The sequence below is a fragment of the Notechis scutatus genome, chromosome 3 (assembly GCF_049901735.1).
Source record: "Notechis scutatus isolate UNSWTSFEM ecotype Mainland chromosome 3, rNotScu1.2, whole genome shotgun sequence".
Classification (NCBI taxonomy): Eukaryota; Metazoa; Chordata; class Lepidosauria; order Squamata; family Elapidae; genus Notechis; species Notechis scutatus.
In genome coordinates, this window is record NC_142011.1 from 50,266,869 (window position 1) to 50,337,775 (window position 70,907).

General features: G+C 38.1%; 1 protein-coding gene and 1 long non-coding RNA gene across 2 annotated transcripts; both read left to right on the top strand.

Annotated features, from left to right (window-relative positions):
• The first annotated feature begins 15,282 nt into the window (after positions 1–15,282).
• On the top strand, positions 15,283–45,710 carry ILRUN (inflammation and lipid regulator with UBA-like and NBR1-like domains). The gene is made up of 6 exons (XM_087959055.1): positions 15,283–15,288; positions 17,134–17,279; positions 19,429–19,583; positions 25,908–26,105; positions 28,832–29,160; positions 41,808–45,710. The coding sequence occupies exons 1-6, from the start codon at positions 15,283–15,285 to the stop codon at positions 41,841–41,843; spliced, it is 870 nt and encodes a 289-aa protein (XP_087815181.1). The 3' UTR covers positions 41,844–45,710.
• A 19,283-nt stretch (positions 45,711–64,993) lies between these two features.
• LOC148131177 (uncharacterized) lies at positions 64,994–68,154 on the top strand. The gene is made up of 2 exons (XR_015748535.1): positions 64,994–65,071; positions 67,714–68,154. It is a non-coding gene; the product is annotated as an uncharacterized LOC148131177 (long non-coding RNA).
• Positions 68,155–70,907: the final 2,753 nt, after the last annotated feature.

Genomic DNA, 70,907 nt, shown 5'->3' on the forward strand with positions numbered 1-70,907 from the left:
TATATATATACTTAATACATATACAAAGGAATAAATTAAAAAAAAAAAATAATTTTAATAATAATAATTTTGTCTTGTACAATAATATTTTTTTAGTACATATATAAATATATACGGATAACCTGTATATACATTTGGTACAAAAGCATAATAAGATAAAAATCAATCAAAGGATAAGGAAGAATTATAATTAGAGTATCTATTTTTCTGTACATACTATATTTCTTAGATACCTTACTGTTATCTCTGTACACAACAAATTCCAAAAAGGGGAGGGCCAGCTTCACCTTCACCCGGCCTCATCCAGGCCTGATCTGGGCGAAACCAACCGCCTTTGCTAGTAATTGTATCTAACATGGCAGGCGACAATCCCTCTAAAGCGTCCTTCTTTGAAGGCTAAGGCAAAGTCCCACTACTTGCGCAGGCAGGACAAGGAACCTAAGGGCTCTAGACAGGACAAGGAACCTTCCAAGGCATGGCGTGACGCCTTAAAGGCGCCAAAGCGTTGGAAAAAGAGTTTGACCGGCGTTCAAGGGAGTCCAGCTCTCGGAGCCGTCAATACCTCCTCCTCCAAACCCTTCTACCTCTGCTCAATCTCTCCCCTCAGACCCCTCTTCCCTACCAAGGCGCGAGTTCGCTTCAGGGTCTTCCGACCCCCGGACCTCCGACCAGACGGACCCCGAAGCCACCTTTACACCCACAGCCGCTGGTCTGCGCCCACGATGAACCCTCTACCTCCGGGTTCCACCTCACATCAGGGCTTGGATGGAATCAGCCATCCGCCAGGGCATAGCAGAGGACTACAACACATGACAAGATCAGGCTTCTCTCCATGAGCCTCCGAGCACATTCGATATCTATCAGATCCCTTCCACAACCGGTCCCCCAGTTGATCAGGTACTCTCAGAGGGACAGTCCTCCTCCGATTGGGGCCCAGGTGGAGGAGGAAGGGGACTTTGGGGATTTCAGGGAAGAGGAAGAGGATTCCCGGATGGGATCCTCCCGCTACAGTGAACCCCTCTTAGAGGCTGACATCATGGAGGGGAGATGTCGGAGGACGAGGACCTTCTCCCACGACCAACCCTCCTTTGGGGGCTGTTTAAACCGCATATGTTCCAAGTCCCTCCTCCTTAAGGCCAAGAATGTCTCTGGCCTTCTTTCCCAGTCCAGCTGCAGAAACCCCCTGTCCCAGAGGGCCGGAGAGACTCCATTTCACCCAACCAGTGGTGGAAGCTGAGGTCATCCCATCCCCTCCCCATCTTCGTAGAGATCTGGTAGCGAAGCAACTTACCTCCTCAGGGACCCCTCCCACTCCTCTAGCCAAGACAAGAGATTCTTTAATCTCGATTGGCTCTGTCTAACCTCCTGAATATCCCGGAGGTCGATGACCCCCGTGTGGGTCTAGCCTCCTCCTCTACCCCTAGTGAGGCCCTAGAGGCCTTGAAACCTGAGGACAGGCGGGCGGAGCAGGCGCTGCGCCAGGGCTCACCTATCTCGACGCCTGGGCCATTAAGTCAGCTACGGCCGCCTCATTTTCACGAGGTCCTCTATCCACGCTGGCTACGTCAGCTCAAGGACCACATCCTGCTTCCAATCTCAGAGCTCACCAGGATATATAGCGAAGTTAGTGGCTGCAGCCGAGTTCTCGGGGACGCCACTACCAATCGATGTAAAATTTTCTTCCAGGGCCATCACGCACGTCGCATGTCACGGCTAGGCGCATGCTATGGCTCAAACACTGGCAGGCGGACGTAAAGAATAAGGTCAAGCTGGCCACTGCCCCATTCGGGAGATAAACTGTTTGGCCCAGCTTTGGAACCACTGCTGGTCGAGCCGCAGTAAGAGAAAGTATTTGCCCTCCTTTTCGAAGATCGGGAGGCCAGGGGGCTCTCAGCCCTTTCGGAGGAGCTTTCCACGCCCCTTCTACCAACCCCCTTCCCGCCCAGATACCCTAGACCCCTTCCTTCCGATCCCAGGACCGCACGGACCGGGCGACCAGATCAGACGCGGTGGCGGCTACAAAGAGACCCTTTGGGGATCGGGAGGAAGGCCCTACCGCAGAAGGTGAGCCTCTTCCTCCCCCCGTTGGCGGCCGCCTCAGCCACTTCGCCGCCCAATGGGACATATCCACTTCCGATGCATGGGTTAGGGACACAATCAGGTTTGGCCTCGCCCTGGAGTTCAGGTCCGCTCCCCCTGATTGTTTCTTCCCTCCCCTCCTCAAGGGATCCCTCCAAGCGTGCACTAATGGATGCAGCCATCCATCATCTTCTTGACATCCAGGCCATTCAACCTGTCCCTCCGGATCAGAGAGGAAAGGGGTTTACTCCCATCTCTTTGTGGTGCCCAAACACTCTGGGGTTGGAGAGCCATCCTGGACTTGAAAGCGGCTCAACCGTCACCTTATCCAGCGTAGATTCAAAATGCACACTTTGCAATCAATTCTTTTAGGCACCAGGCGGGAGACTGGTTATCTTCCATAGATCTTTCGGAGGCATTCCTCCATATTCCAATCAGGCCTTCCCATTTCAAATTCCTCAGGTTCTGTCACAATAGCCTTCATTATCAATACGTGGCCCTTCCTTTGGACTGGCCTCGGCCCCCGGACCTTCACCAAGGTCCTGGCGGCTCTGGCGGCTCATCTCAGGAGCGTTCCTGTCCGCCTCCACTGCTACTTGGGCGATATCCTTATTCTATCCCGTCCAAATCCCAGGCAGTCAGGGATACCAGGGTCACTCTCTCCACCTTACAGGCACACGGGTTCCTAGTCAATTGGCAAAGAGCCAACTTACCCCTTCCACCCGAATCAACCACTTGGGCGCCATAATTGATTCGGTTTCTCAAAGAGATTTTCCTCTCCCAGGAGAGGTTCCTTAGCATTCAGGCCTGGTCAAACAGATCAGGCGTTCAAGGAGGGTGGCCTTACTGGACCTCTCTAAATTGTTGGGCAAAATGGTGTCATGCATCTCTATTATTCCCTGGGCCCGTCTACACAGCAGATCCCTCCAGTGGTTCCTGCTCCCATTCCAACGATCCGGAAGAAGCAACTCGAGAAGGCCAGAGTCAGGGTCCCTCCAAGGGTCCTCACGTCTCTTCTATGGTGGACCAATCCCGCCATCAACAGAGGCCACCTCTTGGCGGAACCTCAACGACTCACCACCGTCACTAGGACGCTAAACCTGTCCGGTTGGGGCGCTCATCTCGACTTCGCTCTCGGCTCAGGGCAGATGGTCGCCGTCCGAGCAAAGGTGCAGTATCAATTGTGGCAAGCTTCACGCTGTCCATCTGGCCCTGCGCAGTTTTCCTCAGATCCGCCAAACATCACGTCCTCGTTCTCACGGACAGCGTCACGGCCAAGGCCCATATCAACAAGCAAGGCGGCACCCAGTCCATCCAGCTAATGAGGAAGCGGGCGCCTTTGCCGCTGGGCAGAATCCAACCTCCTATCACTAAAAGCCGAACACATCTCGGAGTAGACAATACTCAGGCGGACTGGCTGAGCAGGGCCACGGTGGACCAGGCAGAATGGCGTCTCCATCCATCCCTGTTCGAGAAGCGTCCAGAATATTCGGCCTTCCGGTGGTGGATCTCTTCGCCTCCCGTCCAACACTCAGCTTCCACGGTTCTTCTCCCGGTATCCATCTCACCGGTGGGAGAATCACAATGCTCTGCGCTGCCCATGGCCCCCAGGGCTCCTATATGCCTTCCCTCCGCTCCCGTTAGTTCCCAGAGTAATACAGAAACTTCTTCAGGAGAGGGCAGACCTTCTCCTGGTGGCTCCCTATTGGCCCAGGCGACCGTGGTTTGCGGATCTCCGCAATTTATCAGTGGCGCCCCCATGGAGGATCCCCGGACAGGGTCTCCCTCTCTCAGGGGCCCCTTCTGCATCCGGAGCCTCAATGGCTCCAGTTAGCCGTCTGGAGGTTGGCGGATCCGTCTGACTAGTGAGAATCTCTCGAGTCAAGTCATCGACACTATTTTGGCGCTAGGCGACCTTCCACTACACTGCTAATTTACGATGCCACTTGGAAGGGGTTCTGCAAGTGGTGTAGTGGGTCTCAGATTGATCCCCTCTCTCCCTCAGTGGCTCAGATCCTAGATTTTCTTCAGGAAGGCCTCCGTAAAGGGCTTCGCACCTAACACCCTGAGGCGACAAGTTTCTGCCCTCTCAACCGTGGTCTCCTGTGATAACTACGGTTCCCTTTCTCATCACCCCGAATTAGATCTTTCCTTGGGCGCCACCAACCTGTGCCCTCCCACTGTTCACAGGTTCCCACATGGGACCTCAACAAGGTCCTCGTTCTCTCACACGTTCCCGTTCGAACCCTTGAGAGATTCATCCCTTCAGTTTCTCACCTTTAAGGTAGTTTTTCTAGTAGCTATTACTTCTGCTCGTCGGAGTTTCGGAAATAGCAGCTTTGTCAGTTAGGAGCGATCTATGTGTATTCCACGCTGATCGGGTGGTCCTTACGTCCTGACCCCACATTCCTACCCAAAGTTAACTCTCCCTTCCATAGGTCACAGGAACTGGTTCTGCAAATTTTTGCCCTAGGCCCTCCAGGGGCAGGAGGTCCTCTGGCACACCCTGGATGTTAGAAGGGCCTTGCGTATATATATTAGCGCACTCAACCCATGCGAAGGTGGAATCCCTCTTCCTATCCTTTCAACCCAGGTCACTGGGGCTTAAGGTTTCTCCTTCCACCATCAGTCGCTGGATCAGGGCTACTATTGCGAGGTGCTACCTTTCCCATTCTCTGCCCGCTCCGGGTGGAATAACCGCCCATTCCACCAGAAGTGCAGCCACCTCGGCGGCCTGGGCCACGCAAGCCCCCATCGCTGACATTTGTCGGGCAGCCACCTGGACCTCTCCGTCCCCGTTTATCAGACATTATAAAATAGATACGTCACGCCTCAGCGGAGGCCTCTTTTGGCCGACGGGTCTTACAGAGGGTCATCAGTGATCCGGAGGGGCCTTCGGGCCAGACGGAGTCCCACCGTAGGACAGCCCAGCTTTGGTATGTCCCAGTCTCTGGATGCTCCAGCGGCTCGAGGGAGAATGGGCGTTGGTTCTTACCTGACAATCGCCCCTTCTCGGCGAGCCGCGAGGAGCATCCAGCCCCACCCTAATTTCTCCGTCTGGTGGGGAATCTTGCTTCAGCCAAGGAGCCAATAGTTGATTAGATAGAATTAATAACCTCTCTTCTCGTTATCGCAAAAAACTGGGGAGGCAGCTGCGCGATACCACGTGAGGGGCAGAGCGTTTCCTCATCTAAAGCTCAGCCTGCAAGAAGAGGACTCAGAAGCACATCCCAGTCTCTGGATGCTCCTCGCGGCTCGCCGAGAAGGGGCGTATCAGGTAAGAACCAACGCCCATTTTGCCCATGTGGGATAGAATCTTTCTCCCAAGCAGCCTTGCCATTCTCAAAGGTGCTGGTTGGAAAAAGCCTTTCTACCCTTCAGAAGAATAGCATTTACTAATTTTCTAGCCAGAAAGCTAGTGAATACAGTATTTCTAAAGGCTAGAAAGGCCAACACAGAGTGTAAAGGGGAAACGGCATGCTGGGACAGGGAAAGGAGGCTCAAGTGCTTGGGATCAGAGCTTCCTTTCTCTGGCCCAGCAATAAACAATTTGGTTTCAGAAAAAAACTATCCTGTACTCTGCAACTCTTACACTGCAAAAACATATGGACGACACAACTCGACCAGGGCAAAGCAATAGACGCAATCTACATAGACTTCTGTAAAGCCTTTGATTCAGTGGTACACGACAAACTACTCCTAAAAATAAAATCCTATGGTATCTCTGGACAACTGAATAACTGGATAGAAGCATTCCTGGCAAACAGACAACAAATGGTCAAAATTGGGAGCGTCCTATCAAATTTGGTACCTGTCAACAGTGGTATCCCCCAAGGCAGTGTTCTAGGACCAACTCTCTTCATACTCTACATAAATGACCTCTGTGATCATATTAAGAGCAATTGCGTTCTTTTCGCTGATGATGTAAAGCTGTTCAATACCACAGACAATACTGCTACCCTACAAAAAGATCTTGACTATGTATCAGAATGGTCAAACAAATGGCAACTTCAAATCTCAACAAATAAATGCTCTGTCTTACATATTGGCAAAAAAATCACAAAATAAAATACAAGCTGAATAGTCAAGATCTTGTTGATGACCCAAGCTCTGTAAAGGACCTTGGAATACTCACCTCTAATGATCTAAGTGCTAGAGCCCACTGCAACTACATAGCCAAAAAGGCATTAAGAGTTGTTAACCTAATCCTACGTAGCTTTTTCTCTGGTAATATAACACTACTAACCAGAGCATACAAAACATTCGCTAGACCAATACTCGAATACAGTTCATCAGTCTGGAACCCACATTACATATCTGATATTAGCACAATTGAGAAAGTCCAGAAATATTTCACAAGAAGAGTTCTCCACTCCTCTACTCGTTGTAGAATACCTTATGCCACCAGACTTGAAATTCTAGAACTAGAAAACCTTGAATTACGCCGTCTTCGGTCTGATTTAAGCATGGTATATAAAATCATACATTGCAATGTCCTACCTGTCAATGAATACTTCAGCTTCAACCATAACAACACAAGAGCACACAATAGATACAAACTCAAAGTTAACCGCACCAAACTTGATTGCAGGAAATACGACTTCAGCAATAGAGTGGTCAATGTCTGGAATACTCTACCCGACTCTGTAGTTTCTTCCCCAAACCCCAAAAACTTTAACCTTAGACTGTCTACTATTGACCTCACCCCTTTCCTAAGAGGTCTGTAGGGGGCGTGCATAAGCGCACCAACGTGCCTACCGTCCCTGTCCTATTGTTTCTCTTATTCTTCTTTTATTTTTCTTATATGTACCCATTTCATGTATTCACAACTATGTATACACTTATACTTATTATCTTGTAAACAATTGGCAAATCAAATAAATAAATAAATAAATGTGGATTCCTTCTACACACAGAGAGCCGAGGATGACCTGCAATTGCCTGGAAAAAGGACTCCTTGAGTTCCAAAGCTTTGTTTCTCATGACCCTTTGTGTGCATGAATGGGAGTTGAGTGCCCTCTTTTGTCAGGTAGCTCTTCTGTGTTATCAACATAGTGACCCTTGAAGTTGGTTAGAAACTGCATCTGGGAGGGCTGGGATTGTGGTCATTGAGCAAGATGGTCATGTAGGTGCTTCACTTAATGACTGCAATGAATTAGCACCAAAATTTTAAGTCCAGTTGTGATTATAAGTCATGGAATACCTCTGTGTATAAGGCCCCTTGAAACAGAAGGAAAAAATCTGTTTCCTTTCACGGGAGTACATTAATTAGATAAACCTCATTTCATAATTATAAGCTGCTTCACAATTGTAAGTTGTGAAAATGTCTTACAAACAAACAAACTTCTTTGCATGTATTTATGAGATTATAAATATGTTCATAAAGACATACCATCTTAAGCATACTTCAATAAATCTTTTTCCAGGTAGAGACTTTTTTAAAGCAACATTTGCCATTTACATTTGATGGTAAGAGTAATGCAGAGAGGTGAAGCATTTCTTCTTAGGCTATTATTTCCCAGAGTTCAGCATGCTATGATTTAAATATATACCTGGAAGACTTGATGAAATAGACTGAAATTTCAATGTCTGATTTGTTACTGGTTCTGTAATCATCTCATAACTTTAAACATCTGTGTTTTGCTGCAGCATAATTACACTGTACACTCTGGTTGGTTTTTTGTTCAGCTTTGTGGCAAAGAGCACTTGTTCAGTTGAACTTCAGTTAAATATTTGCTTTGTCATCATGACTCTGCTCATGTTTTTTTCATCCTCCTTGTTGTAATCTGTTATCTCTTCAGGTTGACATCAACTTTTTACTGAACCAATTGTATAATTTTTTTAAAAATGTTTTCACTGCAATTTGGTTTAGGAAAAATGCTTAGTTGAAAAGATAGTTTGCTTTTCAATTTGTTTTAGCCTCAGTTACATATTAGCTGGAACAGATACTGAAACCATTCCAAGTAGCAATGCTGGGTGATGAAATATGACACATGGAAGGGAAGAGAATTGGCAATCAGCCTTGATGCATAAATAGCCCTTTCCCCTTTGAAGTATGTTTACAAGATTGAAAATAATAACATTGGAAGGTGTTTTTTTTTCTTTAATTTGAAGAAGCAATTAAAAATGCTTTTCTAATGTATATTGTAAGCTGTGATTCTCTGTAAATATGCAGTTTTTCTTAGTATTCATTTACTTTTTATGCATTTTGTAATATTTCTGGATTTTGAAGCAAGATGTCATGGCAATTATTGGAGAAATATTCCAAATGTAATCCTGTGGCCTTCATTGTTTTTACTAATCAATTTTGTCTTTTATCACAATTGAAGTAATGTGTTTAAATGAAGCAAATTAACTGACTGATTTTAACAGGTGTTGCTTCATTCATCTGATTGTAAGTTAGCATAAATCTTACTTGATATATTGATTTATCTATTATCCTCTTAAACCATGCAATAAAGAGAAGCAGCAAGCAACTAGTAAAGTATTTATCCTCACTTAGTAATTGTCAACTTGGATCTATCCCATAGCATTTGACTGAGCCAGCTGTTTAGAATATAATCGTCTCTTTCTCGAAAAAATCTTGATAGTTTATTTAATGCAGTTGACTACCTAGATGATTGACTGCTATGGCATCTAATTGTATCATTTTGCAATCTAAAAATAATATTTTTCACATCATGTTTTAAAAGAGATTAATGACAAGTATAAGTCTTGATGGTCTGGTTATATTTATTCACTGTTTTATTCAGTACAGGGTTTGCTTATAAATATGTAAAAAACAGAATAAAAGCAGAACTAGCCAGTCATCACTTTTAAGAGCTGCAGAAAGAACCTTCCCCTTAACAACTCAAGGTGAAGATTATATGCCTTAGTGAGAAGCAGGGATGTGGAAGCAACCATTACAATATAATGGAGGGGGGATGGGAGATAATCTCCAGAATTTTGTGGTAAGAGTTGAAATAGAACTACAGGTAGACTTCACTTACTGACTGCCTTGTTCAGTGATGGCTCAAACTTACTATGGTGCTGACTTTAACAACCAAGGCTCACATTTGTTTCACCATGTCCCTCTGTCATGTGATTGCCACTCGTATATATTGTCTTGTGATTGACCTACTGTTTTTCCTTTTCCCCCCTTTGCAGAGTGGAGAGATTGGTGGCGAAGAGATGTACAAGAGAGTACGCAGGTGCACAATGGGGAATACTTCAGACTATTTGGGTAGTACGCTTGCAACTCCCACCATGGTCAGGGGTGACAATACTATCACCTTCCTTTCAATGTGTATTCCCCATTGTGTGCCTGCTTATTTTTCTGTAAGTGGGTGGTGGTGGTGATGGTGTTCAAGCCCAGGACACTGCTTGGATTTTTCTCTTTTTTCTCTCTCCCATCCTCCCTTGCAGAACAACAAGATAGCTTAAGCAAAGGGTGAGGGGGGGGAAACATACCTATATTTGGTTGAGAACAAAGTCCCTAAAATGGAAGAGAGGCATTAAATGAATGTTCTCTGCTAGGTAATAATCCATTGACTATTAGCTTTATCCATAGAGGTTGTTTAAATTATTCTTTGATTGCTATTCAAAGTTTTATAACGTGAGAGATAAATTGCCAGTGTAGTCTGATTATATTCTACACCATAAAAGAAAGTCCCTGAGTTGAGGTCTATCACCTGATGACTTTATGGACATGTCCATGCAAGTTCTTGGGCAACAGTACTGAGGAAGATAGCTGTTGCCTTCTTGCAAGGTGTTTGTTCAATTTCTTACAGTGTTCCCTGAAAATCTTCCATTTAAGTGCTTTCGATTCTTTTGTTCCTCAAAATATGTTTCTGTGTGTATTCTTTTATTCTTTTATTACATTTATAGTTTAACTTTTGTAATGACCTCAAGACAACATATATAGTACCAGGTATTTTTCTTCATACCACCATAGTGTGATAGGTTGGGGTGACAGAAAATGACTGACCCAATGTTATCTAGCAAGCTTCTGTGGCTGGTATAGGCTTCCGTGGGGTGTGTGGTGGGGAGAGAAGCAGGAGTGAGCTACAGCAACCTTGTGGTGGGCTGTAAGGGCGAATGACCATGGGGCTGCTGCAGTCGTCATAATTTTTAAATGGGGACATAAGTAGCTTTTGGTGAGTTGGTCATAATTTAAAACGTTTGTTAAATGGCCTGTCGTACCTCAAGAATTAGCTGTATTTTTTTCCTGGGTAGCATAGATCTTTGATTCCTGCTAAATGGGAATTGGAGAAGTTGTTGCCAAAACAGAATGTTAATGACATTGTGCAAGCATTGATATTGGGTAGGGGAGCAAAGTGTACAATTTGTTTTTAAAGAGTGCAGTATTGAATCTTTAATTTGTGACAGACCTGGGAAAAGATCAAATCGGTATACTGAATCTTACTTTGACTGGTGTCATTCCAGTCTCCAGTCTATTTATATTAAAAAAATATAAGAAAGAAAATAAAAATGAATATAAAGTAAGAAGGAAAGAAATCAAAGATCTAAAAGTGCAAAAGCAATGGAAAAAGCAGATACATAGCTTCCAGTCTTCTTTACAGAAGTTATAAGTGCAGTTATAAATTTAATCCTAGCTCTATGGTTACAACATACATTGCTCAAAAAAATAAAGGGAACACTTAAATAACACAATGTAACTCCAAGTCAATCACACTTCTGTGAAATCAAACTGTCCACTTAGGTAGCAACATTGATTGACAATCAATTTCACATGCTGTTGTGCAAATGGAATAGACAACAGGTGGAAAGCATAGGCAGTTAGCAAGACATCCCCAGTAAAGGAGTGGTTCTGCAGGTGGTGACCACAAACCACTTCTCAGTTCTTATGCTTTCTGGCTGATGGTTTGGTCACTTTTGAATGCTGGTGGTGCTTTCACTCTAGTGGTAGCATGAGACGGAGTCTACAACCCACACAAGTGGCTCAGGTAGTGCAGCTCATCCAGGATGGCACATCAATGCGAGCTGTGGCAAGAAGGTTTGCTATGTCTGTCAGCATAGTGTCCAGAGCATGGAGGTGCTACCAGGAGACAGGCCAGTACATCAGGAGATGCGGAGAAGGCCGTAGGAGGGCAACAACCCAGCATCAGGACTGCTACCTCCGCCTTTGTGCAAAGAGGGACGGGAGGAGCACTGCCAGAGCCCTGCAAAATGACCTCCAGTGGGCCACAAATGTGCATGTGGCTGCTCGGTCAGAAACAGACTCCATGAGGGTGGTATGAGGGCCCGACGTCCACAGGTGGGGGTTGTGCTTACAGCCCAACACTGCAGGACGTTTGGCATTTGCCAGAGAACACCAAGATTGGCAAATTCGCCACTGGCGCCCTGTGCTCTTCACAGATGAAAGCAGGTTCACACTGAGCACATGTGACAGACATGACAGAGTCTAGAGATGCCGTGGAGAATGTTCTGCTGCCTGCAACATCCTCCAGCATGACTGGTTGGCAGTGGGTCAGTAATGGTGTGGGGTGGCATTTCTTTAGGAGGCCGCACAGCCCTCCATGTGCTCGCCAGAGGTAGCCTGACTGCCATTAGGTACCGAGATGAGATCCTCAGACCCCTTGTGAGAACATATGCTGGTGTGGTTGCCCTGGGTTCCTCCTAATGCACGACAATGCTAGACCTCATGTGGCTGGAGTGTGTCAACAGTTCCTGCAAGATGAAGGCATTGATGCTATGGACTGGTCCGCCCCTTCCACAGACCTGAATCCAATTGAGCACATCTGGGACATCATCCACCAATGCCACATTGCATCACAGACTGTCCAGGAGTTGAGGGATACTTTAGTCCAGGTGTGGGAGGAGATCCCTCAGGAGACCACCACCTCATCAGGAGCATGCCCAAGCGTTGTAGGGAGGTCATACAGGCACGTGGAGGCCACACACCAGTGAGCCTCATTTTGACTTGTTTTAAGGACATTACATCAAAGTTGGATCAGCCTGTAGTGTTTTTTTCCACTTTAATTTTGAGTGTAACTCCAAATCCAGACCTCAATGGGTTGCTAAATTTGATTTCCATTGATAATTTTTGTGTGATTTTGTTGTCAGCACATTCAACTATGTAATGAACAAAGTATTTAATAAGAATATTTCATTCATTCAGATCTAGGATATCTTATTTTTGTGTTCCCTTTATTTTTTTGAGCAGTGTACATCTTTTTTCCTATAATCAATTGTTTCTAATCATTAAAACCATAAATCATATGTTCCATTTTTTTCTGTCTCACACAAGTCTAAAGAGGTTTCCAGTCAGCAATAAAGGCAGATATTTTCTCTGATCAAAGGAATCCATTTGGCCATCTCAACAAGTTGCATATTTTTCACTAACTATTCTTCCATTGTGAGTAGTACCAAATCTCTCCATCTTTTTCTTTTTTGTTGTCTTCCTATACCTTTCATGCTTTAGTTTCTAATGGTACTCTGAAGTTATAGTCAGCATCACAATTCACATCTCCATAGTTACGGTCAACATCACGGTCTGGCTCACAGTATGTATAACATTTGTTTTGTAAAATCTACCAATTACCTGTACTCTTTGATAATAAACAAAAAAAATTCCCATGAATGTCTGAAATATTTGGTTCATTTGTCTAATTTATTTCCAATTTATTCAAAAAATAACTGTCCCGGAATCCATTTTAAACTTTCCTACATTAACTCCTTGTTTAGCTTTTTGCTAGAAATTGTTAAGTTTTTAAATTTAAAATATTTTATCTTTTTTTTTTTTAACAAATTTTATTAATTTTTAAAGACATACAAAACATAAATACACAAACACACAAAACATAAAAGCATAAAAAATCTCTTTTCTGAAAGTTGCTTAGTCCCGGGTTAAAACTCTTGGTACAGACACAAATTCAAATTCATATTCATTTTACATACCATTCCATATCTTATTAGCATTTTCAATTTTCTATATAACTTCTCCTCTCTTTTAAATTTTCTCAATTTTATTTTATTTATCTCCTCTCAATTCGAATCATAATATTTATTATTCTTTGTCTGTTCTATTTCCAGCTATCCATTTATCTTTCTTCTTTAAAAAAAAAAAAAACTTCTCCTGTACACTAAATGGAGTAAATCTCTTTCCCCTATATTTATAATACTTAATATAGAACACATAACTTACATTGGGATTCTGTCTGGTACATTCTAAAATTATACAGTATTATCAAAACCAATACAAATCTATTCATTGATATTGATATTCATATCTTAAATATTTAGCACATTACTTTTCAGTTAAATCACATACTTTTATGGGAGCACCTATTTTCCATAGTTATTCCCCCCACATCACATATTATAGATCATTATTTCATTACGATGTTCCCCCTTCTTCTACTTCAAATCTCTCATTTCTCAAAAAGTTTCACTAGGATAACATAGTCTAATCATTAATATTAACAATCATTTATATCTTAAACATTTTACCCATTTCAATTAAATATCATGCCTTTGTGGGAACACTTATGCTTTCCAAAATTGTTCCCCCACATCACATATCTTAAATCATTGTTTCATTACAGTACTCCCCTTTTCTTAACAAAAATTTCACTAGATTATACTAATTATTTTATCACATTTTAAATTACATATTATTTCCAATTTTCTATAATCATTTCTAAATACAAATATAGAAATGCAATCTTATGTACCTTTCTAGAATCCTTTTTCAATAAAAATTTATCCATTATCTCTAAAAACTTTTGCTTCTTTACATCTTGCTCCCCACCATTAAGGCTTCTCATCCCTTCCTTTCTCCTTGCTTCTTCTTCTCCTTGTCCTCTTTACCCCCTTGTCTCTCCATCTCCCTTTTATTCTGCTTTCCCCTTTCTGTTGTTTCCCAACATAATATCCCCTTTTCACCTTATTCTTCTCTTTTTGGGTTGTTTTTCCAGGTCTTAAAGTCTTCTTTTCCTTTTTCTCTTTCTTTTTTCCTTCTCCAAAGTTATTTGTTCATCAAAGATGGCTTCTTTTTTGTCCCCATCATCCTGTTGCTCATTCAGCTTTACATAAGTACAAACCGCCATTTCTAAAAATTGAAAAAGAGTGCCAAGGACATCTTTCCCTTCTTGCTTTTCTTTTTCATATTTTTGATATACAAGTTTCAATCCATCCACAAGTGATGCCATTATGTAGAGAAAAAGTTTTTCCAAACAACCACCCAAGTGCTTTTAGTCAGAAATAATTCTCAGAAGTTCCAAAATCACCACACAATCCAAACAAGCTGTTCCTTTTAAATACTTTCTCCTTCTTCACTTTCTCTTTCTGGGGTTAAAGTTTAGTCACAAAGTTCCCTTTAAAATATATCTTTTAGAAGTCTTATTGATGTTTAGTAACTCTCTAGAATTCTAGGCAATCTTCTCCTTATTTTCAAATTTTGCTCCAATTTTTTTTTCCTCTCCCTTCCCACTCACAGCCAAAAAGATTTTTTCCATCCGCTGTCACGTTAGGAAGGAGAGTGAAATGAAAAAAAACAACAACTTTCCCTTTAAGAATATTCGCAGCTTGTAACTCTCACTGGAAACAATGTATCCTTAGCAGCCTTCAAGCCTCCAGGGCACTTTCTCTTGCCTTGTCCCGGTTGAAAGCAACTTTCGTAATTCTTCCAACTTTCTCCCTCCTGCTCCTGCTTGTCCGGCTGCAGATTTCTTCATGGCGGCCATTGCTGATCGCCGCTCCTCCGCCTTGGGAAAAGGGGGTTCTGCCGGCTGGGGAGGGGTTCTGCAACACCCCCAAGCCCCTGTCCGGATCCCCCCTGTCTTCAGCTGCCTCTACGGGGCAGCTATATCCCCCAGATCCAAACGGATCGGGGGAACCTTGGCGGCGAACGCAGCAGGGATCGCGCAGTATCGCGAATCCCTGCCGCTGCCGAAATCTTGCAAACCGGAAGTCCAAAAATATTTTATCTTTATTGGTTAGTAATCCAGAAAAAATGATAAATCACCTAGACCCATGATAATGAACTTATGGCACGAGTGCCAAAGATGGCATGCAGAGCCATTTGTGCAGGCACATAAGTCCCAGCCAAACTTACATGCACTATGCATACGCGCACCTCCCAGCTGATTTTCAGCTCGTTTTTCAGCCTCCAAAGGCTGCAAAGGCTTCCCTCGAGTCCCCAGGTAGACGAAAACGGCCTCAAATGAGCTGAAAATCAGCTTGGAGGTGCGCACATGCTCAATGCCGGTAATGGGGCAGCAGGGTGGTTGTTGCATGCGCAGGGGAGCAGGCGCATTGCATTGTGGGTGCCGGCACATGCGCGCTATCGGACGCATGCGCTTTCGGCACACCACAACAAAAAGGTTCACCGTCACTGACCTAGACTCCTATCCTCTTACTCTGAATATCTCTTTCTCTTTATTTATTAGATTTTTATCCTGCCTTTATTATTTTGAAAATAATTCAAGGCAGTGAACATACATAATGCTTCTTCCTCCTCCTCTTTTCCCTACAATAGCAATCTTTGAGGTGTATTGGACTGAGAGACAGTGACTAGCCCAGAGTTACCTTGCCAACTTTTCTTTAGTTGTAAATTAGTTATATCCAAAAGTGATTATGAAATAAGATATGACTGAACTTTTTGTTCATATAATCTACATTATATTCTGTGCAAAATACTGTGTAGGTTATATATTTTGTGTCAAAATATTGTAGTACGTATTGATATAAGTTTTATTTAATCCCATAAAGCATATGATACTATCTTATATTTTTTGCCTCGGTGTATGTAAATGGTGCTGTCTTTCTCCTTTACTTTCTAATCTGCCTTTTGAACTTTTTGCTTGTGTCATGAGAAATTTTGAAAACATTAAAGAGATTAAAGAAGGAAAAGTTCAATATAACCTTCTGCTCTATGCACATAATATATTTTATTTTCTCTATGAGGCAAATTCATTAATTATCTAATTTCACAAATATGTTAAATTTGATATCTTGCTTGGTTACTTCATTATTTTTTCTTCCATTCAATCATGTTCAATTGTGGAGGCTACCTGAGCAAATTCCTGCAGTTTTCTTGGCAAGGCTTTTCAGAAATTGCTTGCCATTGCCTTTTTTCTAGACTGAAAGAAAGTGACTGGTCCAAGGCCACCCAGCTGGTTTTGTGCCTAAGGCAGGACTAAAACTCAGTTTCCTATTTTTTAGTTTAATTGCTACATCAAACTGTTTCTGGTTACTTCATAACTTGGAGCAAATCGGAGTTGATCGTGGCTTAGTAAACAATAAGCTGACCAAATTTATAGGTAGTACTAAACTATGTGGGTAGTAAAATTAGATGAAACATAATGCAAACAACAAATGTGGTACAGATTAAGTAGGTGTGAAGTGAGCAACACTGGAACATAGACACTTCATATCTGCAGTGATGGATTCTGAGTTGTGTATAAGTATACAAGAAATGAATTTTGTGTTCACAGTGAAAACTCAGCAAGGATGTCAACTCAGTGTGTGACAGCTATGAAAAAGAACAATTTTTGTGTTAGGATAATTAAGAAAAGGTTTGAAAAAAAATCTGCCAGCATTGCAATACCTTTATGCATATTAATTATTTATCCACCTTTGGAATGCTTTCTTTATTACTAATTAGATTTATAGGGCTGCCCATCTAAAAAAATGCAACTCTGGGCAGCATACAACAAAATAAAACAAACAATACAAAATAAACAATAACCCCTCCCAAAACCCAGCAACCACATAACATTAAAACATATTTAATCTACAATCTATAATACAAAGTATAAAAATGGCAACCAAGCATCATGATAAAACAATAAAAAGGGGACCCCACCCAACTGGCCACTAATATATGGGGAAATAGTTAAGTCTTAACAGCTTTTCTAAAGGGATTAGAGTTGAGGCCTGGCGTAGGAGAAGAATAGTTCCAGAGAATAGGGCAACCACAGAAAAAGCATGCTTGTTAGGTTCTATAAAATGACAAGCTTTAAATGAAGGAATCTGGAGTATATCCTCATGGTGGGAATGTGTGGGGAGGGAGAATGCAGTCCCTCAAGTAACCCAATCCTTTGCTTGTAGAGCTATAAAAGTGATAACCAGTACTTTAATCACACCCAGAAGCCTATTGGGAGCCAGTGCAGCTCGTGGACTAGTGGCATCATCACTCATAACTACCTGTATTACTACATTATTGATCAACTGGAGCTTCCAAATGGTGTTCAAGGGTAATCCTATCAAGATTACATTGCAGTGGTTCAATTGGTAGGTGTTTAAGGTATGATGACCATGAGCAGGCCTCTAGTCCAGGAACAGACATGTCAGGTGCCAAGAATCTAGTTATGCAAAGGCCTCCCTGGCCTCAATAGCTACTCATTCTTTAAGCAGGAGCTACAAGTCAAGAGAACCCCCAGGTTTCACACCAAGTCAGAACAGGGTAGTGCCATCCAATTCAGTACCAAAAATGGAAATGCTCCAGCTTCTTGATCTAGTGCACATAAAACCAATAACCCCTCAGTCTTGGTGAGGTTGAGTTGCATCCTATTCTTTCCCATCAAGACCCCAAAAGGAATATAACAAATCTGGAAAAAGTGCAGAAGACTGCAGTTATAAAGAAAAAGGTAGAATATTTAGTATTCTACTTTGGAAAAAGGCAAAGGAATAGATACATAAATATATAAAATTGTGTATGGCATGGAGAAAGTGAATAGAGAGACAATTTTCCCTTGGAAAACATTATAGGCTAAGGGAGTATAAATGGAATTTGATTGGAAGGAGACTTTTAACAAAAAGAAAGCATTTCTTCATACAGCATGTAATAAATTCGTAGAATTCATTACTATAAAACATGGTGATTACTACAGTTTGATGGCTTTAAAAGATGATTGGATAAATTCACGGTGGACAGGTCTGCTAATAACTGTGACATTGACATTTATGTGAATTTTGGAATAACCAGCTTGATTATTATGTTGTCAGCCATATAAGGTCCTGTTAAAGAATATTAAATTTATTCCCTTGATCTCAAATGAACTTAATAAATATACAGTGCATAATGCACATTAGGAATTTTATCCCTGGGAAAGAATGTTCTAAAGAATATTAAGTTACCGTAATTCTTCCAGACTGTCATTCCATATCACTAGGATTTCAGCCATTTTATACTCTGGAATTTGTTATTCCTGATATTAATATTATCAATATTTCTATTGCACAACATTTAAAACATTTAGTAAGTATTCAATTGCCTTATTGTTAAAGTAGTAGTTTAAAAGATTAGTCTTTGTGATATTAAAAATAATATGGCTACATATATAGATGGCATAACAGAAAAAATAAAGGATATTTCTGAAATTTATTTATTTATGAAAATCTTTTTGAGGTCTATATATTAATAATAATGTTATTCCTATTTGACTACCAGACCCTTTGGTTCTAGTGATTTCAGTTGCAAAGAATCAGCAAGAACAATTTGTTTTATGTTGGAACTTATGCTTCAAATTCCTAAATATGCAGAAATATAATTTAATAATATATTTTAATAAAGCATTACAATTGTAAATAGTATTCAGCATGATGTATATAATAACCATTATTAATAATAAAGCATGCTGAGGCATCATATTAGTAAATTCCACATGGATTTGAAGAGTAGTGCTAAATATGGCATTTTACCTGCTTTTACCTCAAAATTGATTTTTTACGAAATACAAGCTGTATGTAGAAGAAGCCTTGCAAAATTATTCAGAATTCCAGATTGCCACTCTATTCAGCCTATACCTTAATCAAGAGCACAGACTCTCATTGAATGTTCCTTGATTGGTGGCAAGTATAGGAACTGAGAGACAACCCAAGATATGTTTTCTTCAAACATTCAAAGCAAGTCTTTATCTAGAATGATTTGTTTTCAGTGTTTTTCTGAATGATTCGTAGTTAACTCACCACAATTGCCTTTGTATATTTTGCCATCTATAATTTGTTTTATAATAATGTTGAATCTGAACAAAAGTCACAACTACCCCCTGTTAACTTTGATTTAAAATCTAGATTTAATTTATAAAAAGCCTTATCAATCAATTTTGCATCCAGGCACAATTCTATTATGCTCTAGGAGAATAACAGACTTTTTTCATAGATTTCTATTTATGTGTACATATGTAAAGAGTAGGACAGCATGATGCTAGTTAGCCTGCATTTGACATTCATGCTATTTAAGCTCGGTATCTGCAAAATTGTAGATATGTTTATATTGCAGATAGAGAAGAGCACAAAAAATCAGGTGCATATCTAGCTATATAAAATAACTTGCAAATAGGTAGCAATTCTATTTACCCAATTTACCATTCTGTGGTTGAAAATCTTCTTTTGTTTTTATAGGAATCTACAGGCAGCCATTGGAGCATATTATGATTTTGAAAGTCCAAACATCAATGTGCCCTCCATGTCCTTTGTAGAAGATGTGACTATAGGAGAAGGAGAATCCATCCCTCCAGATACCCAGTTTACAAAAACGTGGAGAATACAAAACACAGGTGATTTCTGAAGGTCTCTTCTCTATGTTTGTGTTGATCTAGCTTTCTTATATTTTTTTCGAGAAATATAATGTTTAACTAATCAATACTTCTGGACACTTGTACCTGTGCCTAAGATCTTTTCTCAAAAGAAAGGATGAAAGGAAGGGGTTGGCTAAATAATTCCTGTTTAAGTTAGAGGAAGGTTTCGTCTTATACTTGCAGATTTATTTATGTTGTTATATTGTGTTGTCCTCTTCTCTGCTTTGATCTGTACACAGCAAAATACTGTGGACATAATATATTTAGATTTCAGCAAGGCATTCGACAAAGTAGACCACAACCTACTTCTTAGTAAGCTAGAAAAAAGTGGAATAGATAGCACCACCACTAGATGGACTCGCAACTGGCTGGCAAACCGTACTCAACGAGTAGTCCTTAATGGGTCTAAGTCTACATGGAGGGAAGTAAGCAGTGGGGTGCCACAAGGTTCTGTCTTAGGCCCAGTACTCTTCAATATCTTCATTAACTACTTAGATGAGGGAATAGAAGGGGAACTTACCAAATTTGCAGATGATACTAAGCTGGCAGGAATAGCTAACACCCAAGAAGATAGGCTCAAGATCCAGATGGATATTGACAGACTAGAACACTGGGCCATATCTAAGAAAATGAAATTCAATGTAGAGAAAAGTAAAGTCCTACACTTAGGCAAGAAAAACCAAAAGTACACATATAGACTGGGTGAAACCAGGCGCAATAGCAGTAACTGTGAGAGGGATCTTGGAGTCTTAGTGGACAACCAGCTAAATATGAGCCAGCAGTGTGCAGCAGCAGCCAAAAAAGCTAATGCAACCCTAAGTTGTATTAACAGAGGGATACAGTCAAGATCAAGGGAAGTACTAATACCACTCTATAAAGCCTTAGTAAGACCACACCTAGAGTACTGCATCCAATTTCATTCACCACATTATAAAAAAGACGTTGAGACTCTAGAAAAAGTACAGAGAAGAGCAACCAGGATGATTAGGGAATTGGAGGCTAAAACATACAACGAACAGTTGCAGGAACTGGGCTTGGCTAGTCTAGTAAAGAGAAGGACCAGGGGAGACATGATAGCAGTCTTCCAATATTTGAGGGACTGCCACATGGAGGAAGGGGTCAAGCTATTTTCTAAAGCTCCTGTAGGCCAGATAAGATGTATGGAAACTGAACAAGGAGAGATTTAACCTGGAAATAAGGAGAAACTTTCTGACAGTGAGAACAATCAACCAATGGAACAGCTTGCCCTCGGAAGTTGTGGGAGCACCATCACTTGAGACCTTCAAGAAGAGATTGGACTACCATTTGTCAGAAATGGTGTAGGGTCTCCCATTTGGGCGGGGGGTTGGACTAGATGACCTACAAGGTCCCTTCCAACTCTGATTATCTGTTATCTGTTAACTATGTTATGTTCCTGTGGTTTTCTTGGGAAGTATTGGAAAAGGTTTGCCATTGCTTCCTTTCTAGGGCTGAAAGAGAAGCTGGCCCAAGATTAATTAGATGGTTTTCTGCCTAAGGTATTACTAGAACTCACATTCTCCCAGTTTTTAGCTTCAGGTCTTAGGACTACACTAAATTGGCTCTCAATATTTGCAGATAGATAGATATAAATAGACCTCATATTGTTGAAATAACAAGCTTTGATTTATTGGGCTCTCTTTATCTTGGCTGGGAAGTTTGATGCAGCACAGATCACATTTTTAGTCATGTTTCTGCAGAAATATTAATTCAAATAGCACACAAACTTCAAACTGCACACTTAAATGTATACATAAATTTAACATTCACCATATTTACATAGGAAAGGGATAAATTCTTGTGGAATAAGTGACATCACATGATTATATAAGTTACATCATTGGTATAGTGATGTCATGGTTTCGAATAATGCCTATGTTGAAGATCTTTAGGATTTCTTTCATTCTTGAGTTTGTATGTGTAGAAGATGGATGTAGAAGATTATCTGTTTTTTCTTATCATTATTCTAATAGTCTTAAATGTATAATGATCTTCCATTAGGGTAATTATGATATTGAATGGAGAATTCATTTTATTCTCCTCAGATAGCTTAGACCAGGGGCATCAAACTCGGGGTGTCAAATCCAGCACGTGGAGTGCTTAGATCTGGCCTGTGGGGCCGCCCTGGAAACAGTGAAAGACCGGCCTGCAGTGCCTCTGCCAGCGAAAATTCAGCTCGGGAGTACCATGCGTGGCCCTCCTGGGCTCCGTTTTTGGCTGTGATGGCCTCCTGCAGCCCTCTGCCAGCGAAAACTGAGCTCGGGGATCTCCGTTTTCGCTGGCGGAGGGCGGCAGGAGGCTGTTGCAGCTGAAAACGTAGCCTTGACAAATGACGTTGAGCTGTCAACGGCCCCCAGTCCCCTGAGGTCAAACACAACCCTGATGCGGCCCTCAGTGACATCGAGTTTGACACCCCTGGCTTAGGCTGACTACTTCCAATCTGAGGAACCCTTTCAAAATGGTAAATGTTGCTCCCTCACTGTTACTTTGACTTCCTGACACTTAGTTTCTCTTTGTAGTCATGATTTCGTAATGCAGTAGGAAACTATTGTTGTTAGTCGGGAAGTTGTGTCCAACCCATCGCGATCCCATGGACAACATTCCTCCTGTCCTCTACCACCTCGCAGAATCCATTTAAGCTCATGCCAACTGCTTCAGTGACTCCATCCAGCCACCTCATTCTCTGTCGTCCCCTTCTTCTTTTGCCCTCAATCATTCCTAACATTAGGCTCTTCTCCAGTGAGTTCTTTCTTCTCATTAGGTGGCCAAAGTATTTAGTTTCATCTTCAGGATCTGGCCTTCTAAAGAGCAGTCAGGGTTGATCTCCTCTAGAACTGACCGATTTGATTGCCCGATAGAGAATTTCAAACATATGCCATTATGTTGCTACCTGTGTTTTGAATATTGACACATTCTAATGTTAATGTCTACTTTGGGCCTTTCATTCCCTTGATATTTGTATTTTTTTCAATTACAAAAATATTTGGTTCAGAATTCTTTTCCCTTCTTAAATTAAGTACGGTACAGTTAATACTTTTGGATTGTATTTTCCCGCTTTTTTTTTTTACTTTATAATGGAGAAAACTCTGAAAAAAGTCACAAATATTAAGCTGGAATAGCATACACAACATATAAAAAAATCCCCGGAGTTAATAGTATGATGAAACTTCAGAAGAGGTTAAATGAGATGAGATGTACTAGCCTTTAGGGATATGATTATCTCAGAAAAATTAGATCTGATGCAAGAGAAATAACTGTGCTGACAAATATTGCAGTGACGGGATATACTTGAACTGCTGAATCTATGTATCTATGAGCTTATTATATACATGAATGTAGAAGACAATTGTATTACAAAACATATCCAACTTTAAATAAAGTATGTTGTTATCCTTAAATAATATACAATATTAACTTTATAGTAGCTGTTCTAAAGTGACAGTCATAAGTTGAGGCACCCTCATGACTAGACCTGATTTTATAACTATTTTAATCATGATTGTTAAATGAATCACATAATCACAAATGCGAACACTTCTCCCAGATAGGTGGTTTTGCTGGAAACAAGCAAAACCTGCTAGAAATTAGCAAAAAAAATATTGCAGATTGGGATCATGTGACGCTGCAACCAGTTGTAAATGTGACCAGTTGCCAAGTGTCCAAAATGCAGTCATGTGATGGGGGAGGGGAGAGAAAGTGCGACATTTTGCAACAACTAGAAGTGCTTAACTATCTGAGGCCATCAAAACTCCAAACTATTGTTAAATGACTGGTCTATGGTAAAGGACTATGTGTTTCTCCAAACTATGTAAGTTTTGTTCCTTTGATATTTAATAAATAAAAATGGCTTATAGGAAAGCAGACTCTGGAAAACCTAGGGAGGTAGTGGGTTTCTCTTCATTAAATATGTTCAAGAGAAAGTTGGACTGCCATCTGATAGATGGATTCTTTAAACTGAATTCCTGCACTGAGCAAGAGATGGGTTGAATGGGCCAAACAAACCCTTCTATAACTATTGAAGATGTGCAAATTATTCAGGCAGTATTGAATGCTTCATGCACAGATCGAAGCACATATACTTCATGATAGTAATAGATGGATAACTTATTTTGCAGGATTTTACTTAATATACATATTAAGTAAAAAACATCACATTGTTTTCCTTACCAGAAATTTCTATAACTCAGAATAAGCCCTTATTTTTGTGTCTAAATTATATCACCAAAAATAAGTTACTTTGTAGACTTCAGTTCAGCATTCAATACCATTCATTCCAGACACTCTTCTAAGTAAATTAAACCAACTAGCGGTACCTGAACACACTTGTAAGTAGATCATAAGCTTCCTAACAGACAGGAAGCAGCAGGTAAAGCTAGGCAGAATCACATCTGATACCTGTACAATCAGCACAGGGCCCCCCCAAGGCTGTGTGCTTTCTCCACTTCTCCCTATATATCAATGACTGCATCTCAAATGATCCATCTGTTAAAATACTGAAGTTTGCTGATGACACAACAGTGATTGGTCTCATTCGAGACAACGACGAATCCGCATACAGACAGGAGGTTATACAACCTGCCTCGTGGTGTAACCGGAACAATCTAGAACTGAACACACTCAAAACTGTAGAAATGGTGGTAGACTTTAGAAGAAACCCTCCCATACTACCACCTCTTACAATACTAGACAACACCGTAAAGACAGTAACAGCAGAGACCTTCAAATTTCTAGGTTCTACTATATCACATGACCTAAAATGGACACCTAACATCAAAAACTTCATCAAAAAGCACAACAAAGAATGGTCTTTCTGCACCAACTCAGGAAGCTCAAACTGCCCAAGGAGCTGCTGATCCACTTCTGCAGAGGAATGATTGAGTCTGTCATCTGCACCTCTATAATTGTCTGGTTTGGTTCTGCAACCCAACAGGACAGACACAGACTTCAGAGAGTAATTAGGACTGCAGAAAAAACAATTACTACCCACCTGCCTTCAATTGAGGACCTATATACTGCACAAGTCAAAAAGAGGGCTGTGAAAATATTTACAGACCCCTCACACCCCGGACATAAACTGTTTCAACTCCTTCTCTCAAAACGACGTTATAGAGCATTGCACACCAGAACAACTAGGCACAAGAACAGTTTTTCCCCGAAAGCCATCACTCTGCTAAACAAATAATTCCCTCAACCCTGTTCAACTATTACAAAGTCTGCACTACTATTACTGTTAAATCTTCTCATCACTCCTTATCACCCATCCCCTCCCACTTGTGACTGTATGACTGTAACTTTGCCACTTGTATACTTACGATTTATATTGATTGTTTCCTAGTATGATTGATTGCTTATTGTACCCTATGACTATCATAGTCGTACCTTATGATTCTCGACTCCTGACGAATGTATCTTTTCTTTTATGTATACTGAGAATATTTACACCAAGACAAATTCCTTGACTTGGCCGATAAAGTTATTCTATTCTATTCTATTCTATTCTATTCTATTCTATTCTATTCTATTCTATTCTATTCTATTCTATTCTATTCTAATATATATTTTCCACTAACCGAAGCAAGTTAATATCTTGATTATCGAGGATTCCTGTATGGTATCTGTCTTTTTTGTATTTTTAAATCTACCCCATTTGTTTTGTATTATCAATAAGTTGAAGACCATTGGTATTGCATATGTTATTGAAATACATGTATTAAGGATATTTTTACAACTTTATCAAACTATTCTTAATTTTAGTTTAAGTATTTATTTTTAAGGTGATGAGGTCAGATGGATATCATTGCAAGTTCAGTGGATGCTACTGCTGTATTCTTTATTTGTGAACTTGATAAATGATATTGAATAACCAGAATATTGACCCTAAGGTTTTGCAAAGCTTTTAGTTTATATATAATAAAAGTTAATACTTTTAGTTAACTGATTAAACATAATTAATTTTAGTTATACACTTTTCATGTCAAAGAAGTCTTGTGTCTTGTATCAGCAGGATTCTTTCCTTTTCAATATATTGGTATGTTTTTATTCAGTTTATAAGAATGGGGTTTATAAGAATAAGTCTTGTGTCAGACAGAGGTGGAATTTCCATCCTGAACAATGGAACTTTGCAAAATGATCTGTCTTTTATCTGGCAGTTATTAATCTTTCCTTGATTATATAATGAAATGATGTACATGTAATGGGAAAAGTATAATCAGATGCTTATGCTTGTATTTTTTTCATGATTGTAATGAATGACAAATGGTTTAATGCTACATTTGCTAAACATAGGGACAGAAGCATGGCCACCAGGAGTTTGTCTCAAATATGTTGGGGGAGATCAGTTTGGCCATGTGAACATGGTAATGGTCCAATCGTTGGAACCCCAGGAGATTACAGATGTCAGCGTTCAGATGTGCAGTCCCAGTACTGCAGGAATGTATCAAGGACAGTGGCGGATGTGCACTGCTACAGGACTTTATTATGGAGGTAAGTACTACTTTCTCATTTATCATTTTTATTAGCAGAGTTTGAAGAAGTATTAGTGCTGCTAAGACTTCTGGTTCATGTCGAACTAATATTTTCTATTAGCTACAGTCATACTTAGTAAGAGATTGACACGTCAGAGTTAACATCCTTTTTTAAACATATTGTATCCTACTAAAATGGTCTACTTTTACTGTGAAAATACAGGTAGACCTACAACCACAATTGGGATGGTGAGTGAAGCAATCATTAAGCAAAACACCCACATACTGACTTCTCAACAACTGCAACCCCATCATTCCCAGTGTGGTCATTAAGTAACTGCATGAGATATTAAGTGAATGGCGCAAAAGAACTGCCTCCTGAAGGAGGGCAGGCAACTCTCCTTCACATGCAGAAGGTACAGGAACAGCTCAGATGGTTTTATAATACGTTTTAATTGTATATTGTACATGGCCCAGTGTCACCCTGCATAAGATGGGTGGCCATATACATTTGATAAATAGAACCTATTAAAATGAATGAAGAAAGCAGACTGAAGGGAGCAACAATTTAAGTGGAATTGTTTACAGAATTACATTCTACACTGTTTTGTTGCAAAAGCGAAATTACTCTGCTTATAATGCTGTTTTGCCATAGCCACTTCAAAGATAATCCACTGATTCTTTTTCGGCAATTGCTTTTCCAAGAACAGGAAAAGTATATGATTTTTACAATAAAAATGATTTTTCCTCGATAGAAATGCTGTTGTTTTGGAGAAAACTTTATTAAGTCATTGTTTCCTTTAAAAAAAATCTATTGAACAATTATTTGATGTAACCCCTAAAATTAACATATTTCAACACCCGGTCTTCCTTATTTGATTTATATCCTGCCCATTGTACATACCCTTGTCTTCCTATTTTTTGCCATTATTTTATACCAGTCTGTGAGATAGGATGGCTTGAAAGTGCTTGCTTGACCCAAACCTACCACTTCCTTTGTTAAAAATGGACTAGAGCTTTCCTTAGTTGCAGTACATCTTAACCATTACAATATATTAGCTCCCTTTATGTACATATAAATTTGCAGAACAATCATTTTAGTATTTGTTGAGTCCTAGATAACTTTGTAATAATCACTCATCCTGTGCTAATATGAATACGCCTAATAGAGTTTCTGAAAATTGTAAGGAAAGAAATAAAAAAAGGATGTTTAGTTTTTTGACTATATTCAGATCTGCTTTGGAGTCTTAATTAACTTTTTGTGGATGTTGAAGGGCTCAGTAAGAGTGATTTGATCCATATGGCATCTCTCTTAATATTTCATCATCTTTTAGACCAAAAGGTGCTTTTTCAAGAGGCAACTGGACTTTCTGGTATTTCTTTGAAGAAAGCAACCCATTTTGCTTCTCATCTAAGAAGCTTCTTCAGCTCTGACTGGATGGTGGGGAATGGAAGGATTTATACTCCTTGCAGATAGCTGGTCATTTGCATTCTTTTAGCAAGTAATTATGGTCATCTGGAGGTTTATCTGTGTGGTGCAAATGGGTGTGCAGCCTTCTTGGAGCTCTTGAAAGGACTATGTTGAAGACTGGAGATAGATGATGCCATATCCCTCCCCTTCTGTTGAAAGAGGGCTGTTCTATTTTGACATAGCTGGCCTCTTTGATTGACCCTTCTTTCAAACCAGCAGTCCTCTCTGTCCAAAATGTGAACTTTGCTTAAATGCAGATGGGTTTGTTTTCCTATGTTCTCCTAACATCTTCAAAGAAAAACCAGAAAGTCCAGTTGGTTCTTGAAAAAGCACCTTTGGGATAACCATGGCATGGATGACTGAGAATCTCCATAGACATCATTTTTTAGAGTATTTTTTTTTCTGTTCATTTGTTTCTTGGAGACTATCTAGACATGTCTGCAATTTTTGACAAGGTTTTTGGAAACTTTGGTAAGGTTTTTGGAAACTCTTTCCTAAGGCTGAGAGAAAATGACTAGTCCAAGATCACACAACTGGTTTTATGTCTAAAATGGGACTAGAACTCATAATCTCCCTCTTTTTAGCCTGATGCCTTAACCAGTTCATCAAACTGGCTGTCAGAGTAATAAAGAGTATTTTTCCCCTGCAAAAATATATTCAGATTAATAATATGACAACGTTCAATTTTTGTTTACTGTTATTAACAATTAACATTTTACTAAATTGACTTTTCTTTGGAAAATTATTAATGTACATAGTGCTGGCTGACCTTTGGAGGAAAAATATGGAAAACTCAGGTAGAAGGAAATGAATATATTTTGAAAACTATTGAGTAAAAGCACTTTACATTGTTGTATTCTTTTGCAGGTGTGATTCATAAAACTGACTTATTTTATTTGTATTGCTTAGTGGTATAAAATTAATATTTGCTCCCAGATTTTGCTGTTCCAAATGAAATACGAGAACAACATTATTAATAGATTTTACACTATGTGTGTCATATTAGGAAGGTACTTGAGTAAATATTACACTTACCAGAAGATGTCAGTATATAACTTTCAACTCTCAGAATGGTTTTTTTTTTTTTTTGGTATCTTTTGTAATGGCTTCAGCATGTAGGAAATTGAGTCCTGATTGGTTTTGGTGAGGGAGATTGTACTTGCTCTTTTTTATTGCATATACTTAGTTCATAAGCAGCATGCTAACTTGAAAATCAATGTGGTAAAGTGATACATAAGGTATAACATGTACTTATCCAAGATCTTTTTTCATAGATATCATCTGGGTGATCCTTAGTGTGGAAGTTGGAGGACTTTTAGGAGTAACGCAGCAGCTATCATCTTTTGAAACAGAGTTCAACACGCAACCACATCGTAAGGTAGAAGGAAACTTTAATCCGTTCGCCTCTCCACAGAAGAACAGGCAACCAGATGAAAACAACTTAAAAGACCCTGGGGGTTCCGAGCTAGACACAATCAGCAAAAACACGTGGGGGCCTGCTCCTGACCAAATTGAACAAGATCAGACTGAACTGTCACAAAACTCTGTAAATCTCTCCCCCAGCAGTCACTCAAACAACTTATCAGTAGTGACATACAGTAAGGTAGGTGCCCTGGGGATACAAGAGATGGGAAGGCAATGAGTCAATGCCCTGTACTATGTCGGTCCTTCCTTCAGACAGTAGCTTCTCCTTGTTACCTCCGGTTGTAATGGTGTACTGTTGTACTGAATCCTACTGTTTATCTTGCAAGGTCTTCTGAATTAAAAACAGGTTTAAACACGACTGTGATGAAAAGCTTTAAACTTAAAAAAATGGATAATGCATGCTGGTTTTGACAGTGCGAAAACAAGAAAACTAATTTTTTTAAGGCTATGCTTAAAATTAAAGTTCTGTGAAATAATAAAACAAAGTTATGCAATTAGATTTGGAAAATAAGTGATAAACAGATGCTTAATACTTTTATGACAAGAACAACATTATCTTTGATTTTTATTGAACTTTAATTTGTTATTTTAAATGTTTTAGTTCCCCCTTTGATAACGGTAACACACACATACAAACACACACCTAACTATATTGCCATGTAGAAAGTTATAGAATTAATTGTTCAGCCCAGTGTAATATAGACAACTTGCATGTACTGAATCTATCATAGTTTAATATGCTGTATACAGCTTGTGTTTAAACTGAATCAAAACTTGGATAATTTACAGTCTTAGTGCTACATACAGTATTTTTTATTTCATACTCATTGATAGCTTACAATGTTAAAAGAGAAGAAACTATGTCAGAAAAGATCTTGATGACATAGTGATGAAAGGAGGGAGGATGTGTAGGGTGGTTTATTTTATTTTTCTTCAACTCCACCTACCTCACCAAGTAACATCTGATCCCTAGAGGAATGAAGGCTTTGACACCTCCCCACCCCCTCCTCTCCCAGCGTGACTCATCTCTGACAGAAATGGGCTTAAACCTAAGCCTATTCAATATGCATTTTATGTTATTCTTGGCAGGGGGATAAATGTCTGTTGGATTAAGTTTGAAAATAGGATGAGTAAAATGGTTGGCTTGCTTAAGAAAGAGGAAAAGAATTTAAAGATATATTGGAGTGGTCACATGATGCGGAAAATGTATTTTGGAATTATGACAAGAACAACATCATTGTGCATTGAACCAGTGTATCAAAGAATGAACAAGAGGAGAAGCAAAAACTTTAGGACTTCGTGTTAGACAGATTTGGTGTGAGGAAAATATAAATTTCAGTGAAAACTTCCTAAGAAACTTGAGAACAGTTGAATTTACTTTTAAAGAAAAAGTTGCTTGATTGAGGGTTAAATAAAACGTCATGCTATTATTTGTGATTTATTTTAATTTCCTTTTTTGTCAAATGACTTACAGATTTTTCAAACACTGGTGTCTGGCTATCTACCATCTTAATTTTCTTAATTTTGCCTTTGGGTCTTGTATGTTCCCAAATGAACCTCTAAAGGTACAGCTCCAGGTGATAGAATTAGTTTACTAAGGTGTGTAAACAGAGTAGGATGAGAACATTTGGAGATGATCCTAGAATATAGTTGCTTCAAGATGAAAATAATTCAGTTAAATATATTGATAAATAAGTGAATAAATCAAGGATGTAAATTGTATATTTTAGAGTGGAAACCCAACTGTTGTAGGATATTCCAGATTCTTAAAGCTAAAAATACAGGTAGTCCTTGTCTTATGACCACAATTGTGTCCAAAATTTCTGTTGTTAATCGAGACATATTTTAAATGAGCTTTGCCCATTTTCCGACCTTTCTTGCCACGGTTGTTAAGTGAATCACTGCAGTTAAGTTTGTAATAAGTTATTAAGTGACTTTCCCATTGACTTTGCTTATCAGAAGGTCTCAAAACGTGGTCATATGACTCTGGGACACTGCAACCATCATAAATATGAACCAGTTGACAAGCATTTGAATTTATCACATGACCATGGGGATGCTGCAACAGTCATAAGTGTGAAAAATGGTCATAAGTCACTTTTTCAGTGCCATTGTAACTTTGAACGGTCACTAAATAAACTATTGTAAGTTGAGGACTACCTGTACTTCAAATTAAATATGATAATATGAGTTAAAAGACTTCAAGGCTCATTGACTTGTGTTACTGTATCCTGAGCATATACTTCATATATGTCCTAGTTTTGGAGTGAAATCAACAGTAAGGTAGTGTGCAAGAATATTCTTTTGATTAGAGATTCTAATTTGCATAGAACATAGCAGGATCGTGCATGTGATTATATACAAGATTTGCCCCAAATTTTCCAGAACTTCCTGATATTATCCTTCCTGTTTGCAGGAGATACTGACACAACTAAAGCTGATATCCTAGTTTATATATTCTCTATATTAACTGTAAAGCATTATGCGAAGGCCTTGACTGACTAAGTTATGATGCACAGCAGAAATATCTTGGGACCATCATATAGAAGACTACAATTTGTAAAACGAATAAAAGGCCAGCATGAATTTTAAAAGAACATGGATTCATAAAGAAAGGCTGTAAGTTAAGAGAAAGGAGATGAAAGTAACACATCTAACTGAAGGTAGTATACTTATGGGCAGAGGAATTGATGAATACATACACAGAAGTGAAGATAAAAATTTAACTTTGAATTATGAATAAAATGTATATCAGAAAATATGAATTGTGTCCTCTATGTTGTATGTATGAAAGTCAGAATCTAGTTTGGTTTCAATGAATGGCAATAAAACAGAGATAAATTTTGGGAAGAATTGTATAACATTCTAAATTAAAATAATCTAGTATTTATTTGTTACATGTCATAACTGGATGAGTGGGAACAAGATGAGACAGTACATACAGTGTTTGTGCCATTCATACCTAACAATGATTGAGAAGGATAATTGGTGGTTATGACCAATAACGTCCAATAGATAAGTATACATTTAAAAGCATTTAATTGTAATAAAAGGTTGAATGATGACAAGGAAGATAAAACATTTTGAGTGTTGGGTAGACCATTTTATAATAGTGTCAAGAGGGGCTTTTGGAAAAAAATGACACGAAGAAACGTAAAAAAAACCACCAAAAAACAAAAGTGGAAATAGGATTAGTGCCATATGAAAAGTATTAAAAGCTAGATGAACCTACCGGCAAAATGAATGAAAAAGAGTATGTAATGAAAGGGAACACGTCAACAGATTGGAACAGAATTAAAAGAATTATGGTTCATATTGCCATAGAACTATGTGGAGTTTGTTAATGGAAAATATGACAAGGATTCCTTGGTTAAACAGACTGTAATGGTGAGCAAAATCTAATAGAAAACATTACAAAAAATAAAGATGACATAAAGATATAAATAATATTTCAAGACAAAAAAAATGATGACAAATGATTGAGAGGCAGAATAATTTTGATGCAAGTAAAAGAGGGCTTTTGAAGAGAGCTAAACAAATCCTTCAGCAGACTTACTGGAATAAAAAATGAAAGTGATAATAATTTGAGATGAAACAGGCGAGGGAATGCTGAAGAAAGTATTTTAGAGATCTATCTGAAAACAAAGAGTCAAAATGAAATGAATGCAATAAACTAGCTGTAGAAAAAAGAAAATGAAATTATAAATAGGCAAGGTTCAAAATGGTACAGTTGCAGTTATAGATGATGTAACGAGAAATGTTCAGTGGCATTGATTGATTGTGGAAGGTCTGATTTATTTAAAGTGTGCATGAAGATAGGATTGGAGCTTAATTATTGGAAAATGCTGATATTGTTACCCCATGTTGAAGGAAAGTGTGCCAAATTATTTGTTGAGTGTGCCTCAAAAATGTTTGGCAGAACTCTAATTGTAATCTTCTATACATTTTCAGTAAACAAAATGTAGGAAGTATTGCTTGGCCTTATATCAGCCAGGGACTGATTATAGTGAAAATGCTTCTAAAGTGAATGGGTTGAATTATGGAATACATAGCATGAGTTTATAAAGTTGAAAATTGGTTGCTGAAAGCATTTAGTATGGTATATGATAGAAGTCAAGCAATAAATAAATGAATATATGAAATAGTTAACAATTAATAATTGTTCTAATCAATTGTCTCATAATACTGGAAGAAAAAGTCCACCAATACACAAACTAAACACTGGAGCCAATTCCACATGATGATATATTCTTGATTTAGATTAAGGAACATAAAATATATTTAAAAAAATCATTGTGAGAAAGTATTTTAAAAAGTAAATCCTACAATAAATGTGCATTTTGACTAAGATGTGGCAAATAGAAGCTTTGATTTTTTTGGTCATATGAATTGCTGGAGGATAGATTATCATGAGCATACTTATTAGCTTATGCTAAATATAATTTTAATAATCAAAAAGGCAAGATAAATTTTTTATAAATGTTAATACCAAGTTTGCATTTCTAATATACTTATATCTTGGTAAAGAATAGGTAACTTTCTTTGCAAACCTAACTGAAAACAAAGTGAAGATGATAGGGGCAAAAATGGTTTGCATGTATAATGTATAAAGTGTCCCTTGAATCGAACTCAATTCCTGGTGACTCTTCAGATATATCCACCCTGTTTTCTTAACCATAGTATAGAAGTAGCTTAAGATTTCCTTCTGGAATGATTTTCAACTTTCTGGTCTTGTTTATAGACCTGGGATTTTCTTGTGATCTACCAAAATACTAACCAAGAACCTCTCTACTTACATTTTTCATAGAAATGGACAAGGTCAGTTAGGTCAGTGATCCCCAACCTTTTTTACGCCGCGGCCCGGTACCGGCATCAGCTGGGCGCCGCCATCTTTTTTTGATGAAAACGTGCTTCCGGTGAGCTTTCTACCCGGAAAAGCTCACCGGAAGCACTTTTTCATCAAAAAAAGATGGCGGCGCCCAGCAAGCCAGCGGCCCGGTAGGACTTGTTCCGTGGACCGGTACCGGTCCGCGGACCGGTGGTTGGGGACCCCTGAGTTAGGTGATGCTACCTGCTGTGATCAAATTTACTTTTTTGTTCTTGCATGCATGTGAGCCTTCAAATCAGCCTCGATTCCTGGGGACTGCCTGGACTAATCCCTGCAGTTTTCTTGCAAGATTTTTAGAAACGGTTTGCGGTTGCCTTCTTCCTAACCTAAGGCTGAAAGAGAGTGAATTACCCAAAGTTATCCAGCTGGCTTTATGCCTAAGAATTCATGGTTTCCCAGTTTTTAGCTAGGTGCCTTAACCACAAAACCAAACTGTTTCTCATGTATATATGATGGATGGACAGCTCCGTTCTAATTCACTGAATCATATGGGGCATTTGTCTACTCTGTGGTTCAAGTGTTTGAGGAAAAAAACGAGCCTTTTAATATTAAAATGTGATAATAGAAATAGTATTATTTAAATTTTTTTAACACAGGTGCTTTATTAGTTTGCAATTTTTTTCTCAGCAGCAACATCAACTTTTTTTAAGTCTACTAGTTTGCTCATAAATTATAAATTCAGTCAGTTGTATAATTAAGCCAATTATGTCAGTTACAGTCTTTTCAGTTAATTAAATCTTGGATAACATTACTAAAAGAAATGTTCATTCAAAGAACATTGCATTCACATTGCAATGATTTTGAGCGTCAAATTAAATGTTTTCCTATATGAATGGAAGATCTTAAGATTATCCTCAAGCCTCTGGGAGGGTGAAACCGGCCTTCCTGGGCTCCGGAGGCTCTCTGGAAGCTGGAAACGGGCCCATTTCCGGCCTTCCCGAACTTCCGGAAGGCCTGTTTTTCGCCCTCCCGAGCCTCTGGGCGCGCTCTGCACTTACCTGCATCCAAAACAGGTTGCGTGGGGACTCCTGGGAGGAGTGGGGAAGGGTGGGTGGGGCCAGCCATGGGATTTGTGGGTTTTCTGAACTGCACAGAATCTTATCTAGGGGCTCTCCCAAACCCCTGCAAACCCCCAGCAGCCCACCTCTATATATACACACACACATACACACACACACAGATTCTATTTTATTATATAGTAAAGTAACATCTTTGTGGTAAACCATTTTTGTGAAACAGTTGGGCTAATGCAGGAGTAGAGGCACTAGCAATTCTCTTTTTAAAAAAACAACATATACACAAAACACTAGGCCTTCCCCATGTTTGTAGGATCTGGTTTGCCTCATCATTTTCTTTTTTTTTAAAGGAGCTTGTTACAGAGAGTCCTTGATTAAAAACTGGCCATTTGGTGGCCATTCAAAGATGCCAGCCCCCAGGAGCTACTTATGATCCCTATTTCAAACCCCAGTCACTCGCTCTTAAGACAAGCTACGGGAATGCTACAGTGCCCCCACCTTTCTCTCTCCAATCTATCCTGCCAGGTCCCCACAGGCCTTGGGCCTGCTCCCTTTCCCCATCACCCATCGCACACTGACCTTTTGGTGATGTCCAGACCTCATGTTGGGGAAGGAGAGCATGCCGCTCATCCCTGGGCTGTGTGGCTATCTCTCAGAAGTGGCTGTTATTTTCAGCATGCCCACAATTTCTTGTGGTTGCACTGAAATGACATCTGCTACTGGGAGGCTGCCACATGGCCCAGGGATGAATGATGTCTTTTGCTTCCATAATGTGGTCTGCATAGTGTGGGAGAAGGCTCGGGAGCTCTGGAATCTTCAAAAAATAAATGTGCAATGGGTGACAGGATGGGGAGGAGACCCAAGCCCTGCATGAGGCGGGGGAAGGCTTCTGGGGAGCTAGTGTGGGGAATGCTTGCAGGGACCTGCAGTATGCAGGGGGGAAAACCTGTAGAGACCTGATAGGGAGAAAGCAGGCCCAAGGACTATGGGGTGGGAAGAGAAGCAAGCACAGGGGAGCGTGGGAGGTCTCCCAGAGCCTCAACCACCCTGAGGCACCTTGTGCTCCACTTAACGACCCACACATTTGTTTTACAACTCCATCAGGGTGAGCAGAAGTTGTGGGTCATTAGGTGAGACATTCTCATTTAACAGCCATCACCACTTAAAACCGTAATGGGCAGGCACCCATTTTCATAAGTTAAGAACTTACATATTTAGCTAATGTTACACTTCTGAATGCACTCATCCCCAAAATGAAAACAGAAATTATTATAATTCAAGTTCCTTCTGAATAAGCTATCTCTTATTTTATGGAAAATGTTCGTTCTGTTTATAAATATATTTTTAAAGTATCATGCCAAGCAAATGAAGCCAATTACAATAAACATAATTGTATGGAGCTGTGAATAGGGATGGACGACTAGAGAATTATATTAGGCTATACGGAGTAGCCCATTGCTTTTAATACTTGTGTCACTGAGAGAGGAAGTAATATATCAACACTCCTGGTGGGTACTCCATTTATATCCAGTCTCATATTGTTTCTGAGGAAGTAAAAGTTGAGAAATATGAAAAAGATGCTAATACAAAGAGTACAGAGCATCTGAAAACCAAATTTTTCCAGTGTAGTAATGGATCTAGCTTGCACTTTGTATTTAAATATGTACACAAAGCAGTTTATTTTATTTATTTATTTATTTTGTCAAGCGATTATAAGATAACAGGTATAAGTATAAACATAGTTATGAATACATGAAATGGATACATATAAGAAAAATAAAAAATAATAATAAAAGAAACAATAGGAGAGGGACGGTAGGCACATTGGTGTGCTTATGCATGCCCCCTACAGACACCTCTTAGGAAAGGAGTGAGGTCAATAGACAGTTTATAATAGTAGATTGTTTGCGATCTGTCATTTTACATGCTAATTATTTTGAATGATTACTATCCCTTAACACAACTATGCTTTCCAAGTCTATTTTTATTTTCCACTAGGACTTTAAGACTTTTTCAATTGTACATTTATAAGAACCCTGTGAGGTACTTAAACTGAGACAGTGACTGGCCCAGTGCCAGTAAGGAATTGAGAAGGGGCATGTGCTAGTCACAAAACATAAAGTCTTAAGACTTTTTCTAATTATTTCTTAAAGCAATTGGTAAGTGTGTGTCTGTTTTGATAATAGAATTTAAAAGTATGCCTGTTCATGATTGGGAGAAAGTTCTTGTGTATATTTCTATGGAACATACCACAGTTATGATTTTTTTAAAATCAACTATCTGACTGATATGTCAGACAATCTTAGGCACATAATTTAGTTCATTAACTTGAGGAACAGCAGGCTCCAGACTGAATTGGTGGGCTTTACTCATTTTTGAATAGAACAGATTTCCATTAATTTATGGACTGTAAATTTGGAAAACCCACATTGATTTTATTTCTGTACAAGTAGCATATATATACATAATTCAAACAATTATAATATATGTATGTATGGTTTAACATTGCCCGAAAGATATGTTATACACTAAGAATATTTTTGTGTTTTTCTCAGGGAGACACTTAAGCCAAAATGGCTTAGTATTATATAATTAGTTGTTTTGCATGTCCAACCCCCAATTTTTCAGCAAGAATTTTGGCTTGTTAAGTTTGTGGTTTAAGAAAAACGTGTTTAGCAAAGCGAATGTAATATTTTTAAAAAATGAAATCTAATCTATATAACAAGAAATATGTTTCATGCCATTTCACTATGGTTTGTATGAAAACTGAATGTTAATAGAAAATGTTAAAACCGAGGAAGTTCTTCTGGAGGCAACTCCTAGATTATTTATAATTATGTTAAAGATAAATATTTCTATGCTAGTAATACATGCAGAAGAGATATATAAGAAAATAGTATTTTATTTTACTCTTCTTTCTGTGTTCTGAAGAAATACAAGCTAAAAGTGCAATATCTTTTTCTTGAAAAAGAAACATGTATAGAAAAGTTGCAGCAAAATGAACCAATGAATTATAGGGAAGAGATTTGGGTTATTGCATTATATTTGTATAGTGAGCGTTTAACAAAATATAGTACAAAATGCTCCGTTTGTGTTCAGTTTACATAAGTGATTCAGAAGAAAGCCCTAGGTAGTTTAGAGAAGCAGTGACCGGGAACAGCCCAGGAAATAATGACAAAAAGAAGGTGATTGAGTAGCATTATCTGAGGTTACCATCACTGTAAGTTAGGATATTTCTGTTTTATTTTGCAGCCAGGTGTCAAAAGCTAATGTCTAATAAACTGTTCTTTTATTTATTCAAACTGTATAACAAACAAAAGCAAAATAGAGTCAATATAGTTCTCCAATGTTTTCTAAGTCTTGGTGTGTAACTACATTTAAAAGGAAGCTAGGTGGGATAAGAGAATCCAAAATGTTATCTCCCAATTAATAATATCACCAGTGAGGTAAGAACTAGCTTCTGTTGAAGATTCTGAACAAGAAATGTTAATTATTTCCTTGAATGAACTTGGAGAACAACACAGGCCACCCTTTGTGTTTTGTAAATCTTATGTGAAATGGAAATTACTTCAAAATCCTTTTATTCTTGTGCTTATCTTTATTGTTTAAGGTAATTTTTGCAGTTAAAGGGAAGAACTAGTTTTATTTTATTTGAATAATAACAACAATAACAATAACAATAATATCAAAAGTAATGACTTTTTTATTAAATAAAATGTAATGTACACATTTGGCATGTGAAGTTGGATGACAAAAAGGCACTGCTGTATTGGTTTGCACAGCAGTCTTGATTTCTCGGCCAACATAACAAAATAGCTGTACAGGATTATGCAAAAAAAATCATATTTAAAGTGAGTCAGTAAGAAAACTGCAAGTTGTATGCCACCCAAAAACCAGGGAATAATGTTTTTTAAAATAGTATTTATGTCATTTGTTATCAGTGTAGTTGGATTCTCTTTAAGAAAGCCTTTCGTTTTGTTTTTTTATCTCCTCCTGTTTTTTCTGCAAATGCAGGGAGTTTTCCCCCAGAGCAGCCAAAAATTGATTTTCCTCTTTTCCTTCTCCTCCTCTATATTCCTATTATTTTCTTTTTTTTCCTTTGCATTTCTCTATTTTGTATTTTGATAAACTACTGTAATAAAAAAATGGAAGCATCCCCACCAAAACGAAGTTGATCTTATCCATCAGTTGTGACAGAAACTTACCAACCAGCTTGTTGCTCAAACCTGACATCATGGGCTGAGATAGAGAGGGTGCCCCAGGTCACCCAGCCAGCTTTCATGCCTTAGATCAGGGGTCCCCAACCGCCGGTCCGCGGACCGTAAAGCTCGCGAACAAGCGCTGGGCGCCGCCATCTTTTTGTAAAAACAATTTTGCAAAAGAGTGCTTGAGCTTTTCCGGTGAAAGCCATTTCTACCGAAAAGCTCACGGAAGCTGGCGCTCATTTTTCATCAAAAGATCGCCGTGACATCAGCGGAAGTGATTTAAAAAATGGCGGCGCCCACTGTTCCACGGACCAGGCCGGCCAGCTGCGCGGAACCGGGGCGTCGAAGGTTGGGGATCCTGCCTTAGATGGCTCTAGAATTCACAACCTTCTGATTTCTACCCTAGTGCCTTAACCACTAGACCATTTATTTAGTACTCCAAATATATTCTACCCTTGCTCAAGGAATTCAGTACGACGAATGAATGTTTTGCTTCATTTTATCCTTATATTGCAACCTGTGAAACAGATTGGGATGAAAGAGAGTACCAGTCCCTGTAGTTGTGGGTAGAATTGAACAGGAATTTTCCCAATTCTGTTCCAATACTTTAATCATAACAGTGCTCTAGATCACTTCCACCCTCCATAATTTGATGCTCTGTAAACCAGGTGGGCTGTAGATGCATTGTGCTGAAGGCCTGCTGACTCACTGAATACACTGAACCTTTATTTCCTATGAAGAATGAATTTGCTTATTATTATGTTTTGGCAACCACTGTCTTATTTATTCTGCTCTTTATGTTATTTTACGGTTTATTAAAATACTTCAATTATATTGCAAAATATAGCGATAGTCAAACATTTTTATAATGGGCACATTTAGAATTTTGAGAGGAAACTGTAGGCACTCTAACAAAATTGCTGCTGGAGGGACGGCTTGCTTATTCACATGTTACTTGCCATGAAAGATGTGGCCATTCCCAAAATAAGTTGTCAGGAGACAAATTGGTGAAGTTGTTTCTGTCTAGTATCTGTCTATCCATCCACCATCCACCCAATTCAAAAATAGCTCTTGTTAGCTTTGCAAATTAAAAGCAGCGGGGAAAGTTTCAATTGCCCCGAGAGAACATTTTTAAAAGCTGCCATATATTTCCTAACCTAAACGGGCCTGGCAGCCTCCACCCAAGCCCGAAAGGGAGAACTATGGTTTAAAAACTTACTTGAAGGCAGGTAGAACAAGAGTTGATTAAATCTCCTTTTGCCTTTAACAAAAAGCAGATGGTTTCTTGCTCACCTTATTGCTGGTGAACAGGTATCCTACTTTGTTCAGCAACCTAGGTGTTGCCATTAAAACAGATGTAAGGCTCTCAACAATATGGACAGCAGACTGCCACTATTTTTCTTATAGTTGTTTTATTTATATGTTACATTGTATTGTATTGTTCTAATATATATTATATTATTTGAACATTTAAGCAATTAAAACACATTTATTTAAAGAATTGAATCATAGCTAAGAAAAGTCCTGCAGGCCCCTCCCCCTTTTTAAAAGAAGCATTCAGTACTGTTGGCATATTGTCAATAGAGAAATATACTCTCAGCATTTGTTAATTTGAAAACTTTGAGGATTTGAAATATTCAGTATTATATGCCCCCTAAATTTGAAGTGGTGTAAGGTTTCCTGCCTAAGAAGGGGATTGGACCTCCAAGGTCCCTTCCAACTCTGTTATTCTATTGTATTCTAAGATCTGAAAGACCAGGCTAGAGACAGATTGTCATGGAGAAAATCTATCAATGTGGTTGCTAAGTGGTTGCTAAGAGCCAACACTGGTTTGTTGGCATATAATTAAAAATTGATTGTGGAACCAATAATTAAAAAGAACTTCTTAATTTAGCTTTCTGCCAGAGTGAACTAAACATTAAATGTATATCATTCTATTAGAGAAAGTCAGTAAACAACTTTGGCACCATGATCTATCAGATTATTAATGGCCGGTGATGAAAAGATCCTGGGTAGAAAAGTGTGGCATATTGAGACTAATCTGTGCAGTTTTAACGCATCGTGCTTGTAGCTACTAGTCAGCCTAACAACATTCTGCAAGATTTATCTTCCAGCAAATATTTTTGTTTTGACTTATATCAAAGGAAGCTGATATAAATTTGTAGATAAAACTAATAGGCATCCTATGCAGCTTTTGAAATAAGATCAGTTTTTATGCTAATAATATCAATGTTTAGTGCCATAAAGCAATAAATAACATTTATAGATGAACAGCTTTGAAAGTGTAAATGATTAAAAACTCGACTATTTTGAGATTATGCACACAAACTATTGATTTTCAGAAGTATGTAAATAGTAAACGTTCTAAATCTGAAGTGTGATTCAACAGGTTTTTTGGCTATATCTGTGGACCACTGTACCGGATTATTATGATTGGAAAGGAAATGATAGCAATCAAATATTTTGGCAGTCTTAGGATTTATTATTGAAATGTGAATAAAATAACTAAGCAAGGGACATGTTTTCTGGGAATTCTGGTCTTAACAACTCTAATTGCAGAAATCTGGATTAAACAGCTGCATACAAATTTGAAAAGAGTAAAGTATCGTAGTTGCAGAAGACTTTTAAAATTTAGGATTTGATTTTTCAAACATAATGACTTTGCGTTATATATTCCCCCAAACTGAAATTATTATTTTTCTTGCTTTTTTTCCAGGGTTTTCATGGTCCTTATCCCTTTGGACAGTCTTAAAAACAAAAACGGGTATCGTCAAGAAGAGAATTTGACAAAGAACAGACATTGGAGAGAGGGGACGTTCTTGTGGCTCCTAGAAGATACATCATGAACTCCCTTCTTACTCTCCATATCCTGGGATAAGAAGAAAACAAACAATAACTTAAGACTAGTTGTTTCCAGAAAAAAACCCCTAAAGTATGCATGTGTGAATGCTGAATTTCAGGAGTGCTGTTCAGTGCTATGAGAGAGAAAAATACACCAATGTTTTGTTTAGAAGTTATTGTCACAGTTAATTAGGTAGCCTAAAAGAAATTTTTTAAAAAGATTAAAATGGAGAAGCCATCTCTTTTTAAAAGAAGTTATTTTGCCTACAGAGCAGTTGTAGACTGAGCAAATGTTATTTTTTTTCACGATTTTTAAAAGGGACAGCGTGCATTTTTATAGAGATGTGCTTGCTATGAAATAGATGTTTTGCTTAGCATTTTCTTGGTTGGTGCAGCTGCTATTTGTATGTCAGGTGATATTAATTTCTAGCTGGATTCATAACCAGGTCCATGAATTTTAATGTTTTTTAGTTGCTTTTTAATTTGCTGTTGGCACTATGCAATAGTCATCTGCTTGTTCTTTTCCATTTAATAAAGTTGTTCAAGTCCAGTTTCACCATTCACAGATAGATGAGAAAGTAGAAAGAAGTACAATGACAGTGGAGATTTGAGTATGTACATGCTCATGCTAGATTTTTCCTGAAAAGTTTTTCCTGAATAGGTTTGAAAATTGCCATATTCTCATTTTCTTAAACATGCTATGGCTGTTGTTGAAACATCTGTATGTCTATGTCCATTTTGTGCCAAGAAGAATTTTGATTTCTAGAACATTAGAGCACATCTTATTACTGTTTCCTGGCATTTTTAGACGTAGGAGTAAGTATCACATCTTCTTTTCTATAGAGAGATAATTGATTTTTTTTTCTCTGTTGAAAGCGACTGAGTACCTTAGAATATGTAGGAGAAGGAATCAGCAGCTGCCATTCAAGTAATTTATTTTATCAACTTTCTACTTTGAACCTTGGTTTTCTAGTTTGTATATGAAAAGCTAGTGTTGCTTGAAGTCTGCCTATGTGCAGCCCATGGAGAATGATAGCCATATATAATTGAGGCCAAGCTGTCCAGTTAACTGAGCATGGTCTCTTGAAATTCTTGGGCTTTGCATTAGTGCAAGACTTTGAAAAAGTGGGCGGGGAATCTGTGTAATTCAAAAACTTGAACTAGCAGCCATCTGCCAAAGAGAGAAAAATATGCAATACCCCCTTCATTTGATTTCACTCAAACGACCAAACTGCCTATTTTGTGTTTGAGGGAATGATGTCAAAACATATTCTGATGAGGATGTAATAGAGACAATTGGTGGACTCAAAGTATTATCTTCTAAATAACTTTTTTCATAGGTTGGTGTAAAGAGCCGTTTAAATGTATGATACTCTTGATTACAAATTTGTTTCCTGCCAGATCATATAAATAACTCCTGCAGAGTCTGATTGACTGAGATCTGAAGAAGCAGGTATTGAGAGATGCAATTTCCTAGGACTGGTTAACCATCAAAGATTGTTGGCTCTTTTGAGGGATTTTTTTTCTTGTCACCTAATTTTATTTATCAGCCATAAACACTGGGAGATATTAATGCAAAAATACAAAAACCCTTACCTTGAAAAGGTAAAGGATGGAGTATCGGTACTGAAAGGTATTTTCCATTACTCCTCAGCCATTTTTCTAACATGGATCTCTAAATATTTACCTTAATCACTTCAAGTAATATATTTTCCAAATTCAAAAAAGGATGTATAAACTGATTATGTACAGCATTACTCCCATTTTGTTTTAATTTCTCCCTTGCTGTACGCAAGCACCTTTCTAGATAGGCCAGCAAAAGATGGAGTGACCAGATGGAATATATGTGTGTATGCAAATGAGTGAGTGTGTCCTTTGGCAGCAATGAGGGAAATCTTAAAATAAGTAGTAGTTAACTAAATCCAAACAATTTTAGCTTTTTGTTTGAAACAGTTACCCGCATATTTCACCCACATAAACATCCAGATTTTATTGTAAAAATTGTGTACCATTTTTAACACTGTGCAGAAGGAAAATTGATAATTACCAGCCACCAGCATACTTGTTGGCAGCCCTTTCTCTTTGGTAGTTTCAAATATTTTATCTTTTCTCAAATTCTAGTGACTTATACGAAGTGAACAAGTCTCTAATATAAAGAAGGCAAAAGCCAGCAGCAGTAATGAGTTACAGTATACCCTAGATTGTTTTCCTCTTTAGGGATGAACTCCCTTCAGCTATGAAATTAAATCTGAGAACATTTCGTAGAAGGGGATGGCCCTTTTAGGATGGCAGTGGGAAGATGTTTAAATTGTTTACTATTCTTCCTTTGGTTTCCTCATCTGATTTATCAAATAGTAAGATCTTAGGGCTCAGAATATATAGTTCCTGAGTTATAAAGTCCCTTATTATGATTTTGGGCTTATGATAAAATCATGTTGATTAGGTTGGAGGCGGCACTTTCATGTTTGAACTGTTAAGGGCATATATCTATCTTGACATCAAGGTTTGTTTTCAGAACTATGTAATACTTATACACCCCAGAACCAACAAGGAAAGTTTATGCTGTGTGTTGCATTTTCCCATTCCAAGTGAATGAATGGGCTGTAGCTTTTAACAATTGCATGGCAGCAGGAACTAAAAAGGTGCAGATTGAGAAAGCATAATAATTCAGTAACATAAGACAGCTGTTCTAGAATTGCTGCATGATAATTTATAAAGCAATAAAGGCAGAGATCTCTTATCAGAAAAATGTGATAGTGTTAGGGTTGAAGTTTTTTATGTCAACCTCATTCCAGACACTGCTCATGTTTTAAATTTTCAATTTATCTCTGCACAGTCTAATTTGAAATTGGCACGGGTGTTTAGAGTGCAATCAGTACACATTTGAAAGTTGTAATGGGTCTCAGAATATTGATAATTAAAACAAACACTCCCATCATCTTCAAATGTTACAGTGTACATACATCTCCTTATTTCCTATAGCATCTGTAGAAGAATGTTAATGAAATAGTTGTTAATGCCCTTCTACTGAAGTGACATAGTATTTGGGTGTGAGGGAAACTTGAACCTGCTTGATCCATGTCTACGTTCACTTGCACTTCATTTCTCTTGTGTGATTAGAAGAAATTATGATGGATTCCTGCAAAGAATAAATGCCAGTAATTATAATGTAGTAAGTTGTTTTCAAAATTTAAATTTTTTTAAAAATGCAAGCCCAAACTATTGAATTTGAATATGTTGGTAACCAACTTCTGTACCTGGAAATATGACTCCAGCCTGGAATGGAAAACACCCAGACTCTTCACTGGAAAATTAGACAAATTTCAAAGCCTCTGATAGAAAATAAGCTCTGGCCGCTGGGTGGGGGGGTCATGCTTGTACCAACAGACTGGCCTACGTTATTGCCATTATGTGGAGAAAATAATAAGTGCAAAGTAAGGTGGATCCAGAGATTTGGAAGTGTGTACTACTTATCCTTCCCTGTTGCAAATGAACCCCGTCTTGAAACTTTCTAGGGACAAATATAGCTGAAGTTCACTGGGATAAGAAATGCACGCTGTCCCATGTCCAGGTTTCCATTTTTTTTTCTCTTGTGTGAATGATTGATACTGCAGCCTGTCTTTATTCTCTCTGGGGGGAGTGCATGTGTAGAGCAGGATGGTGTGTTGCTTCATTGAGTCTGGGAAGAATCCTGTAATAGCACATTGTGGGAAAAACAAAGACGCTTTTTCCTTAATGTATAAATGAATATTTGTATGATTAAATTAACACAAAACAATTGTATAGTTGTTGAGTTTTTATTGGTGGTGAGGTTGCATCTGTTCATTATTTAAGTGGTTACTTTTTATTCTCATTTTCATTTCTTGAATTACAGACAAACCAGAACTGATCTGAAAATTCATTATTCTTATGGAAAATTTTAATGCAGTTTTGCATCAAATATGCTTCAGGATATTCCCTTTGCACCCACTAGCCTTTTTAAAAATCAAATTGTAAATAATAAAATGATAATTAGCATGCTACAAAGCGAGAACCATTATTTAGCAAAGTCTTATTTTTATGAATGTCTTTTGACCCAGAGATGTTCGAAAATAAAAATAGTATGTGATCACACCCCTGTGTTTTATTGGAAATATGCTCATCTGCCTGGGCAAAAGAAGGGGGAAAGTGGGAAGGTAGGGTGGCATAATAGAAAGTTTCCTGGGGGTACCTAAGTTGGCAAGGAGCAACTTCTTGGAATTATGAATGGCCATACCTTACACATAATAGCCTGTCTTCCTTGTGTAGCCAGTAATGGAGTTCAAGAGACCTTATACACTACAAAATGTCACTTGTTATTTGAACTGCATATAACTTCCATCTGAGTAAACTTTTAAAGCATCTGTGCAAATTTTCTGCAGCGTCAGCCAACAACTGACTGATTTCATAGGTCAGTTGGATAGACCTTGTGAATGAGAGCTATTTGCAATATTAGAACAGATCTATGCATACTTTTTTAAAAAGAGAACATGGTAAATTCAGTTGACTGCAACCCACTTCTCTTTCTGAATGTATGTATGTATCTGTTTTGAATGTATGTATATATACTGTATGCTTGCTATCCATATTTTCAGAAGAAATATGTGGGTTATTTTTTTCCTTCTGACCATTTCTGGGGCCAGGATGTATGAAATTTGACTGGCTGAGCAGCCTTAAAGCTGTGCCTATTCTGATGAATAAAACTAATTGTTTTACTTCAAAGAGGATTATGTCTCACAGTATTCCATTTAGTGCCATGGAGTGCTTTTATTTAAAAAAATGTTACAAGTGATTTTATCATACATTCTAAGTACTTAAACATTGTAAAAGACCCATTAGCAAGTTATGAAGTTACAGAAGCAGAGCATTGATTCATTTTTTTAGTTACAAAAACTAATCTTACATTAGTCTGTGGATACTTGGATAAAGATAGATTAGCCTGTATGTTTAAGAGAATGTCCCTGAGAGAGTTCTGGAATCCTGTTTTCATGAAGCTGTGTGGGGAATTAAGCATGATTTTTTTCCAAAACTTCAGTGGAAAAAAGAAATCTGAACTGTCAGGATTGTCATTTCATTAAACTTATTATAGCTGCTCACTCCAACAGACTTATTAATTAGGTTAAGCAGCATTATCTTAACTTTAAAAGTTAAGAGGTACATATGTTTGAGGTTTTCATTCCAGATTTTCATTCCAATCGTGTTCAGTTAGATTTAAGCAGTTGGCTTCTGTATTTATAGTAAAAAATAATGGATGTTGCAGTGTTTAAACCAGTAAAGTAGGACAACATACTAGTAAAATCACTGATTTAGATTATTCCTGCCAAGAATGAATAAACTACATTGTATTGCTTATATACTGAATATTTCTGATATTTCCATTATTTCTGATAATTTGTTCATTACAATAAATGAACTGTTTATGGATTTTTTTCTGGCTCCTGATAGAGATTCTGAATCAAGTACATTGACCTACAATCATGTCAGGTTTAAACTATAAGCTCTATGAGCTCAATCATTGCATTGTGATTGGTCAACTTATTTATCATATTGAACTTCATTTGCCACAAACCAGAGATGATAATTTATTCTGGAAGAGATACAAAGCAAGATAAGCTGTTACTTCTCTTTTCTCCATGGTACAATTTCTGTCTTCTGCTGTTAATATGATGATTATTATGCCTCTCTCCTCCTTGGTTCAACTACTTTTTGTTAAGTTATTGAATAGTATCTTCAGGATGAATTAACTAATGGCAATCAGCAAGAGTAGCATACCTAAGGACTAACAAACTGCAGAATAGAAATCTTTGTACTGTTGAATATGAAGGATATTAAACAATATGTATTTACTGCCACTTGCACAGATCAATAGAGTCAGTAGCAACTATGCCATATATGCCTGTGTAACAATATTTGAAAGTCCATTTGTTACATTCCATATGTTACACTTTTATAAGTAAACATTGTATATATACTCTTACAAAATCTTAAACTTTTAGAGAAAAGAACCCAGTTCCTGTTATGTACTAGATATAGTGCTTAACTTCCACAGACCAGCTAAACTGATTTCTGTTTCATTTCTCAAGGGATGGCTCATGCCATTTTCAAGTTTGCTTTTTCTATTCCCCACCCCCAGACTTGCAAATGTGCTTGCTTGCCAGATATGCTTGCAATGCTGCACACTGCCTCCTGACACAGAATATGCATCCTCACAAGGGAGAGACAAGGAAGAAAGTCAGATACTCTAGTCTAGCCTCTCTCTTGGCTGGAAAAAACAAGAGATGGTTGGGTTGAAGCTGTAAAAGAATGAGGTTTAAGATTGGTCCCCATAATCTCTGATTAAAATTTGGGAATTCCAAGAAGCTGGAATAATGTAGGCAACTGAAGCAAGAGGAACTTCAAGACTCCTGTCATAAATGGTAAAAACAGTTGAGATCTGTGCTAGATTTAATTTATTTTTATGTACTGCTTTCATGTATACCACAAAGAAAAAAAAATAAAATATAAACAGAGTTAATTTCCTCTTTTTCTTCCCTTTGACCAATTTCAACCTATAGCATTTATATAATCCTAATTCACTCTTTAAATATAATTAATACCAGATTTTCACCCAAATCATCATATTCTCTGTTTTCCCAATATCATTTAAATAGTTATTAGCATATTTTAGAATATGTATATATGTATGGTATTCATTCGAAAGTACGGCTTTTCCACTATAGAAAACCCCAGCTACAGAATTATCAGAGAAGCCATAGAGATTGAAAAAAGACCTGAAAGCGTGAATAGAAGAGATGATTCCACCAGACTGTCAATTATCTGGAAGCCTGCACTCACAAACAAAAAAATCTCCACACCACAAGCCAGACAAACACCTGGGCACAAACAGACCCCCCTTGATACCTCCAGCTTAAACACACCACAACCAGGCACCCAGATGAAACCTAGCTTCCAAATAAATGATAGCCGTCCATTTACTCGGAGCCAAGCTGCACTAAAAGCCTCCAATATAGGAAACACAGTGTTGCCAGCCAATCAAGACAAAAAAAAAATGCTACAAAACAGACAGAAGATATTAGAAACACCAATCAAGCAGAACACAGCAAACTCCAAGACCAATAAACACAGACCAAGACTCCCAACCAATCAGGATGAAGAAAAAGCCATTCTGGCACAGCAGTAGGCTAGCCCCAAATTTAAAACAGAAACGGCTGTTGAAAGCCTGACTCACAGACAAACACAATATACAAACCTGATGATGGCAGATGAGATTCTGCCAAAACGTTGCTACAACTTTAAAAGCACAACTATAATGATGTGGGAAAATACCCGAACAGAGCTGAATACCATACATATAAATACCCGTGAAAACTTAAGAGAACACACACACACACACACACACACACACACATGAAAGGATTAATAATAATAGAACCCTCTTAATATCACTCCATCTTCATTTTTCTCATCTATAATTATCTAATAATCTTAAGGTAATTCTCAGTAAGTTATAAACTTCAAATCTCCCCAGACTACATTTCTAATAAAAAATACAAAGATACGTTCCCATGTGGTGTCCCCCTTTTATTCTATATCTAACCCTTATCTCTAAATCTCGGCCTTGTCATTTCTCTTAGTTTTAGCCAGCTCCCTTTACTAAGTTTTCCTGGCCTTTCCTCTTTATCCCTCTTTTTTCCTCTAATATTACATTTATTTCCATCTGCCAGTCCCCCATCTTTCCTCTCCCCCGTTTCCTTTTCTCTTTTTTGAAATTTCTTCTTGTACAGCTTCTTCTTTTGCTTACTCTTGGGAACTTTTTCTCTTTTATTTATTATCTCTGTCGTCAGTGTCTTAGTTTTTGGTCCTTTTGTGTCTTTTGGCAATGTCTCTGAATCTTCATGTCCATCTTGGCTGTTTTCCTCTTCCTTTGGCTCCTCCTCTCTAGAATTCCTTTGTTATGCTATAAATTGCATTACTTTTTTCTGCCAGTGTGTCCAATAAACCCCTTCTTTCTTTTATCATTTCTTTCACAGTTTGCAGTTCCAATTTAAATTCTTTGCTTACTTCTTCCATTTTTTAATCAATTGTGTTATTCTTTATTAAAGTTAATTGTAATCTTTGCCAAGAGACTCCATTTATATCTTTTCCTTATTGATCCTTCTGTTTCCTTTGCACAGTCAACCCCCAACAGTCCCAAGATATTGCCTTCCTTTGTCCTCTTGCTGCAATCTCCCCCGTTTTCTTTTAAGCTTCCAGGGTTCTCCTTATGTTAAAGTCTTTTATTTCATGTCTTTTCTCATTCACACATTTAACAGACCAGTAATTTTCCATAAAGTCATCCAGGAAAAAATGCCTTGTACAATTAGGTGGCACTCTATATCGCTTCCACTTTTCAAAGTTCTTTTTTTCCCTTTTTTTCAATTATATTAATGTTAATTTTCAAACATTTCAACCATTGGCTTTTTTAAAAAAGTATAATCAATTCCAAGCAAGTTCGGCATTTTATCCAATGCCTAATTAATGCCAGGTTCTGTATATTATTCCCAATTCCGTCCTTAATTTCATTATAGCTCTTTTGTAGTCCAGATTTTTATTTACCTTATGTTGTCCTCTTGTTTTCTATTCACCACTGTTGTACTCTCAAGCGAGGAATCTTTCTTTCTGCTTTTTGGGGTTATTAAAGTAAAAGGTTTAGCTTCTCTTGTCTGGTTACACGCCACTCACCACTTCACCTCTCCAGCGCACACTTAGGTCCTGGTAGCTTTCCGTCTTCAGGGCAGCCATTAAAACTGCCACTTGTCCCTGTCTTCCAGGGGAGTATACCAAGCCAGGGAGGGGAGATGAGGCTCCCCTCAACCCAGCTGGTGGTCTCCCCCTCTTCCCCACCCCTCCGAGGTGGGTCTGATGGTTCTGTCCCATGGGGACCCCTCCAACAGGGTAAGCACGGATTGAAGCTGTGCACAATAGCGGTCTCCGTCTGTTTTCGACGGAAGTGCCACTGGAAGTCCTGTACTGATGCATTCTGTTTGCCTATTGTAAATAAAAGTTTCACCTCTCACATCAAAATTAAAGTTGAATTTCCAGAAGAGTGATCAATTTTCACGTTAATCCTTTGCTTTAAAAAAATCAGTCTTCAATTATATGTTACGGTACGTGTTCTTGCTTGTAGGCTGCTTTACCAATTTTAACATTGATGGCACGCTAGCCAAACACATCTCTTGTATTAGCATAATTTTTTAAGGATAGTTGTCCACTCAGCATAGATCTAAAATCAACCATTTTAAAGTATGAATGTGAATGTTGGAGTTAATACATACACTTCAGTGACAACGTGTGAAATGATCGAGACTATGTACAAATTGTGAGCTCTGATCAGAACGAGAAGATGAACTTGTCAAGGAAAAGGTTTGTCTTTTTTTTTCCCTTTTCTACTCTTAATTTAATTTCAAATTTTGCACAAGGGCAGATAGATTCTATAGTATGTGTTGGATTAAATGAAATATAATGGATTGATCTTGAATCTTGAGTAGGTTCAGGATTTGGAAGAGGGCATGAATTTGTTTTAAAATACTAGAAGAAGTTGGAACAGCTTGCCCTCAGAAGTTGTGGGAGCGCCATCACTTGAGACTTTCAAGAAGAGATTGGACTGCCATTTGTCAGAAATGGTGTAGGGTCTCCCGCTTGGGCAGGGAGTTGGACTAGATGACCTACAAGGTCCCTTCCAACTCTGATTATCTCTTATCTGATTTTTTTTAATTAAAAAAAATAGAGTAATGCAAACTCACAGATTTATCCTGCAGAGGACTTTTAAATGTTTCCTAATACAGCTAGTCCTGTAGGTGATTTACAACCGATGCTCTAATCGTTACACCAACCCTCAGTCATATGATTGCAGTTTGGCCATTTGTATTTATGATGATTGTGATCACGTGATCACAAATTGTGATCCTCTCAACCAGCTTTTGACAATGTCAATTGGAGAAATCAGATTTGCTTAGCAAGTGTGTGATTCATTTAACAACCATAGTCATTCACTTAATGTCCATGATAAAAATTGTAAAATTTGGTCTGGTCATATGATGACTCACTTAATGACCATATTGCTTAGGGATTGAAATTCTGGTCCCAATTTGATCATAACTAAAGGGTTACCTGTACATGGATCTGGGCCTGTATATTCAACCTTATTTGTTGTTTTTGAATTAAAATTCCACTTCTTTTTCCTAACAGGTGTTTCATCTCTAAGAACTACATGGCAGCCAAGTACATGGTGAATTGTTACATCAAACAAATAACTTTCTTTCTAAAGCCTAAGTCTAGAAACTTGGTGCAAAATTTTGTGATAATTTTGTATGGTTTGCCTATTTTTCCATAAATCAAATTAAAACTCCTGTTTAAAAATTAAACGGTTGACACCAGAGAACTCATAATTGCTGGTCTCTAGTCCAAGGATATCTTATTGAAAATACTTGCTTTTGTATTTTCTCAGAGAACAAGTATAGCTTTAGAGAACACAATATTCCTAGCTGTATTTTAAAATGTATGGTGAATGGATTATGTGACATTTTCCCTTTCTCTTCTTCACATTTACTTGTTTGCTTTCAAAATTGTTTGCATTTAGGGTTGCAACCTGTCAGGAGTTCAAAGCCAGGCAATCAAAGCACACCTTCATTATAATGCAGTCTTTCTATCAGGCAAATAAATTGTGCTATCATTATGATGCTCTTGTTTTAAATGAAGCAATGCCCATGACTTTTACATAGTTTTGTACCATGGGTGTGGTGCAGCAGGAAAAAGCTAAAACAAATAACTACCAAGTAGAACAGTGCAAAAAACTGGATTTAAATATGAAAAAAAAATTAGTTTTCCACTGTAGGCAATGTAATGATTAATGCCAACCAGAGAGGAAAATCTTTCTTATAGTTTAGCTATATTTTTTTCCTGGTATGCAAGATCATGAAGTTACTAATAACACCATCATTCTCCAACTCCTATAATAAATGTTTATTATTGTGCAAAAGCTAGGTTTCCATTAATAAGTGCAGTGAATATTGTTTGAAGTAGAAAAAAGAAACAAAATTCCTGTTTCCACACAAATGGCAACTTCCTGCTCGAAGAACTATATATCAGGATCTTTCCCAATTGCTAATGCCTAGAGACTCTCTACTGTAAGTCCAGATAAAAGGAAACTTGAGGCATTAAAAAAAATCCATTCTTGGTGTTGTTTTCATTTATTTGTGAACACTAGGAGTACAGCCAAAGATGTCCGTGTTGAAGTGCAATCTACTTAGCCCTTAAGTCAGAGGTAGGCTGCACATACTGTAACAACTGGTTCGTCTAGTGCAGAACCGAAAATGTGAGCACGAGCGCACATTCCCCCTTTGTGCTTGCACATGCATTTCACATGCATGCGCCATCCGCACTTGTGCACGGCTGCAAAAACATGGTAATTTCCTGCACACGGCAGCTGCAGTGAGCAGAGCGGGCAAGGTATGGAAAGGGCAGAATGGGCTTCGTGGGCAGGGCAAGCGAGCCAGATATATAGGGCAGATGGGCCTGCCCACTCGCACTGGGGCGAGTGGGCAGGCCCATCCAGTGGTCAGAACTACCATACGGGCGAGCCAGTCCGAATCAGCAGCAGCCCACACCTGCCTTAAGTCAGCAGAAACAAATGTCACCATTATCTTGGTGCTCTAACGGCCAAAGCCTATTGTGGCAGGTGATACCGTCCTTACAGTTTTAATATGGGACAAGTGAAGCGAAGTCATTTGTGGTCTTGTTTCCCCTGCAGCATCTGCAAAGGAAAAGAGGTTAAGGCAGCAGGCTGGAAACCAGGACACTGTGAGTTCTAGTGCTGCCTTAAGCATAAAGCTAACTGGATGACTTTGGGCCAGTCACTCTCTCTCTCAGCTCAGTTCACTTCACAAGGTTGTTGTGGGGGAATAAAAGAGGAGGAAGGAGTATTAAGCATGTTCACCAACTCGAGTTATTTATAAAATAATAAATGGGGATAAAAAATATTTAAAAAGCCTCCAATAACCAGCAACTGATCTCTCTAACACTTGGTGGGACAGGGTTGCCTGATTGTAGGCGGATGCTCTGAAAGGCCAGTTTAGCAACCCATTAAGTTGACCAACTAGCAAGTTGCAGGTGTGGAAGTCTGGATTGAAGTGGCCTTCTTCCATGCTTCTGATGAATCAACAGGGCTACTTTTGGATATGAGTACAACCCTCTTTCCAAAGAATGCCAGACCCATTTGTATATATAGACTTGCCACAGCCTTAAATAGAGACTAATATCATCAACCATATTGTCAATGAACTATGCTAGATTTTGTTCTGGGCAAAAATTATGTTGAGAGGACAAAGAAGATGCTTCTGTACTTTAAGACCAAAAATGTTAACTATGACTTTTAGTGATGGATTGGGAAAGAAATATATGCAATATTGTAAAAATATATCCCATAAAAATGGTTCCTGGGGCATTTTCCTACTGCAATATAGGGAAGTGAGGATGAATCCAACAGCACTTTCAGTTCAAGCCGAAGACCAGAAATAACCAAAATCCCAGTGGAGTGAGCTTGCCTGTAAGGGTTTTTGTTTTTGTCATAAAAGACTCATTTCTCCTTCAAAAATATCAGATTAACCATTTCTAGGTCCTTCTGAATTGCCCATTTTTGCAGTTGTGAATCTGAATAACTAGACACAAGAACAGTTTTTTCCCGAATGCCATTACTCTGTGCTAAGCAAATAATTCCCTCAACACTGTCCAACTATTTACAAAGTCTGCACTACTATTACTATTAATCTTCTCATCACTCCTTATTGCCCATCCTCTCCCACTTGTGACTGTATGATTGTAACTTTGCCGCTTGTATCCTTACGATTTATATGGACTGTTTCCTAGTCTGATTTGATTGCTTATTGTACCCTATGACTATCATTAAATGTTGTACCTTATGATTCTTGACTCTCAACGAATGTATCTTTTCTTTTATGTATACAGAGAGCATTTGCACGAAGACAAATTTCTTTGTCCAATCACACTTGGCCAATAAAAAGAATTCTAAACAGGTATAATGTTTTTGATTTGTTTAATTGGATTCTCTTCGTCTAGTCTAAGATGTGTTTGGAGAACATATCACATTTTTGGTCGTGTTTATGGGAAAATATTGAAAATTCAAAAGGGTTTACAACTGGTAAGCACCACTATATGTAATTCAAATGCACAGACATGATAGCAATTTTAGTTACTGTTCATTGTGACTGAAGGAGAAAGTTTTAAAAGATTGAGGGAGGTAAACGAGGCATTTGTCTATTAACAGATATTCATATAACCACTAGAGGGAGACATATACATTTTGAAGAGCAATGATTATGAAATTTTCCCAACTAAAGAAATGTGGTAGAATTTTAAAAAACTACTACATAGACATAGACATCACCGGAATTCAGCATATTTGATGTTGAATTGGGAAAAAAAAACAAGTTTTTCTATTAAAGGAGAATTGGCCAGGTATTCTAGGTTTGATTGTTGCCCAAAGATGTAAATTATTACATATTTAATGCATATTGTACAATAATTCTAAGTCATTAGTTTCTGTAGTTTGTAATCCTGTGACCATCCTCCTTTTCTTTCTTGATTCCTGCTTCACTTTGATAGAATTTGTAAAGCATGAGTCCAAGTGATTCTGCACCATTATAGCAACTAAGGTTAGTTGTTGTATAGCACCAATTTTCTACCAATGCAAATGAAGAACCACTTTTTTTCTGAGTTTTTTTATTTTTTTTAATACTGATTTTATTAAACATTATAGTTAAACAGAAAACAACTATACAAACTACAAAAAAATAAAAGAATGAAAAGAAAAATAGAAAATGCAGAGAAAAAAGAAAATATAGAAAACAGAATAAGAAATACAAATGATGTAAAAAGGAAAGATATACATATATATATATATATATATATGTATGTATATGTATACGTATACGTATATGTATATATATGTATATATAATATATAAAGTAAGAATAACCTCTGTCCCAACAAGTATAAATGTTTTTAACAATTTTATCCCTCTATCCTAAAGAGCAATAATTTCTTCCCCCATATTTCAACATATCCTTAAAACCTTGTCATCCAGTTTGGGCCAGCAAAAATCCATTAAGAGTTACCAGAAATAGCATATCTATTTTAACTTTGATCAAACAAGCCCACTTTATATTTCTTCCTTTTATTTTTTCCCCAAACATTTTTATGAGATTATTAAGTATTATAAAATACAAAAGTAAATAAAAGAACAATGAGGAGGAAAGGGGGAAGTGACGAAAGGTAGGGAAAAGAAAAAGAAGGATTGACTTGCAGTAAAATAAGGCATTAGCATCAAATCACAGATTTTTGTTTTTCCATAGTAATATGAACAAGTCATTTCTATAAAAATTTATCAATCTAATCTATAAAACCCAAAGTCAAAATTACATTCTTTTCCACATCAAGCATGGAATTCAGAAGTGGTTTCCATGTGGAAACAAAAGTACTTAAGTTCTTTTATTTTATAATAATCTTGATCTTTAATCCCTTTAAATACTATCCTAGAGCAGGGATGTCAAACTTGCAGCCTGTGGGCTGGATGTGTCACATGCTGCCCACCCCACCCCCACTTTAACAAAGGGGGGGGGAGTCGTGATATGTCACATGATGACAACATGACTCCATGAGTCTGACACTCCTATCCTAAGAGTATGTTTTCATTTTTTATTTATCCCTTCTCACAAAATCCTCCAGATTTGTTTTTAAATCCAGTTTAAGAAAGCTACACAAGTCATTCTTTGATTTTTGCCATTTTTATATCCCTTTTAATTATTAAGACATCTGCCAGTTATATTTGTATATCTACTATAACATCTTTTATTTATTGATTTATTTGATTTATATTGTCGCCTATTCGCCCATGGTGACTCAAAGCGGTTTACACAATGTAAAATCATATTTAAAACAAAAAATAAAAACAATAACAATAAGAACTAACAAAAAGAATCAAATAAATTAGTAAAGTACAATAGAACAAAATTTGGGAAAAACAAAAACAAAAACCAACTCCCACACCCCCACACCCCGACGACAGCAGGTCACACTAGCCATTTGATGGGTTCCATCCCTCTCTGGGTTCCCCAGACCTGCTGGCAAAACCAGGTCTTCAGTGCCTTTCAGAATAGTATTAATGAGGGGGCCATTCTAATCTCTGGGGGAATGATGTTCCAGAGAGATGGGGCTACCACAGAGAAGGCCCTTCTTCTAGGTCCCACCAGGTGTATCTCCCTCAGGGGTGGGACCCATAGCATTCCCTGCCTCCTCGCTCTAATGGGTCAGGTAGATGTCACTGGCAAGAGATGTTTCCTCAGATAACCTGGACCCAAGCCATGAAGGGCTTTAAAGGTGACAACCAGCACCCTGAATTGTATCTGGAAGCAAATTGGCAGCCAATGCAGCTCCTGCAGGAGAGGTGATACATGTGCATACTGGGTTCTGCATAAAACCATGTGGGCTGCTGAATTTTGCACCAACTGGAGCTTCCGGATGCTGTTCAAGGGCAGCCCCATGTAGAGCGCGTTGCAATAATCAAGACGGCAAGTGAACAGGGCGTGAGTGACTGTGAGTAGGGACTGCTGATCCAGGAAAGGGTGTAACTGGTGCACAACTCGCAGTTGCGCAAAGGCCCTCCTGGCCACGACCGCTACCTGCTCTTCGAACAGGAGTCGTGAGTCCAGGAGAACCCCCAGACTTTCCCATATCATTCTTGTGACTTGTCATTTAAAAAAAAAAAAAACCACTTTCAAGTCATTCTCATTCTTGTCCAATAAAACCTGTTCCTCTTCTATAACATCTTTTAAAGACAATCTAAAAGCAGTTAAACCATTTACAAAGGTGATTAAGAAATGAGGCTTGGCAGAACTTTGTGTCCATAAGGCTATATTGCAGGTGTGAGCTTGGTGAAAAATCCCTCAACTTCAAGCTACTCAATGAGTCATTTATTAATCCAGAGTGTAAGAGGGCAATCCCATCATCTCTCCTTTATCTGGAGGGACCTGGCTGACAGGAAATAATCACCCAACGGCCACTCTTGTCATATTGCTTTGGAGGCATCCAGTTCACTATGAATCCTCATTGGATATGCCTTTTTTCTGGTAGTTATATGAGGGGTGGGAAAAAAGGACTTCCTCTACCTCATTATCTTTAAACAGGGATATTTTAATAAGCAAAATGGGAAAATAATTCTTGAAATGAGCTCTTTTATTACATCTATTTACCACTATAATCATCACCAGGTGCTACATTCTGTCAACGATGGACAAGTTTTAAAGAAAAAATTCTTTAAAAAACGGGAAAATGTAGAATTCTCCATAGCTACAGTATGGCAGATAAGATGGTGAGATCTAACTTTACAATTGCCTTGGATGGCTGTGAGGTGTGGGGCCTAGCCTTGTCATATTTCCGCAGCCTTGCACTTCTGAACTCTGCTTATTCATTTTTCAAAGTTTTGACCATTGCACTCTGAGTCCATATTGGTGCCAGCTTCAAAGAAATCCATGTGAATAATACCATCTGTAAAAAAAAAAACCCGTAAACATGGATTTTGTTCCTGTAGCCTTTTAATATTTTCACCCAAAAAGTAAAGCTTTGTAGTGATGATGATCTGTGAAGCTTCATTTATGGTCATATCATCAATCCCATGTTTTTATTAACCTTCGTGATACTGTGAAGAAATTTCTCACCTTAATTTTGTCATGTAATAACGACTGCTTGGAAATTTCATTTCCATTGAAGCTTTCTTCTCTGCCAACAGTATGTGAAGAACCCATCTTGAAAAACATTTCTGACACTATAGAATATCAGTCATGTGGCCCACACATTTCTTTGAAATGTCAAACTTGAGTGATCCATCAAGTTAGTTCATCATCTCATGTGATCACTCTCACAGATTGCTCTCTACTTCATTCTTGATCACACAAATCAGGTCTTCTAGGATCACCATCTTTATATTTTTGGCCTGGTGACAGACAGTACTCCATTCAAGACAGTGATCATCATAAACAACCTGCATTCAGTGGTGAATATCAACCAACCAGAGATACTACTTTAGGCAGTTGTTTAAAATGCCTAATGTGTATTTACTCCAGGCTTCCATTTCATGAATAATAACCACACATGCTTTTTTCACAGGAAAATGTATTTTCTTAACTTTGTATCGACTGAAGTGAATAGACACAAAACACATCAGAATTTTAGTGCATCAGCATTGGCATAATTGGCATAATTATTGAAGTCATTGCTTTTATGTCAACCCTCTTGTATAAATACTGGGGGCACAGAAACACTCTCTCTTCCAAAACTTATAGACAATTGAAACATTTCTAAAAATCTACTTGCAACTATGTATGGATTAATCCTTGGTGTTTTCGAATTCAATATTAGTAGAATTCAGCACCACAATACTGCCAAGTCAAGTTTGGCTTTCTTCCACAATTGTTGGGAACCCGGTGTACTTAGATCATTTAGTTGTTGTTTTTTGCCTTCTCATACAAGTCTCATAAAGGTCTGAATTGATGATAGCTTTTTTAGAAGCTAATCCCACATTACATTGACTTGCCAAATCAAGCTTTCTGTTGCTTGGCCAGTTAAGCAACAAACGCTTGTACTTTGATTTGAGTTTGCAACAGTTGCCAGCAATTCCATTTTTCGCATAGGGTAGCTATTATGGGCAATGGATGTACTGAAAGTTACAAATGAAATTTGCCTGTTACAATAAAAATAAAACTGATGGGACAAATGTTGCTTTTTATTTGCCTCAGCTAGTGAAAAGATTGTAAACAAAGTCCTTTAGTTATGCCAATTGATGGAAAGTCTGTGGAAATTGAGGTTTGTCTGGTTTGAAGAAGAGAAATGTTATCTTCCTCAGGAGTGGTCAACCAGCCAAAATCACACCAAGAGCAAGATGTGCAATATTTCCAGAAGTCTGAAAGAAGCTCTCTGAGCCTCCCAGAGGGCTCTCTTGCATTGGTGAATGTCATGACTTTCCAACCTCTGCACCTCCCAAAAAACTGCTGCCCAACTACAGGTTGTAAAAGACTATGAGGATAAGCCAGAATGTACTACGGACAGATGAGACAAAAATAGAACTTTTGGCTTAAGTGAAAAGCATTATATTTGGCAAGAGGCAATCACCACATTCCAGCATAAGAACCTTATCTCATCTGTGAAACACGATGGTTTGGGTCTGTTTTTCTCCCTCTGGACCAGGGTAGCTTACATCATTGATGGAAGCATGAATTTTGAATTGCACCAGCAAATTCTACTGGAAAATGTCAGGGTATCTGTCTGTGAAGATAGAGTGAATTAGAGGTTGTCCTCAACTTATGACCATAATAGAACCCAAAAATTCTGTTGTTAAGAGAGACATTTGTTAAGTGAGTTTTGTCCCATTTTACAACCTTTCTGGCCACAGTTGTTAAGTGAATCACTGCAGTTGATAAGTTAGTAACTTCGTTGGTAAGTGAATCTGGCTTCCCCATTGACTTTGCTTGTCAGAAGGCTGCAAAAGGTGATCACATGACCTTGGGGCACAGCAATGGTCATAAGTATGAACCAGTTGCCAAGCCTCTGAATTTTGATCACATGATCATGGGGATGCTAGAAAGGTCATAACTCTGAAAAATGGTCATAAGCAGGGGTGGGATTCTACCTGGTCGGACCAGTTCTATATAACCAGTTGTTATGATTCTGCCCAGTTTGGAGAACTGGCAAATCGTGACCCTGGCTGGCCCCTCACCTCCCCATCCACTCACTCCTTATCTGGCATGCGCACCATCAAACTTGCCTGCTAAGTTGCTATTTTTCCTTTTCCCCCCCCGACCATCAGCTGTTCTTCTTTGTCAGGAGATTCAGATTATGTAGAAAGCAGGAAATCGTTGCATTTCTTGCTTTTTATCTAATCTAAAAGCAGAGCTGAACCTTCCTTAGGACTGAAGCTTCTATTTTTCAGTGCAGACTCAGGTAGCAGATTGCAGAAAAGGTAGATCTCTGAGTGAATGTGTGATTCTGGGAGCAACTCAATCTGCCTGCCTGCTTTGCCTGCTTTGGGGTAAAAGCTGCTCCTTTTTTCATAAAAAAAATAATATTATTATACAAATATTTATAATATTTACATACAAGCCACGCCCAGCCCTGCCCAGTCAGCAAGCCATGCCCACCCAGTCACATGACCACCAAGCCACGGTCACAAATTAGACCACGCCCACAGAACTGGTTGTTAAGAAATCTGAATCCCACCCCTGGTCATAAGTCACTTTCTCCAGTACTGTTGTAACTTTGAACAATCACTAAATGACCTGTTGTAAGTCGAGAACTACCTGTATATAGCAAGATATTGACCTCCCCCCAAATAAAAGTGGCACCACCAAAAAATGGATCCATCAGTATCCCTGAGCTGAAGCTGTTCTATAAGGAAGAACAGGCCAAAATGCCTCCAAACCGATGTGCAGGACTGATCAACAGTTATTGGAAATGTTCAGTTGCAGTTATTGCTCCCCAGGGAGACACATCAGCATGGGTTCACATGCTTTTGCCACGCACAAATATACAGCGTTGAATTATTTTTCTCAGTCAATTGACGAACAATGTAATGTTTCGGACTCATTTGTGTAATTGGAGTTGCTTTATCTAGTTTTAGGACTTGTGTGGAGAACAGATCATATTTTTAATCATGTTTATGGAGAAATGCTGAACATTCAAAAGGGTTCCCAATTTTTTAATTATTGCTGTATATAGCTAAGAATTCCCTAGGTAAGGAAAAAAAGAAAAAAAGAAAAAAAGAAACACGCTTCCTCCCTTTGTTTCACCTGAAATACAAGATTTGGCCTATAAGAACTACATCTCCCCTTCCCTGCCCTGAAAATATGCAGGTGTAATGCGTCTTCATGTGCATCAATAAAACATTTCCTTGCTATCTAATCAGCACTATTTCCTATGATGTTTATTATGGCATGGTTTCCTCAATAACCTCAACAGCTGCAGGCTGGGCTGTGACGTCAATCTTTAAATGATTAAGTTCAAGCTGTCTTCCAATGAAAGCTAATCAGTTGCTTGTTATAATTTCAGTTCAAATATAAAACAAATATGCAAGGTTTCTTTCAGCAACGAATTGTCTATTTGACCCAATAGTTATGAAGAAAGACTTCCATATGATTATCATTGTAACCTCCATTAACATATGTTCTAATCAATTATTTATATTTTCTTACAATAGCCAAGATATGTCAATGTTGGTTAATTTGACCCTGTCTTGTTTGAATCCTGCATGACTTCATGGCCCTAACTTTCTACTTTTCTTATAACACTGGTGATGTGCTTTTCTGTTTTCTTGCAACCTGTTACCTTCCCTTCCTCAGCTGCTTTCTGCATGAACAACAATACAACAACAATAAATTTTATTGACTAGTTGTCTGGCTATATAAAAAAAATCTATTAAACCAGGTCAGAGAAAACAGCATAATTAATAGTTCTGCAGTCAGTCTATTCTAACTAGTTTATCCTCTTCAAAATGGCCTTTGATATAAAAATAGAATAGAATAGAATAGAATAGAATAGAATAGAATAGAATAGAATAGAATAGAATAGAATAGAATAGAATAGAATAGAATAGAATAGAATACTTTATTGGCCAAGTGTGATTGGACATACAAGGAATTTGTCTTGGTGTAAATACTCTCAGTATACATAAAGAAAAATTTGCAATCTTGTTAGCAATTGGCAGATGCATTCTTTGCTCTTTCTGCATGAATTTATTCCTTTTACTCTTTATTTTTTCTACTTTTTATTTGAGGATCTGGTTCTCTCTCAACCACTACTTTTTTCCATTGTATATTTTTCTCCCTTCCTGATCTTCCTTCATCTTATTAACATACTCTTCTTATACCTCATTCCTACTTTTCATGCATGTTCAACTTTTTCTGAAGCTGCATATGTGTAAATTACCGTATCCAGTATCTTTTTTTGCTTCTCTAGCTATCTCTTGGTTATTAATCTATTCCTATTTTGGACTAGCTCTAACCATGGTAATTTGCAGGAATTTTTCTAGGGATTGAGTGAGCAGAAAAGTGCATAATGAAATGCAATGTTAGGTAATCATTTCTAGTAGTATGTGGTGATGTTTAGTAAGTATGCATGAATCTTGATCCATCCCTGTGTTATTTCTCAAAAGACTTCATCCTTTAAATGCAGGCATGCTCTTGTTGGTTGAAAGGCAACCTGGATTGGAATTAGAGAGGGCTGTGTTTACTTGAAGGCTGAGAATCCCAGTTTAGGTTATATTCATGGATTCATTTCTGAACCTAGTCACAATTCAGTAGAGGACTAGAAACATTCTTTTTCAGCCTGTAATTAAAGTGAAATTTCCAACAAAAGGGAAATTTCTAGGTAACAATTGAATTAAAAAGGAAGATTCAAGGAAACCTATTCTTTAGAGAAATAGAAAAGGCTATATTTTTATTTCCTTTAATACTGAATGTTTCTGTTAGCAAATATTTTTATATTCCCTCTTTTACGTCATTTAAAAATGTTTGATTTTATTGATCTCTTGTAAGATATTAAAGCAGATTTCTCTTATATTACAATCATGATAAATTAGTAGAGGAATCATTGTTTATATGAAAACTACCTTTGCCTTAACTTGATACTGAGTCAGAAAATTGTGCTTTCATTAAAAAGAAAATTTTTAAAAAAATATTTTTATATATTTTTAAAATAAAAATTTTAAATTTTAAAATATTTTTAATGTTTTAAATTATTTTTAAAGTTATTTATATACATATATGTGTGTGTACATACATATTATATTATTTGTATGATATAATCATCAACAAAATTAATTTTAAAAAAGTAATTATACTTTTATTTCTGCATTTTTCATTATAATAGAATTCTGTTTGTTTTAACATCAATTTCCAGGTATATATTTTTCTGCACTCCTAGTAAAACCTATTATCAATTCTAAAGATAAAATAATCTAGCAAAATTAGCTTCTTAGTTTCTCTCTGTTTCTGATTTGTTACTTAATACATATATTGAATTCTTATTCATATGAAATTTGAGGGTTCACATTCTAAAATTTGAATGAATCCTAGAGCTCAGAAACCCAATCAGGTTCACATTATACTGAAACAAAGCATAAATCAAGGGGCGGGAAGGGTAGGGGGGAATGTTGCTGGTTCAAAGAGAATTCTTTGTAAGAAGTTGTAAACCGTATAAAGGGCACCCTATTCTCATCCTTCTTTCTATTTTCATAGAGTTTGTAGACTTGGGATTAAGTTTATATTGACAGAGCAAACATTTTACTGGCTTCCAATGAACTGTAGTCTGTTAAGAAAGAAGATTAGAAACCTTACGGCACCTTTGCTTTGCAACATTAACTTAAAAACTGATGAAGCCAATGTTTTTCACAATAATCCATTTGATTGGAATTAATAGAAGAGTTGATTAGAAAATGGGACTTGTCAGTATCTGTACATTTTAAAGTAAATTGTACCTGCTCTGTGTATTTGGAAGCTGACTACTACATTTATAAGCTTCAGTATGGACCATATTACTTCAGCTTGCAGAAGGAGATACTATTAAAATATGCAAACACATATCCACATACTATGTAAAATATTATGTAAAAATGGGACAGTCTTGTTTATAATAGGGGGAAATTCAGAGTGAAAACACTTTTCTCTCTCTCTTTTTAATTTAGTTGTGATTGCATTGTAATTGAATGATATATCTGCTTAGAATAAATGCTGCAGGTGCCATAAGATATTCCTGGATTCCTTGGTACACGAGAGACTAAAGATTGCTCAGGAATACAGATTTAAAATATCAGGTAAGTAAATTATCTTCACCTACAGTAAGATTTACAGGTGTGTTTGTTTTATTGTAAGTGCAGAAACCCCTCCCCTCAAATCTCTGAATCCCCTAGCTAAGCTAGGATACTAAACTCCTCATTGGACACTACACACTGTGGAGGAACGGTTGGTGAAATTGACAGATCTTGCTGAGATGCATAGATTATCGTCTTTGATTAAAGAAAAGGTACTATATCTATTGTGATTGGAAACCTCTAAAGGAATGTTTACATAACAATGAAAAAAATGAACTTGTGATTTCTGGCTTTGATGATTAGACAGAATAGATTATAGAAATAAGAGTATGATGTAACTTTAGAGACAGAAGTTATAACATAATTATACTTATAACTGTTGTGAAGAATATTGAAACCAGTGGTGGGATTCAAATTTTTTTTTACTACCGGTTCTGTGGCCGTGGCTTGTTGGGCGTGGCAGGGGAAGGATTCTGTAAAATTTCCAGACAGAAGTGATATTTGCCGGTTCTCCGAACTACTCAAAATTTCCGTTACCGGTTCTCCAGAACTGGTCAGAACCTGCTGAATACCACCTCTGATTGAAAGCCACTTCTTTGTATCAGAGGTGGTGTTCAGCAGGTTCTGACCAGTTCTGGAGAACCGGTAACGGAAATTTTGAGTAGTTTGGAGAACTGGCAAATGCCACCTCTGACTGGAGATTTTACAGTATCCTTCCCGTGCCACGCTCATAGAACCATTAGTAAAAAAAATTGAATCCCACCACTACTTTGTATCTTTTTTCTTTTTCTATTTTTAGGCATTAAATGAAGGCCCAGCGTGAAAAAAAATAAACTTCACTGAATGTTCCTTTATTTAAGAATTGGTTTAAAAGAGCAATACATTTTTTTCTTTTTTTACATCACTGTCCTTCTCAGAGCAGTGTAACAGGGTAGCATGTAATTACACTGCATAGGATTAAATGTACCATCTTGGACAAAGAAATAAGCTCTCCCAACAGGGCCTTGAGTCAATAGTAAGTGCAGAAGCAGGAGGAGAATGCATCAGTGTTTGACTTTGGTGTCACTCAGAGCTGGGGTAACATTGTGGTATTTGTCTTTGAGTAAGACATGGACATCTTTTGCCAAGCCCTTGTTGTCCTGGCTCTACTGTTAGGCAGAGTGAAGCAAAAGGCTCAGATGACAGCAGCATGATATTGTAGTACAGAGCTATATATGCATGTTGCCATCCCTACATCCTGAGCTAAGGATGGGAGGACCAAAGAGGGAGGGAGGAGAGAGAGAAGAAAGGACAAGAGAGTGGAAGAAGGAAAGAAGGAGGGCAGAAAGGGAGGGAGGGAGGGAAGGAAGTAAAAAAGGAAGGCAGGAAGTAACAGGGAGGGAGGGAGGGAAGGAAGGAAGGAAGATTTCTTACACCAGCGGCTTCTCACAAGGAAACTCAGTGGGGAAGCCAACAGGAAGACAGGAGTTACTCCCACCCCTGTTAATTTTTTTTCTGACCTGAAGTCATTCTGTTTCTCTGTTGAAGTAAGGAAATATCCTTATTTAGATTGGATGGCAGAAAAAGCTGAATTGTTTCCTGAAAGGCAAGGGTAATATAGGGCATGATCCAGTATCAAGAAACATAGCAGAATAGATAACCTTTCAGTTAGAATTAATTGCCCTGGGTGGTGAAAACGCTGCATCCAAAAGAAGCCGCATCAAAGAAGCTACTGTGTTTGAGCCGAAACATTACTGATAGAAAATAATTTCTGAGAAGGTTATTATAATGAAACATTAACACTGTGCTCCTAGAATACCATAAGCCACCCTAATTTCTTGGAAACAGTCTCACACCATTGGGAAAAGCTTCCTTCCCAGCTTATAATGCAGATACAATCCCACATGGTTTTTTTCTATTTAAGTTAATGAACAACTGATGCCAAAAAGGAGCTTTTTATTTTTGTTTATTGCATGCAAATGATTGCAGAAACCATTCTGAGGTATGCATTCATAAAGAAAAAGTAAAATCAGGTCAAGCCATACACCTCTCTGAGCCCTAGGAAGGAGCCAGTGGCAAGACACTTCTGAAATTTTGCTAAAAACCCCCCCACAGTGGTTCACCCAGGTAGTCATCAGAAGTCAACACTGATGAGAGAGAGAGATAAGAGAGAGGGAAGGGAAGAGAAGGGAGGAAAGAAAGAAAGAAAGAAAGAAAGAAAGAAAGAAAGAGAGAGAGAGAGAGAGAGAGAGAGAGAGAGAGAGAGAGAGAGAGAGAGAGAGAAAGAAAGAAAGAAAGAAAGAAAGAAAGAAAGAAAGAAAGAAAGAAAGAAAGAAAGAAAGAAAGAAAGAAAGAAAGAAAGAAAGAAAGAAATGTCTTAATACCTGAGGCCAAGATAATCTCAATATAACTGTAACTAGATGTGAACTTTTGGTCAATGGAATCTGAAAACATTTATCATCTGTGGTTTTATACCCACCCTCCATTTTTTCTTCTTCCTGTCTTGTCTCCTCTCAATATTCCTAGACCTGACATTTTGCCATTACTCCAAATTGCATTTTCCTCTCACCTTTCTGCAGGAAAACAAATAGTCTTCTCCTTGGAAACAAAAATAGAGAAGAACAAACCAAAACGCAAGAATGCTATAAGTGGTAGAATGACATCAGCACATACATAGATTATATCTTCTGTGACTGAAGCTCACAAAAATGCTCACCAAAAATATATATTTGCATGATGGCTGGAATTTGCATTTCTCTAAGGTGGCTTTTGTGGGAACTAAAACTGTAATTTCTCAGGCTCTGCCACAATGAGACACTATATTGGCTGCTGTGTGAAAAGACAACATGACTTCCTTCCACACTTGTCATTGCAGGGTTCACTTGGCTGGGTGTGGCTATTCGGGAACAAATGGAGAAGAACGGTCTACACCTGAAGTGGTGTGAACAGGACATAGTATTACATTGTACATGACATAGACCAGATGGGAGCCGGAAAAGAATAGCTCCAGTAATGAAAATCCACCCTGATATATTTAGTTAAATGCCTCGTGTGTGTTTCACATTATGAGAAGAAAATAACATTAGAATAATATGCAGGAAAAGGGGAAACTATTATTTTGTCCCATTTGCAGTAGATGATATTTTTTTCAAGATGTCTCCTCCAGCATAATTAATTGTGATTGTAGTAAACAGTTTCAGACTCCCGTTACTTCATGGCTGTAATGCTTTCTCAGGCTAATTTCCCTAGAATGCACCTTCTTTCCTCTGTAAGTTGCAAGCTGTTATTTTGGTTTCCTTAAAAAATATAAGAGCGATGGTGTGCTCATTTGAAGCTTGGATATACACAAAAGAGTATGTGCTCCCTGAAGCCTACTTACTTAACATGGTGGCTTATGTGACATTGAAGATGGTGGCTAGTCTTGCTTAAATCACCCACCTCTATTCCTCCCCCCCACTTTACATATGACTTTTCTGCAGGGGTGGGATTCTACCAGTTAGCACCTATTCTCTAGAACCGGTCGTTAACATTCTAAGCAGTTCAGAGAACCGGTTGTTAGAAGAAATTACTGGCCTAATCGTGTAAGGAAGGCAGGAAGGAAACATTCTGGTGTTGCTTACAGAAACTGTCTCTCTGTTAACCCTTATTACATTCTTGGCAGGACTAGACTTCCTGTCTCAGGAACGTCTCTGGAGTTTTCTTTCCCCTCCTTTGCTGGTACTTTGCTTGTGTGGAGTGACCATTCAAAGTTACAATGGCACTGAAAAAAGTGACTTATGATCATTTTTCATACTTATGACTGTTGCAACATCCCCACAGTCATGAGAGGCCACACCCAGTCAATAACATGACCACCAAGCCACGCCCACCACCTAAGCCATACCCACAGAACCGGTTGTTAAAAAATTGAATCCCACCCCTGCTTTTCTGGAATAAAATTAATGTCTGAGTGATTTATCCAACAAAAGTTATTCTGTATGTATACAGCTATAAGAATGAGAAAAGAAGCACAATTCTCTTTTTTAATCTCTTGGACCATATTGTTTTCTGCTGACAACCACTCTGTCTGTGAGAAAAATATTAGGAACACCCCCCCAATTACTATTACTACTGTGGAAATTGTGAGATATAGTAAGGGAGCACGTAGGAAAGTGCTTCTCTGCTCCTTTTGCCCTCCCCTTCTCAATAATCTTTCACTTAAAGTTGTGGCCACAGAAGTTTTGTGTTCATTTGATTGTGATTTGAGGTATTACCTCTCTGAACTACACTCACACAGCTTCAGCATCACTGTGGAGGGAAAGAAAGTGAGAGACCAGGTGACCTGGTTGCTGAAAGGGTAAATGAGGGATGTTTCAAACTAAATTCTTTTTTATAGCACTTCTGAATAAGAGTTTGCTGCTTGCTAGCTCACTGGTAAATTACTTTGGGATCAGTTAGGCCTTCTATAGAAGAGGCCCTATTATTGATTTATCCAAGAATGAATGACTACTCCTGATGAAGAGAGGAGGTTACAATTTCCTATACCTACCCTATCAACCAGCAACTCTATGATCTTAATATTCAAGATCCAGCCTTACATGTGGTGGGTTAGGTAGGTGTAAGCATCTTGTCTCCATTCTTAGGCTTTAGAAGCTGAAACAAATCCCTAAAAACAGGACCATGTAATGCTCCAGAACTTCAGCATTATTACAATGTGTCAAAGTCCCACATTGTTTGACTTTTGAAGTGTTTTGCAATTTCTTTGTAGCAAATTATTGTAATATCAGGGTCATTGCCAGGGTGGGATTCCACTGGTTTGGACTGGTTCGGGTGAACTGGTAGTTCCAGTGATTAGTTGGCAATGCCCACCCGCCCCTGCCCTAGTCTGTCCTATATTTCTGTGTTTTGCAGCCCGGCTGATTCACGTGACACAGGGGATTGCTGCACCTCAGCTGTTTTATTCACCAGGTAAGGTAAGGTACAACGTAAGATACTCTGGAATTTAAACTATAAAAAATAACATTGTTCCCAAAGAAGATTTTGAAGCAGTGAAGGAGAGAGAGAAGGGAAAGGATTTGGTTTTTTTTCTTCCCTTTCTTATACTGACAGCTGAGAGACTTAAGCAAGAAATTGAAAAAAAAAATCCACTTTGACATTAATAGGCATTTAAGCTGAAAATAAAATGTCAAAGGGATAAGAAAGATTTCTGGAAACTTAAAAGTTTTTAAAAGCAGGAATAAAAGGGCAGGATCTGGAAAAATGGAGGAGACTGCCTGGAATTAAGGAATGGAACTGGAACTAAAAGGAATTTACAGTGAAACTCTAACAAGATTCCTAAAAGATACATTCTAACTGAAACTTGGCAACAAAATAATAGAGCCCCAGGAAGAGAAGGTGAAAAAAGAAGCAAGAAGAAACAACCTTGCATTATTTGGATTACTTGGTGATTTTTGGCTTTTGTATTTAAATGACTAAAGCTAATCGGGTGGTTGTTTAAAGTGTTTAAAATGGCATCACTCTTAGAAGAACTGAAAATGGAACTTAAAAAACGGAAAGAAGATGCACAAGAAGGGAGAGGTTCTATTGGCTTCGTATTTCAATTTTTAGAAATGGAGATCTGGAACTATGAGAAACAACAAGAAACGCTTGCAGAACAAGAAGAATGGGACAAAGAAGAAGCCATCTTTAATGATCAAGTAATTTTATGTGGGGGACTAAAAGGAAAGGGGGAGAGAGTAAAAGGTTTAAGACTAGAAAAAACAACAAAGAAAACGAAGAATAGTTTGAAAGATAAGTATAATATTAGAAAGCAACAGAAGAGGGAATTACAGAAGAGAGAATTAGAAGTAGAGAGACAAGGGGGTAAAAAGGGGAAGGAGAAGAAGAAGGGGAAACAGGAAAGGAAAAGAAGTTATAAAAGACAGAAACAAGATATAGAGGAACAGGGAAAAGATATAAGGATTGAAACCACAAGCTTGTTTAGAGATAATGGGTGAAAATCTAATTGTAAAAGGGACTCTGCAAAGGTACATAAGATAGCATTGTTATATTACAAATAGAAATAATTTTAGAAAATATGATTAAAATGAT

Coding starts and splice junctions, on each gene's coding strand:
- ILRUN (XM_087959055.1), top strand. Junction 19,584..25,907: donor GTGGAGAATACAAAACACAG/GTGATTTCTGAA, acceptor TGCTAAACATAG/GGACAGAAGCATGGCCACCA. Junction 29,161..41,807: donor CAGTAGTGACATACAGTAAG/GTAGGTGCCCTG, acceptor CTTTTTTTCCAG/GGTTTTCATGGTCCTTATCC.